At 29.7% G+C, this 62,116-nt stretch overlaps 6 protein-coding genes across 7 annotated transcripts; all 6 read right to left on the bottom strand.

Annotated features, from left to right (window-relative positions):
• Positions 1–7,888: 7,888 nt before the first annotated feature.
• On the bottom strand, positions 7,889–11,804 carry LOC111030583. 2 transcript variants are annotated; one of them, XM_022310261.1, is made up of 5 exons: positions 11,597–11,804; positions 10,964–11,069; positions 10,788–10,900; positions 9,342–9,528; positions 7,889–8,735 (listed from the first exon to the last, which is right to left on the bottom strand). In XM_022310261.1, the coding sequence occupies exons 2-5, from the start codon at positions 11,028–11,030 to the stop codon at positions 8,290–8,292; spliced, it is 813 nt and encodes a 270-aa protein (XP_022165953.1). In that variant the 5' UTR covers positions 11,031–11,069; positions 11,597–11,804; the 3' UTR covers positions 7,889–8,289. The 2 variants fall into 2 exon arrangements, with proteins under 2 accessions (XP_022165953.1, XP_022165872.1); XM_022310180.1 differs by having other exon boundaries at positions 7,889–8,780; positions 11,597–11,803.
• A 3,135-nt stretch (positions 11,805–14,939) lies between these two features.
• LOC111029195 lies at positions 14,940–18,233 on the bottom strand. Its single transcript, XM_022308153.1, has 3 exons — positions 17,792–18,233; positions 16,558–16,732; positions 14,940–15,849 (listed from the first exon to the last, which is right to left on the bottom strand). The coding sequence occupies exons 2-3, from the start codon at positions 16,655–16,657 to the stop codon at positions 15,470–15,472; spliced, it is 480 nt and encodes a 159-aa protein (XP_022163845.1). The 5' UTR covers positions 16,658–16,732; positions 17,792–18,233; the 3' UTR covers positions 14,940–15,469.
• A 1,832-nt stretch (positions 18,234–20,065) lies between these two features.
• On the bottom strand, positions 20,066–23,464 carry LOC111033938. The gene is made up of 3 exons (XM_022314942.1): positions 22,565–23,464; positions 21,229–21,404; positions 20,066–20,746 (listed from the first exon to the last, which is right to left on the bottom strand). The coding sequence occupies exons 2-3, from the start codon at positions 21,320–21,322 to the stop codon at positions 20,361–20,363; spliced, it is 480 nt and encodes a 159-aa protein (XP_022170634.1). The 5' UTR covers positions 21,323–21,404; positions 22,565–23,464; the 3' UTR covers positions 20,066–20,360.
• A 2,684-nt stretch (positions 23,465–26,148) lies between these two features.
• Positions 26,149–41,945, bottom strand: LOC111042598 (epoxide hydrolase 4-like). The gene is made up of 6 exons (XM_022327296.1): positions 41,239–41,945; positions 36,332–36,456; positions 32,339–32,623; positions 31,200–31,357; positions 30,358–30,633; positions 26,149–28,059 (listed from the first exon to the last, which is right to left on the bottom strand). The coding sequence occupies exons 1-6, from the start codon at positions 41,524–41,526 to the stop codon at positions 27,902–27,904; spliced, it is 1,290 nt and encodes a 429-aa protein (XP_022182988.1). The 5' UTR covers positions 41,527–41,945; the 3' UTR covers positions 26,149–27,901.
• Positions 41,946–45,812: 3,867 nt separating this feature from the next.
• LOC111027371 lies at positions 45,813–46,275 on the bottom strand. The gene is made up of 2 exons (XM_022305776.1): positions 45,925–46,275; positions 45,813–45,842 (listed from the first exon to the last, which is right to left on the bottom strand). The coding sequence occupies exons 1-2, from the start codon at positions 46,273–46,275 to the stop codon at positions 45,813–45,815; spliced, it is 381 nt and encodes a 126-aa protein (XP_022161468.1).
• A 1,521-nt stretch (positions 46,276–47,796) lies between these two features.
• Positions 47,797–60,634, bottom strand: LOC111042524 (epoxide hydrolase 4-like). The gene is made up of 6 exons (XM_022327190.1): positions 59,737–60,634; positions 56,780–56,904; positions 50,647–50,931; positions 49,831–49,988; positions 49,408–49,683; positions 47,797–48,471 (listed from the first exon to the last, which is right to left on the bottom strand). The coding sequence occupies exons 1-6, from the start codon at positions 60,076–60,078 to the stop codon at positions 48,293–48,295; spliced, it is 1,365 nt and encodes a 454-aa protein (XP_022182882.1). The 5' UTR covers positions 60,079–60,634; the 3' UTR covers positions 47,797–48,292.
• Between the last annotated feature and the right edge of the window lie 1,482 nt (positions 60,635–62,116).

A 62,116-nucleotide genomic window follows, 5' to 3' on the forward strand; every position in this document is an offset into this window, starting at 1 on the left:
TTTACTTACCATTTTTCTTTCCATGTACAGAAATGTGTACACGCCTGTGCTGATTTAACATTGGAATTAAATATTGTGGCCCCTAGGACCAGTTTGTCTACTCAGCGAAGATATCAAATGGATATTTTAATAAACAAAAAACAAAATTATAAAAAAAGAAGTTTTTGCAAATTATCGTTTAAAATTTGTTGGATAGTATAAAAATATTTGTTTATACAAGTATGGAGATTTGTTCGTGTACAAACAAATGTACACATGGCAGTCAACCTATTAAAAATGTATGTGTTAATAATTTCTTTTTGCTTTGCTATAGTTGTGGTCTATATTTTCAATTTTTCACAATCCCATTTTAAACTATAAGATGAAAACACAAATTATTGAACAGTAAGTTAATAGTTTTAGTAACAATAATTGTAATAACATTATTCAGTTAAATATATATATATTTTTAATAATTTTCCTATATGAATTTTACTTCATTAAATTTTACTTTTTTTGTTTTGTCGGTTTATATTAGGTGCAACATTAAATATATTTTTTTTACAAAGATAGGTAGTTCCATAGTAATTATTATATTATGTCTCGTGACGCGTGGATTTGACAAATACCTATGTACCTAGTACCTACCTACGAATTATTGACTATCGTCAATTTATTTTACGGATAACTCGTGGGAAGGTGACGAATAATTAATAACAAATAACTAACACCAAATATTCGTACAAGTATCTACTGTGTCTCCAGTACGTCATGTCGGTTTTACTCGAATAGCGATTATCAAATATTCGTTATGTAAGTACACGAGTCGTGTTAACCCGTCCTTGAATAGTTATTACTAAGTATCAATGTAGTAATATCTGTCATATGTTGTTATGAATACACGAAATACCAAATAGTTAAAATTGTGTTATTGAATTACAATCTAAATAAAATAAAATAAGATATAGACTAATAATTGTTTTACAAAATATGTATACTAAATCACCAACATTAAGTAGTAAAGCTTCTTTAATAATTTCAATTTTTATGTCTGCTGGATTTATTTAGTCAAACAGTTATGGCTATTATAATTTGTGCAGTGTTATTAAACTTATTTTTTTTTTAACAGGAGTATCAACAGCCATTGTATGTTACTTAATTACCAGTCGATTTTTTTTCGTCATATTTTTCAAAATCTTTCCAGTCAATAATTATTATACAAAATGTTTGTACCGCAGTCTACAGAGTTTTAAATTAAGTTGCTTGGATTTGGCTTTAGTAAAACCGATATGATGAGTTTTTTAAAACATTATTTTTGGTTACCTAATTATTCCTGTACGAAACTTAATTTTATTGCAATTTCTCCTACGAGCTACCATGTCGCTGCACGTGGTTCAAGGAGTATTGTATAGGCAATCTTTCGTTTGCTAGTGCCATATGTGTAGCTTCCATGTCGTTCCTCGTGGTTGAGTGGTTGAGTGAACCTAAATGTGTATAATAGTTAACTATTATTTATTAATATTAGTGTGTGGGCATTATTCAAATGAAGTGTACTACTTGGTGGAAGAAGAAGACACTTGTTAAATAATAGTAACACTCAGGTTTATTGATTAATAATCATTGAACAAACAAATAAACATTTGGTCGAGGTTGCAAAATCGAAATAATGTTAATTTAGCTATAATAAATAATAATAAATAATTATAGCTACAATCGAAACATTATTGTACATTCAACTTTCTTGGTACGTTTTACTTCGACAACAATTTTTAACGTGTACCAGGTTATGATAACTATTCTGATAATATATAATATATAACCTATTATGATACAAAAAATTTATCCAGAAAATTATACAAACTCCGTTTTACATCCAATAAACATATATTTAAAACATCACTCAGTGGCTTAAGACAACAATGTTAAAAAAACTTAAAAATTTAACAATAATGGCTGTTTAAAATACTGCCATGTATTATTTCGTTTCAACATTTTCAGGTAGATGACTCGAGTAACTTGTTATTAGCATATTGTTTTGTGACGATTTTTGTGGAGAATACAGAACCGACGAACGAGCCCGTGGTACTTGTATAGCACACATACATAATGTATATGTTGGTGTCGCAAGTGTAGCAAACACCGAAAATAATATTCTAGTTTGTATAGGTTCTACCTTTTTTTGTTTAAAAAAAATAATTTAATATACTCATTGAACATAATAACTCGGCTATCGAAATCAAATCATGTTATTATCGCTGTTATTACCCGCGCGGGTCAATTAGAACCATATAGTATGGGGTTGGATTTACCTTTTTTTCCAACAATATATTTTGTTAAAAAACATTTGTAAAAAAAACCACTGACTACTTCACAGACATTTTTATACGGAAGACTGGAGAATTGAGGCCATTGAGATTTGATGAACATAAGAGAGAAAATAAATAAATAATATTACAAGTTATAAACATGATTAATAGTATAAAAGTTAGCATACGGTAATATAATATTATTATTGTTTACGTGTATTATCTGTCTGTTAGATGTTTGAACTGATATTATTTACTGGCAGTCTCTTGAATATTTGTGTATATAATAATTAACATCGTTTTTGAGTGTTCGTATAATATGTGAAATAAACAAAATGCGACGTCTGCATAAATTAATATTAAACGACCAAGTCATTAGAATAATATTCAAATTTTTACGAGCTTACGATACTAATATACTACCTAATACGTACCATAAATAAATAAATAATAATATTATAATATAGCAATTGTGCAGGACACAACCTAGAGATTCAAGTACCTGGATAATGTGAAATGATTATTCATTTTACACCGGTTTGTACCAACACATTTCTGGAACTTCAGTTTATCTCTTTCGATTTCATCTGTTGATCGTTTAACAACAATAATAATATTACTATTCATCTCCAGTTTCTGCTCTTCCACAGTCGATATACTAAACCTATCAATCGTTGATCAATGATCATGGTCACCCTTTAGGTGGTTTATACATAATATATAGTATGGTTTATACCGTAATGTACACGCACGCCATGTGCACTGTTATGGTGTATAATGGTATAAATAATACATTAATACATTATTATTATTTTTTTTATATTTTTTACGAGAAGTGCATAAACCTATCCCCTCGACCGCCTTCGTCACGAGTATATCATTATTATAGTTGGATATTATACATATCACCGTGTTTGGTCACTTTTACGGGTTCTCGGCGGCGGTGGGTAATGGCCGTCCAGACAAATCCTCTTTAGGAAACACGTGACGTATTAATTGATATGTTATTATTATTTATTATTAACGTGTGCACTGTGCATCGTATGGCGGACACGACGACCGGACCGCGTTATCCGATCCCGTGTCGCGTACTCGGATTATAAACTGCGCTCAAGTCATCATCATCGTCATCATAATTACTATTATTATTATTAAACATCGGATAGGTATGACTAAACGAATCCGGCGCTGTTGCAGCAGGCTCCGGTGATAAAGGGGAAGGGGGATAAGTCCGCATGCCTCCGTTTTTGCCTCTCTCTCCCCCCCCCTACCATTTTTCAACGGCTGTCAGGAATCCTAAGCTGGCTAAACTTCCCGCGTGCCGCATGCTCGTATACATGTTATACCGAAACGGTATACCCAACAATAATGATTTATTTGTTTTTTGTTATTTAGTGAATAATTTTCAAAATATATATTATTAAGCTACGGATATAAAGTAGCAGCCAGTAGGTATGAATTTACTTAAACATTATAAATAAAATAAAAGTATATATACTAGTAATTTGCAACACTATGTTGAGCTTTATGGGGGGGATATTAAAGAAAGTTCCTAAAGGTATCATATTTTACATTTACGGAGATCATACAATTTCTGCTCAATTAATATCAAAACTTCTTATTATAGTTTGAAAGCATTGAATATTATTAAAACTTATATTATGTTCCTCTAATACAGTATTCATTTTAAGAATTTTACAAACCTGAATAGTTAGAGAAATTAAACTTTTTAATGTTCATTAAATTTGACAGTATGCGTAGGTATTAATATTTTTGTTGTGATATCTAGAACTATATTCATGAAAAATATTTGGTTTTGTAATAATTACTACATTACTTTTGTATTTACATGTTGCAGATTAAAACATTTTTAAAATATTAAGGTTAGCAGCTATAGACTATATAGTTAGGTACTTACATTTAATTCACGATATACATAATACTAATACATTACTATAAATAAATTTAGTTTTTTTGACTAAAACTCAACTAAGCTTTTTACAGTAATTTTTAAAGAGTTGGTATAACAATATGTTAAGAATCATAATGTGCCTGAACCCATATAATATATGACAAAATATAAGAATGTATATTATAGTCTGCATTACATGACAATGCATTTTACTTACTTTAACAGTATCTACAACCTAACAATGTATTTAATAATATTTTACATTTTAATAGAAAAATTAACAGTGTTACAATTATAGAATAATATTTCTTCATATTATCATTTATATCTGATAACTGTTAATATCCCATATAATATAGTTATTAGTTTTACAAGCATATATCGTGTCAAATCAATATATTTGTGTGTAGGTAATTATACATATTATATTTGTTGAGCGTGCACTGTGTACAGATTGATGTATTTTTTAACTTAAAATGTATGTGATCTTAGTCAGAATTATGAGCAATTTATCATTAATTTACAAAAATAAATACCTTTATTTGATGCTTAGGTCTAGTAAATTGAATAAAAGATATTTCACGTTTAAAAAGTTAATTTTGTACGAAAAAAACAATCTTTCTGTAGATATGCATGCATATGAATCATGACATTTAAAATGATGGGTGAATGCATGAGTTATAGCCCGTATAATTGGCAATATGGTGCTATTTTGCATAATATAAATAATTAAATATAGTATTTTAATGAATATCTTGAGAATAATGAATAATGGAATGAATAATTGGAAAAAATAAAAAAATAATTACTACTTAAATGAAAATGCTCATTTACTCTTTATCCTATAAGTACTTTCTGTGTTTATCTCCCATATTTTAAGAGTTTAAAGAGGATTATTAAATGGAGACCGATATTATAAATATTCGAATTTTTGATGAGTATCTACCTAGTTTATGAGTTATAAGTAGGTAATTAACGTTTTGGTAAGCGGAGTGGAGTGGTACCTGGGGCACACCACAAAATGTTGGTCTACCACTCCATTCCACTCAATATAAACTTTAAGTACTATTATAACTAATAAACTGCATGACCAAAAATTGATTTTTATGGATCGAAATACTTCGAATAATATTCTGCTTTAGATTATGAAATTAAAAATCTGAGCTGTCATCCGCAAACTAAAAACGTAAAAAATAAGAACGATTAAAAATAATAAAAAAAATTTGTTTTGTAACCTAAAATTATGCAAGAGGAATATTTTCAAATGTTATTTTCTGAAATAACGAGTATCTTACGTTAAATAGATCTCTTCGTTTGTAAATACAAGATGAGTGATAATTTATTAAAATATATCTACACCTCATTTGTGTATAGCTATAAATATATTATTATCATAATAATATACGAATTACAGTAGGAAGGTGTTTACGATTAGCATAGTATTGTAATTTTGTATGTTATTAAGAAGATCGAAAAAAAAAAAAAGAGATAGGATATCTTATAGAAAAAAAAACAAAAACAAAATATATTATTGGTCATACAAATATTAGTGAGGCGAAAAACTAAAATATATAAAAAAATCGTTAATCACTTAATTAAGTTGGACATCTGTCGAGAGTGTAAGAAAATGAAATGTTCTATAAAATATGGAAGCACATATTTATGAAGCTACCAGATGCACTGTAAACAGAATCTCTTTAATGTATAAAATATACTGTTGAACTGTTCACAATTTCGCGTACCGTTTCCAATTCCCATACACCGATTAAAAGTATATTGTGTATACAGTAGTAATCTGAATAATGTAAAATGTGTATAATTTTTTACATGATATTAATCTGTTCATTGTACCTGATTATTAATAGGATTTTTACTAGTGTTATGAGCGACAAGCATGCCTAAATACCTAAAGCATTACGTGACTTTAGATTAGAGTCACAATAATTTCCCCTACAATTGATTTATTGGTAAGAATATCGGTATAACGTACACACTTAGTGAATGTGTATAATCTGTTATTTGATATATTTTTCAAATTCCGATTAGGTTAAAATAATCTAGGAATTTAGATTTCAAACAACAATTTGTTATTTTTATCGTGAGTGTATATAATTCGTATTGATTTAATTGAATGCAGTTTATTTATGTATGTAATAATAACAATTTATAATATTAAAAATGTAATGCCGGCTAATAATCGAGCAGTTTTCGCCCTAAAAAATATATATATATTTAATATTACGTGTTAATTAATATCAAGTTGAAATTAAAAAAAAACCTTATACGTGTTATGTGCATATACGTAATGTACGTTGTACATGCATTTGAGTATCAAATATAAATTAAATACTTTAAATACCTAGGTATAGTTTCAAGTTATCACAAAATGAAATTACAAATAAGTGGATTCATTATAGAACATTACTAGGAAATTGAACAAATACTTGAAAGTCGATTCTAAAATGTTTTCGTAAAAAAATTGCTTCAAAAATATTGACTGGGAATTTAGCCAGAAATTAATGTTAACATTTGTTGCCCTTCATTGCAGAGAGCTGTGGCTCATATAAGTCATAATTATTAAATTATTTCCTCTCTGCCAAATACCATCGTATAGGTATTTGTCTATTTTAAGTAATCATTGCATTTTCGAGGCTTAGATAGGTACAAACAAAACTGTTTTTTATCAGGGGGCGAACAATCTGTTTTTACAGTGTTTAAAGCTGAATCGAAACGCCAAAAAGTACCAATATAATTTTATCATCATCAAACTCGTCAGTTGTCTACCCTACTCTCAAGTCTCAACTGTAGAGTTATATTGGATATGGCCTTATGGGCTTACATATATTATATACAATCAAATTATATAGATTTTATTTTAGTATATTATTGATGTGAATAAAAATGTAAAATACTCTCATAGGCTTAGACTGGTATTAGATAAAAAAAAAATTCATTTTATTTCATTTTCGAACAAAATTATTCAACTTAACATCACAAAGAGATAAGATCACTATTTCAGTTGTCAGATATCGGTGGTATCGTTACAAAATATTTTAACACTTTAAACACGAAAATTCACATGATAAAACTTTAAGCCTTAAATAAAATAAAGTAAACAAATACAATTTACCCTGAACAGATAAGCTGGGTGCAACTGTTACAAAAACAAAAAAAAACATCGATACATTGTGCAAATTAGGTATTTAAGTTTATGAACATAAATATAATACATTTAAAATAAATAAAATATACCAATGTTTTTCAGTACGTTTTAAATGATTGGCCATAATATATTGTCCAATATAGAGAACAATACTGTACTTCGTAAAATCGTTATAACTTATAAATTATAATTAGTTCTGTACATCTGTGATAACCGACTAATTATTTTTTGGAAGTTTATTTTATGTAAGATATTCATAATATCACATAGGTCATGGAAATATAATATATACATTATACATAATATACATTGTTGTTGGTTACCAAACTTCTTCTTTCAATATTTAAGTGATAATTGTAAATTATTTAAATACATATAAACATTAATAATATTATAATTAATATAATTATTGAAAACCACCATTTTCTGAATTTTTAAATGCTAGTTTTAGTGTCAAACTTACAATATAAAATTATTTTAAAAATCGCTTAAACATTTATTTAAAAAATAATGTTAAAATACCAATTCTGTATTGTGTATTGGTTTTTAAAAATTGAAATATGAAATATTTTTTTAAAACAATACAATAAAAAAAAAAACTACAAAGTCACTAAGGAATAACATAAAGTAGAAACGATTTGAAAATGTTTTTTTGAACCGTAGTTAATCAAAAATTACTGGACATGTTCGATTTCAAAGCTTTATGAAAATATAGAGCGATTTCACTGGACCAAACAGATTTTCACAAAGAAATATTAATATAATAATAATAATAATAATAATACACGTGAATTAAACCAGTACCCCTATTGCCAAAGTCATGGTCTAACCTGTAACGTAGAGCTATGAAAAGTTCTTCGTTTGTAAAAAAGTGACACACCTCCGGTGGATCCGACAGGTCGACTATATTATAATGTATGGCAGGTACATCAGACCTGAGTGCATAACATTTCGGTTTCCGATGCGAATGTCGTTTGCGAATCTCGAACGGTTTCTATCGCACCGACCGGTATAGTCATGTACAAGATATGATCGTCGGCACTGTTCGGCAGTAAATAAGTGTGAACCTGCGAGGGTTTCGAACGATTGAAGGTCGCCAAAAACTCGTCGTACGACGGCGGTGGCTCGTCGAACGGGGACGCCGAAAACGAACCGTCGTCGTAGCCGTTAAAAGCGTTGAGCTCGAAGTGATTTAAATCAGGACTGTGCACTGGTCCCTGTGCCGTGCACCCAGGACTTGCGACGGGTGTCCTGGTGATTATCGTATCGTCGTACGAAGGAGGCGGGTCATCAATGTCGTTGTCGTGTCCCGAATGGACGTTCAACGGCATTATACAACTTCGGTCGTCGCTGTTAGTGGACGGTAGACCGTCATCTGAAAGAATTTGATTTAGACTTGGAAGTATTCTCCTTGTAGATCCTATACGGTGAAAAAAAATATTATACGTAGATTTATGGAATTATGTACATAACATATACATAGTCATTTTTACATACAGGTAGGTATACATCATATAGTAGGTATACCTAATACCGTATATTTGTGTAAAAAAGTTAATTCACCAAGGGGTGGTGCCATCTTTACTCCAATAATGCATACAGCGGGTAGTCAAAATCAGATATTTGGAATTTTTGAATATTAAGACCACACTTCAAATTCTTGATATTTTTTGCATACAGATACTTATGAGGAGTGTCTTGTGGAAATATAACTCTGATAATTAATATTTAAAACTAAAATATGATTAAAAAACTGAGGGGGATACGGATAAAACTGGGAGGCTAAACCCCACCCTCAAAACCCTCCTAATTGCGCCTATGATTGTTCTGTAATTAAAAAAATTTGATATTTGTTAATAAATATTATTTTTTATATCAAATATAATATTCTAAACTATTATTTCAGAAACTATTTCAATATTATAGATATTATTATATCTTATAGTAATTTTGTAGTGTAAAATAAAAATATTAATCATACTTGATTCGAAACAATCTCCAGATGCGTGTATTATAAACAAATACATTATACACATGCATATAAACATTTTGAATATAAATCCAATATTGCGCAAACTAAACGATGTGTCCGGAGCACTAAATTCAGTATTCGCTTGATAAGTTTTATTTTTGCATAAATTAATACTTGTTGGATCTGTGCACACTTCCTAGATTTAAATTTAGTAAACACCTGTAGAAACTTCATAAAAATCTACAAATTATTACATATTATTTTCAGCAAATATGCATTTTGAATCGATTATTATAACTATAGACTTTAAATGCGTATTTGCTGAAAATAAAATTATACTTTAGTCTATAGATTAGGTAGTTGATTTTTTTTAAATAAGCTCATTTATTTTAAAGAATAACGAGTAAGTTAACAACATAAATTATAGGACGTCCTGGAATCGGATCATTCTTAAGTTTTACAAAACAGGTATAGAGTTGGTAGACCCGGAGATTGGGTCAGTATTTTAATCTGTTTTTTATTATTTAATCCGGTTAGAAGAACAACAAGCAGAAGTTTGCATTCAAATTAGAGGTTATAGTGTATTAACATGATGAGGCAGAAAATGAACTTGAATTTGAAATAACTATATTGTTAATGAAATTAAAAAATACAGAAAAAAGGAAACCCGGTTTGAATTTGTGAAAACAAAATTATTATTATTTGAATAATTTTATGAAGATAGTTTTATATTTATTTAAAAAAAAATGATTATACTGCTATATAACCTAACTGGAATTAATAAATGTTATATGTTTGTATTTTTTCGTATTATACATCTTTAGCCGAAAGTCCGTGTACCCATTAAAATAAAATATTTAATTTGTGGCCCAAGACCCAAGGTCAATAAAATGTAAGCAAATACTGTACACGAAGTAGATCGACAAAATGTGGCCAAATTACCAGCCATTCGTCTTACTATAATATGTTTTTATTACAAGACTTTAAAAAAATGTTGTAAGTTTAGAACACTCAATGAATAGTAATATTGTTAAGAATTTATATTATATAATACATAAATGATTTTTTTTAACATTTTTAACGAATAGTACATGTGTAATGTAAGATTGATATTTGTGATAATTTTCAAATAAATTGCAATTGCGTTTTTAAATAAGTATTTTGCAATTATAATGTCTCATTTTTTTAGTTATTTAAAAAACATGAAAATAAATTTGTATCTCAACTTTTCCGTATCTTGTATATTGAATTATTGATATTCGTATTATTGAGTCGTATTTACTTCAAAATAAGTGTATAGTTATTTATCTGTTTCAAAATTGTAATTGGTACACCGCTAGGTTGTAATGAACGTATCATAATAATTATGTCTATTTTAAAAATAAAAACTAACTATTATTAAATAAATCTAATCAAATAAATTCAAACATATTTGTCTGCCGTTATTATACATACTTCATTGCAATTTTTGGCCATAGGTTTACAAATACAAGATATACACGACTCGTTATTCATTGTAAACATGTTTTCGTTATCGTCAACTATAAACAAGGCAATGGCATAATTACCTAGAGAAAAAAATGAGTTTAAAAATAAAAAATGTTATATTTTATTGGTGTGATATTTCTTACCTGATATCTGACTCCATCCTAGTATCAATAAAATAAAAAAAATACTCATATTCGATTGAAAAGACATACACCACTGGCTTATAAAATGTTTATGTGTTTAACTAACCTGCAATTTTTATTCATAAACAAATAATATTTTAATTAGATTCCACTACGACATCTAAAAACATTTTACTCTAATATGATTCGATTATGATGCATAGTTTGATATAATATAATAAAGATAACTAAAATTTCCATCAAACAATTTGATATAGGTCCAATTGAAAATAAAAATAAAATACATTAATTTTGGACCTTGTTGTTTGGAATGTATTTTGAATTTTAAATAAATGACAAATAATATTATATTTGAAAATGATTATGATCTGTGCTCGGTTCGCACCAATATAAAGGTCACCTGATACCCAATTGTTTCCACTAATTCATATCGAAATAATTTGGAAATATACCTAGATATTATACTTATTATTATAATTCTATCATTAATATTTAATATTTTGTTTTTGTTCCAATAACAATAATATTTAAAATTGATTATAAGTGAATAAGAAAACATGAAACATTATTTACATTAATACGAAATGTAATTTAACATTAATTAGGTATTAAAAGACGAGTTTTAAAACTTACGTGAAGGAAGATCTTAGGTAACGAATCCATCACAATAATTATTATAATATTGTAAAACGTTCATAAAACTAGTGTGTACAGAATTAATACATGGTACATCGTACAAAACGTGCACAATTAATATATCGACATAATTATTGATATAATCTGCGGAACCTTTCGGTCTCGAAATGTACTGAGTGCGTACTAAAGTATATCGTCGAACGTCGGTGACAGGTAATACGATATTAATAATAGTAATAATAATAATAATAATTAGTAATTGTAGTAGGGGAGTGGAAATACAGCTGTAATGAAGAAATTTTTTTGTCGTATTGTACCTATGTTTTTATCAACAGTTTTTAACGTAAGCATGCTTGGAGCATTACGTGTGCTACAAATGATTTAAATTTTAAATTCAAATACAAATTTAATTGTTAATTATTATCGTTATTACGTAATAACTACATTTTTATAGTTTTATAAATATTGACGAACATTTCTGATAGGTGCCTATAGTCAATAAAAATTCATCAGCCATCAAGCTGAATACTTGGAGTTTTTACCAAATGTTTATGTTAGCAATTATTTAGCATTATCAATACATGATATAATTTCCAAAATATTTCGACTCTTTTTGTTTACATTAACCGAAATTAGGGAGCATTGCATTGCATTGCCTGACTTAGTGACTTCTCAACTTTTTGTATGTAGTATACATTATTTTCATAATTAACTTTCTTAGTGATACTATCTCATATTGTTTTTTTTTACAGGGCTGATATCCAGTTGCGTAACCAAGGGGGGCTAAAGGGGCTATAGCCGCCCCCTCCACCCATTGGCCGTATGTTTTATATTGGTTTGAAATATTTAAATTAAAATATGGAAATTGTCTTACAAATTTTAAATATTTAAAATAGTAATTACATTAACGCAAATCAACGTTAATATATGTTATCAGTATTTTTTTTCAGTTATCAAACCATGATATGAAATTAATTATTTCTTAAGAAACCATGTTCTAGAATTCTAGATAAATACGTTTAAACCAGCTGGCTATCGATAAAATGTCATATAATTTCTTATCACGTTCATAGAACAACTACAGTTAACAACATCATGTTACCATGTTTGATAATACCTGTTTATATGGGGGGGGGGGGAACAATGGAAACAAAATAAGTTACCAAAACCAAGGTCTACTATATAATCACTTTCTCACTGTACCAATCTACAAACCAATAAGAATTTCTCTTGCAATTATTTACAACTTTGCCAGTAACTTCGTCCACTCCTGAAAGGACATTTTCTACATTCACTAGCATGAAAACTTAATTACGATACACGATATCAGAAAAAAGACTTAATGGATTAGCTAAGGTAAATATAAACAAAAATGGAAATATTAAAGAAAATTATGTGATTTCATTATTTTCCCGAAATACTCCCAGGAGAATGGCGTCAGTAAAATATAGCATTGTTAATTTCTTGGTATTAGTCGTATAATAGAATATTTGAATTAAAAATGTACTATGAAAAGTTTTTATTAATTTTTTTGTTGTTTTTAATTTTAAATAACATGAGTTAAAAGTGTTTAGCCGCCCTCCCCCTCCCCGCATAACAAAATCCTGGCTACGCTTCTGCTGAAATCTCATTTTCGCATAATTCGACCTTATAAAAATAAAATAAAACCTTTGGTTATCATATGATAAAAGGTGTGTCTGGAGGAAAACAGGAGGATTTGACAAGTTGTTTTTTTTTAGTTTCTTTTATTCAATGAAGATGTTAATAATATTTCAATATGGCTGGATAACTATGCAACATAAAATAAAAATTAGTGCCTTCTGAGTACTGACATTCTTGATGCATGTTATTAATTCAAATGAAATCGAAAGAACTGAAATTAATTTGTTTTCCTTTGAGTTTGGACGCTCATTCGTGTCTCCATCACTAAGTCGAGTCAACATTAAAAAAAATAATAGTTAAGTATATGATTTCATCATAAATACAATAGTGGACATGTAGATGCAAAGAGAAGAATGGCTCTTAAAGACATCTATGATTGGAAATCTGAATGTTCTGTTAACAAATTTAACGAGGAAAATATATGACCAATGTTTAGTGACATTATTCATATAAAGTCAGAAAGAGGGATGAACTATATTCTTAAATGACTACAGTGAATATTGTCTATTTGCAAAACTTAATTTTTTTTTAAACAACATCATTAAAAATATAATGTCTAAACACTCTAAACCAGACCAAACAAAGAGTTCTTGATATGCATCCAAGCAAAAAGGAAAGTATAATAAAAACATTTCTTTTAACACCAGAAACTAGGAAACAATTCTAGGTGGATTTTCCGTATACTTTGAAAACACCAGATTTATACAATGATAACGAAAATTAAAAGTGTTAATATACTGAATGATAATTATTATTATAAAGATGTCAATCTGGTTGAATAATTTTTTATTATTTTAAAAACTATTTTAGAGATTGTTAGTTGAAGTAAAATGTAGTTACTTGGTCAAAAGTGTTTGCAACTTATTTGTACCTATATAATAATATTATATACCGAATGTATTGCACTAATAAATTATAAGTTAAATTAAATAATTACTAGTAATAACTAAGTTGGTAATTACTTATTAGATGTTTCCATTTCCTTATAAAATATGATATATAATTTTAAAGAAAAAATCAGTATCTCCCTAGAAATGGATAAACTGTAATTTTGCTTCTGATAATGCCTATCAAGTAAGAAATAAGTCCATTATGAATTTTGATGGTCAAGCAATAAACGAAAATATTTTAAAACTCATAAAATCAATCCTATGATACAAAATTAGTATATAAACGTTTATTTTAGGACTGTATGTTAATTGATACTTGGTGCACTGATCAATTATGTATCTAAACCTGGCCAGTTGACTTCCCAACATTTTGGTTGTATGGAGATACTGTTAATCCGTGTAGCACGGCAACAATTTATAGTGGCATGATTATTCAAATGCGTAGATATCTTTAAGTAGATCTACATATTCTATTTAACCCGATTAATAACATTTCCAAAGCGTAAAGTAAGGTAGATAATAATATCATTTTAAGCTCAATCCTTTATACCTTTACAGATACACAAACATAAAACAATATTCTTTTATATTTGTTACTATATTTTTTACAACAGTTACTATTATGGTTTATTATTAAGTAAACTAAATTAATTGTTTTGAGGATTAAAATATACCTACTTAATCCACTAATGATTATGATTATGAAGGAAAAACAATATTTGTTGTACAATTTACGTTTATATGATTGATTTATATTAATTCATAAATATATTATTATCTAATATATTGATAACATTCAGGGTGGAGGTTAAACATCCACTTTATAAATTCGATCTGATATTTATTGGACACAATATTATCTATCATAAATTATGAGTTTTTAAAGGCTGTACATTTGCATACCTACCTAATTTCCTCGTGTGTTGGTATGTACAAATGTAAGGCATCGTACGTCTGCAGTTAATGAAAAATTATATTTAGTTTCAACCACGGCAGATAGATATAGACTATATAATCTACCGTGGTTTCAACCAAGTTTTCATGTCCGTAGTATTTCCTTTTTGTTTAAATATTGATAACACATAGTTACTAATTTAAAAAATATACGATAATTTATTGGTTAACATAATAGAGTAAATACTACCTACCAATAATTATTTAATATTGGTATAATAGGTACCTATATCATTGAACACAAAAATCCAATATCAAAACTTCAGAGCATAAATTAACGGGTTCAGATAATGTTGTTTGAAAATCTTGTTCACTTCTCGTCATATTATCGTCGATATAAATTGATTTAAAAATCAATATCTTCCTAAGTTACTGGTAAATCAATGGTAATATGGGGTGTTAGACGTGAACTCGCCACACACTCGTCATATGAAGGCGGTGGATTATCTAGAGGCGATCTTGAACTTGAGGTTACATTAGATGTATTATGCTCCGCATAATTTAGGCCAGAACGAAATGGGGCATTTGCGGTTCGTAGAGTGGAAACGTTAGTTCTAGCAGTTTGTGCAGAATTACATGGCTGATGAGATTGTCCATACGACGGATCATACATGATTTCATACTCCAAACCATTTAAAACAATATTGAACGTCGCCGAACAACTTTGTTGGTCACTGTTGATGCTAGTTAAGTGTCTGCGATTATCCATTTGAATTTCATTCAAAGGATTCGATACTTCAGGTTCTATAACAAAATTAACTATTAGTTAATAATATAATTAAATAGAGAACAATATATAATATAATACAATATAATATATAATAGACTATGTATTTTTTATTCTCACATACAAACAAATCATAATATCATACAGTTTTTTTGATACAACTCATTTCTGATAGTAAAATGTTTAAAGGTTTAGGATAATTACTTTAATTTTTTGACACTTGATTAATCAAACAAATGACTTATATTATGTTTTTATTATTCATAAAATAATAAAATATATATATATATAATTATAATAACCTAGCAACCCAACCCTTAGGTACTCTATATAAAGGACAATGACTCTAGAATGTACAGACAATTAGAATATACAGAAACTACATCATTATACTAGATGACTAATAATTATTGTACTTGTATGGGGCCAATGAGAATTAAAAAAGAAATCAAAATTTCGTTTTGTTCACTTCTTAAATAGTAAATTGATACACTCATTCAAGATTTGAGTAAAATCCGCTCCGTTTGCAAATTGCGTTGTTAGGGAAAAGCTTTTATGGCTACCAGTTTACTTCTTAATTGTAAGAACCTTTTGGGATCAAAATGGAATTTTCCGTATATAGATAGTGATTTGTGATATCATTCATTAGATTAGGAAATAATTCCGTGTATATCGATATTAACATTATAAATAGATACTATTAAGTTAAAATATTAAATCCATACTTGAAATGTTGCAGTAGCAATACGTAAGTATCAAAATAGTTATTGAACAACTGCAAAACATAAAAATTAATATTATAATATCCTCATCCCATGCAGTCATAGTTAGAAGCAGTCACTTCATATAAATTATGTTTTTTTTCTACACATTGATCGGTGGTAATGCTCTGCATGCCACCTAATTTAAAAGACAAATCATAGACAATAATTTTTAATATTTTAATGGAATAATAGAAATAAATTAAAGATGCAAAAGAAAGGTTATTTATTTGCTACTTAATTGTACATATTGTGTAAGAATGATAGTTCGTTAAAAGCCTTAAGTTATAATCGATTGAATTGAGAGTTTCATTTTGAATCAAGAAATATACATACAGGTTGGTTTACCAAGCATGATTACGCCCATTTTTTCCTTAAATAATGAAACTATTCAAATTTGGATTTTATAATTTTTAAATAAACGAAAAGACCATATTTTCAAATTCTTAAATTTTTTTGTAGCATTTATGGAGTGTCCTGTGGCACTACAAACTTTAGTTGTTTAAAAACTACTCGTACGAATTTTGATTCTTATTCTTCTTTTAGAATTTCTAAAAAATTACCCACTGTATAATTTACAGTTTAAAAGGGGTGTTTTCATTTGAAAAACAGAAGATTGTATCCACCAAAGACATTCCTTAAGAAGTACAAAAAATCTCAAGAATTTGAAAGTATTGTCTCGAAGTATATTTAAAAGTTTCAAAAATCTGATTTTGAATAACTGAATAATTGAAGAAAAAAGGAAGTGAGCATACTTGGTGAATCACCCTGCATATAAAACGTATATTGCATAAAAATGTTTGCTAAGTTTTTTTATTTTTTATTTGATTCACAAAAACATAAACATCAAGAATGAACACAAAAAAACCCTATGTACAAATGTGTCTACCTATCATTACAAAAAATAAAAAGTTATGTCAATTTTTATTTTATTTTAGCAAATGAATAGTGAAAAAAATTAGATGATGTACCTATACGTAAAAAACAAAGAAATTTATTATAAAAGTTCATAAGTAATAGCTGCATCTTTAAGATACTAATAAAACATAAAAACCCAAACGGTTATAACTGTTCTCTTTATATTATGGAAATTAAGTACCAAAAAATATGAATAAAACCTTATTATCATTTAAAATTAAAGAAAAATAGAACTTTAAATAAGTAATACAAAATAAAATAATAAATATTGAATACGAACCTTTATGTTAGACCTAATGCCCATAGGTACACAATACACATGTACAATAATGTTATAAATTGTAAATCATAATGTACCTACTCTCAAAATACGCAGTAAAACAGTATAACCGTAAAAGAACACGTTTACTCAAAACACTATCGTGTTCACTCTAGGAATTCAGAAACGTATAAACGTAAACTAATACATTGTACACCTTCACATGTCAATCCAAAATATAGTATGTGCACGCACACGGTAAGTGAAAAAATCGTACTCTCCTTAGGCAATGGGTATGTGCTACACAAATGTAAATGGTAAAAAAAAAATATAAATATTGTCCTCACACATTTATTCCAAGTCAAAATATCGAAATTCACATTGTACACACATCATGTGCCTACCTATAGTACCTCATCTATCCAAAATGTCGGGTAGGTACAATATAATATGACACATAGCACATAATATGTCATGTACACACGTAAACTCAAAATATATTATGTACATAAACACACGCGCGACACGTCAAGTCAAAATATAGTGTGTAGGTATATAACAATGACACACATCAAGTCAAAATACCGTATTCATCTTACGCAATATACACACATAGATAAAGATAAATCCAAAATGTCACGAATATTACGTACGTATACTAACCATAAACGACAAATATGTTGTTCGCGTGTACTCGAGAAAACTAAAAATATAGTCTTCAAGCTCACACGTAAATCGTAAATTCACGAAAATTGAGCTCCATCTGTATGCAATAAAATACAAATTCGAAAATCGTGGCAATGATTAATACACCCGAATAAATATATCGAAAACATCGTGCGGGGTTGAGGTACCCACCCAAACACTCTTATACTCGCGAAACTACAAAGTCAGTGTACACACACACACACACACACACACTCACACACACACACACACACACACACACACACACACACACACACACACAAATGTTGATTCAATTATATCTGCGTGCATATTACACAAGGACAAGGTGATATTTTCGTCACGAACCACTCATTGTTTCAAAAAGTAGTAATGTTTTTGAGAATGTTTTTTTACGTGGTTTCAACTCGTAAGTTCACATTTAAAAAAAAAAAAAAATTTTTTAATATTGTTATTCTTGATATTCTTTATTCTCGAATGAAACGAGTCGCAGTGAGTTGAACGCCACTCTGTCGTAGTTATAATCACTTCCGATTTACACTAAAACGCACACACGATTAAAATAGAACACTTTATTACCTTTGTGTCCTACAGTGGCCGCATCATGGATTTTGAACTCAGCTCAGCAAGCATTTATTTGCTTATTGGCTGTGCTCTCAACTTTTTGATATGTTATGTTATTTCTATGTATGTATGCATTGTTGTTGCTCAATACATTATTATTATTATTATTATTGTATGATATTATAGCTTAATCAGCTATTTCCTATGTTGCTACACATTGTTTCCAGTCTACTAAAACTTGCTGACTAAGACTTAGTGTACTAAATTGTGTCGCATATTATAATATCACATAAAATATGTTTTCTTAACCTAGTTAACAGTTTTAATATGTCTTAATGGTTTGTATCTCATCAGGTAACAATTTAACCTCTCATTTATTTTTCAATAATTAAACTATTCAAAATCTTTCAAGACTAGGCGCATACCGCGATAGAGATACAAACGTCTACTTTTTGAATGAAAAAATTCACAATTTGATTTAATTTATCGTAGTTCAAAAATATTTTTAGGGAGAAAGTGCAACTTTTATGTATATCATTATATTTTATAAACGTAATAACATTTTTTAAGCAATTGCCTATGTATAGTTTATTCCATTAACCGGATTATTATAAATGGTGAAATAAATAATATAACTATAATTAATGGCAGTAATATATTTCAATGACAATAAGCTGATAGACCATCTCCACTCAATATCGTTTTTCGCATACAGTGATTTATCCATTACAGAGACCTAACTCAGTGATATGGTACATTGTGTATCCGATCAATATTAAATAATTAAAAAATTAACACTAAATATGTTTCTTTTTTCATCGTTCATATCAATCGTTTACAAGTCTACAGTTGAATGAGGTTAAGATATTTTACTATAACATTAAATCATTCGGTAATCGGTATAATATATTAATATTGATTTAGTAAGGTTTACTATATCTTAATAGTATGTAATATAATACATGCATAATGATGAATATCACAATAATAAATTGTGTATGATTAAATAAATAAATATTTTCTATAGATTTATATATATATTCGACCATATATTTGTATAAATACACATTATTTTTGACATAACTACAAATACCATACAATTATTTGACATATAAATATTGATCATCTCTTGATAGAAAAAAAATCATCCAACAATAATTGGTTAGTAAGATGAATAATAATTATTTAGTATTAGTACCTATATAATAAGTTATCGTTATCTACAATACAAGTTCCAAAACCCCAGCTTACACGATTTTGAATTCAGATAATGTTGTGAACAATTCTTGTTCTCTTCTTAAAATATCATAGATACACATGGATGGACATTAATATTCCCTTAATTCACTGGTAAATTAACAGTATGAGATGTTGGTTGTGAACTCGCCATGCACTCGTCATAAGAAGGCGGCGGCGGGTCGTTGAGCAGAGATCTTGAAAAAGAAGCTACGTTAGACGAATGAAGCTCCACATAATTTAAGCTAGAACTAAACGGTGAAATTGTGGCTCGTGTAGTGGAAATATTGATTCTAGAAGTTTGTCCAGCATTATATTGTGAACGAGGTTGTTCATGCAACGGATTATATATATTTTCATACTCCAAACTATTTACAACGTTTAATGGCACTAAACAACGCTGTTGATCATTGTTGGTCCTAGGTAAGTATCCACCATCATCCAGTTGAATTTCATTTGAATGATTTGATATTTCTATATTATTTGTTTCTAAAACAAAATCAGTTTATTAATAAACAGAGAACAAAAAATAATTACATATTTGTTATTTGCGCATAATATAATGTATACCTAAACCTAACCTATGAACTAAGCTCTATAATATTATACAGTTTTTCTGATACAACTATGATAATATTGTTGAACATCAAACGAAACAATCATTTGTTTTTATTGTTTATTGATTAAGGAAACGAAATAATTATAATTTTTTCTTAAATCCTAACCGATACTCGTTGAATAGTGCAATGACTCTAGATTGGTCAACGAATTATAGAATATAAGAACTGGTAACTGAATAGGTTCATTGTAAGTTGTGGCTAAAAATTTAATTCTTAAATGTATTTACTTTTTCGGGAACCAAATGAGAATTTTCTGTGCATAGATTATGCTATCAGGTTATGGAATAATTTTGGTTTTTAACATTATAAATATGTAGGCACTATACAATTAAAATGTATAGGTGTTCATACTTGTAACACAATATTTTTGTCGATAATACCAACAAATAAATAGAATAAATGTTATAAAATACAGCAACGCCATATAATTATTTTCATTGGCCATTGTTGAAGTCCGAAGAAGTCACTTCATATAAGTTTTTTTTCTGCACATCGTCTATGGTTATGTATTCTCTGCTTGTTACTTGCTTAAAAAACAAAAAAAGAAACATAGAGTAAATAATAGTTGTGAATATTTAAATAAAATATAAACACTCTCGTTTGTAATTGTGGAGTGAGTTTTCGGAAACGTACCAAGGGACAGAGGTTATTAAGTAGAAGGTAATCGATTCAAATGCCTAAATTATTTTAGTTTTGTATATTTTTTTTTAGGCAGGCAGCTGTTTGTTTCACGTAGTGGGCTGTTTGGAAAATTAACCATCTTATTTGAACTACTTGGTTTGGGATTCGGATGTAGAGTTGAAAATCTCTTTTTATTTTCATTAAATCTTTAGTTCATTTCTACAGAGATCCATCGTGTACTTAGGGTTTGATATTTAGACTTGAAACTGTCGGATTTTAGGGCTTGTATTAGTTTTTTAATTACATTGGATATGTGAATTTGTATACGTTTCTCAAATGGTAGACCGGATCCTCCCGAGAATGGATTCTGTGTTTTTAGAAAATTTGTGTTTTATATAAGGAGGCAGTTAGTAAGTTCCTTTTAACTGAGAGGTTTCGATTGTTGGTGAGAGAAGAGTTAAAGACAGCTGTCTGCATTGAGATAACAAGGTTTTAGGCAGCATTTTCTATTTCATCTTTAGTTTTCAACGAAGGTAAAAATTAACTTAACTAATAATACGTCAAAAAATAAAAAATAAAAAATGGTAACATAATTTCAGATGATTAATTTAATTTTTGACAATTATAAATTTAACAATTGGTAATAATAACGATTAATGGTCTTCTGGATTAACAGGTATACAAATTAGTTTAGTGATTGTATAACATTTCTAATGCAATATTTAATTATGTTATATTTATATATTTGAAATACTTTTTAATTATACAAATATTATCATTTATCAATATAAAAATTCGTGACTATTTCAGTAAGAATATAAGTATTATGATTATAGTTACAGTCCTCATGAGTCATGGCTCATATTAGTAAGCATACATGTTAACAAATAGTATTATAATTCACGACTATAGCGTGATTAGCTGACATATTATCATTATTATTACCATATTTTAAATGCAACCCTTTGACTCAACAAGTATTAACATTTTAATAGTTACCTATACCTTCCTATATCTAATAATAAGTGGTATTAAATACTTAAAATAATAGTTATTAGGTACTCACTACTGCGGAAATAGTCCAGTTGCTACCAAAATCAGTATACAATTCTCTATTCACATTGGTACATATAAATAATAAAAGAAAAAAAATAATCACATTAATTAATTCACACGACGTATACCTACGTGCGATTCGTCTATTAGAACCAATATAATAATACAAATTACCGTCGACTACCGATTTGTAGCGCGTATACAATATTAATTAAAAAGTGCAATTTTCATATTAGTTGTTGAAATTGTTGTACCGTAAAAAACGCCGATATTAAGGTGAAATATCTCACTTTATGACAGATGATGGTATGACAAGAGAATGACTATTTTTGGGCGGCTAGATAAATTACAACGCGCTAGCGTAATCAGTTGAAGGCAATGTCGATAACAAGTATAAAAATTATTTTTTTTAAATTCACAGTTTAATATTACATTATTACGGATAATGATTATATAAGTGCAGCGACTATGTGAGTGTGTGCATGTGCGTGTGTGTACGCGATAGGCTGTCGTAGTTGACGGTCAATTTAACGATAAATTGTATACTTTTTATTTGATACAGCCGCAAACATTCTCCCTCTGTTTAATATGAATATTTTAAACTTGTACACGCTATCTTCATTCGTCGATAATCGGTATAGAGTCAAGACGGCGACAGATTCGATTTCCATTAGGCGTTCTTACTGCAATACCACCTACTTGAATTGATCTGTTTGATCCAACTTTCATCAAGGTGAACTCGTTCAAAATATGGAGACTTAGTGTCTTCGGTTTTATGTGGATACGATTGTTATTTCTGAGTTAGAAATATTCAAGTTTTAAAAAAAATGTAAGCCATTGTTTCCCAAAATACGATATTTACCGCCTAACATGGCAATTAAAAAACTCGAACATATTTTACACACCATATCTAGAAATTAATAAATTTTTAAATTCATGAATTTTGCAGATGTGACAGTTTACAACACCTTTTTTATTCCAGCTAACGAAAATGGAGTGGTTTCGGGTTCAATGATAGGTTACCTAACCTAACCTGGACTAACCGCTTTGCATTGTCCACCATGTTTATGTAGCATTGTAGCTATATTGTGATATGCCACTGCACCAACAGATAACGTATACTGCATAATATCCATAGGTACTTAACATATAACGAACGTAGGGCCGAATTTTGAGCTACTGCCATCCTAGGTCCGTTTATTGCAGTCCCCTTCAGAAAAAAATGTAAGTTTACATTAAACTCGTATAAACTCAACAAATCAAATTAATTAAAATTAACAATAAGAAATTAAAAAATATATTTAAGAATTTATGGACACACATTTTAGATATTTAACTTAAATTGTAATATATAAAATATAAAATTACAAAAATTATTTGGATATTAATAAGACAATTAAATGAATAAGAATTTTTTTTTATGCTTAAAGTGTATAGTATTAATCTATAAGACATAGCGACGAACTTATTTTGATGCGAAATCATCTATGTTAGTTAAATATTTATTATTTAACTAAGAATCAAATGACTGAGTATGAACTAAAATTAAAATGTGTAGTAGGTAGTACACCTCATGATAATAAAACATATTTATCAATTGAAGTAGCTGACAAAAAAGCACGTCAAGCAATTACCTCCAGTAATACCATTAGACTTAATTGTTTTACCCTACATGACGCAAAATTCATAACTAGAATAATATTAAACAACATATGGCAACGGGCATGGAAACAAGGTACCTCAAAATTAAACGAAATTAAAAATACCATCCACGCATGGCCCTCTCCGCCAGACTTCTCAAGAAAAATGGAAACCTCAATCAAAAGAATTCGTATAGGACATACATCGATAACCCACCAGTATCTGATGAAGAATGAAGATTCAGCTCTATGTGCCATCTGCGGTACTCCTCTCTCAATCAAACACATCATAACTGAATGCCTTTCATATGTAACGCATAGACGAGAAGCAGACATTTCAAACATTCTGTCAGAAGCCCCCCACCCAGACATCACATGATAACATTTATTACTAAGTCCAGCCTTATCAATAGTATATGTAACTTATATAACATGTAAATAATTTAGAGTTAAACTCTTTGTTGCCAATGGTCATAGTTGCCGAGGCTTAATTCAAAAAAAAATATATATATTTATCAATTATAAATAGTTGTACCTAATGGTATTGTGTTAAAACTAGGTACAGTGCAATTTGTAATTTGCAATAACTATTCATGCAAAATATAATTACTCATTAGTATAAAACTGTGAAGATAACTCTAACAATTAATGGATGAAACTAGAAGTAATTATTATGATTAAATTTATCTTCACTTAATATTATTTTTTTCTGTCGAACTCATGTACATATTTTCAGACGTTTTGAATTTTTTATTATTTTTAAAATCTATGAACCTATGAACTGCTAAACACAAATCAATTTTATTGACACATTTTATCTGTAACGAAATTGAGTTATAACTTATAAGTTATAACTAATTTTTTTTTTTGTAGACTTGTGCTTAATTTGGAAAAAAAATAGACGGGGAAGTCAGGGTACCTCCTAAATTTATTTGTCTATTCGAAATCCTGTTATCGTGTGTATTCGAGATAATATATTAAGATCTTTTATATCATACAGATTTGTTTTTTTTTAGGAAAGACTTATATAATTAATGGCTGTACCAGTTAACTATCTAGCTAAATCTATCTTTGAAATCGGTAAACAGTACTTTCTTTTGTGTGGATTGTACAGGTATAGTAGGTATGGGAAATAATTATTTTGGAATACGTAATTATTAATCATACTGGTAGGTAGTACTGTAGTAGGTACAAGGTCCGGCAAAAAAACCTCCCGTATTTTAAGACGTTTATATTTAAAGCTATTTATAAATAAAATGGTATTCCGGGTATAGATAGATAGAGGTCTGCGTGACTGCGTGCCATTTTCAGTAATCATAATGACGTGGCACGGTGAGCATCGCGCGTTTGTCATAGAGGAATATATCCGTAATGGTGGTTCTGCGATTACTACTCATCGAGCATTTCGCATTCGATTTCAACTTGGCCGACATGATCCTATTCCGGATGGAAAAACAATTCAAGTTTGGTAGTTAAACTTTAGAGCAACGGGTTCTGCGCTAAAGAGGAAATCGTCTGGCCGACCTTTAACCGCAACAACGCCGGATAATGTGGCACGTGTTAGTGCGTCTATCCAGCAATCTCCAAGGCGTTCAGCACTTAAACATGCAGCTGCCCTTGGATTGCCTGATAGGATAATGTAAAAAAAAAATGGCATAGTATTAAATTTAAAAAATGTAATACAATTGTTCTGTTAAATTGTTTATTTATTTGTAATTGCCTTTTAAAATATGGGAAGTCTTTTTACCGGACCCTGTACTGTAAAATGTTTTATAAATTCACACTTGAATAGTTAAAAAAATTATAATATAAATTGTGTGGGGGTTTTAATAGGAATAAATATATAGTGCATTTATAATTTATATAATTTTATATATTTATATTACAAACAATACAAACCGTATTCTAATATTTAAAAGGTTACATAATTAACTAAATTTAAATGATTCAAGACTAATTCTAAGAAAAAATTATGATAAATAATTAAATCAAACATCAATGAATTGTAACCGTAAAATATTTATTCTCGTCAAAATTTTGTTGAACTTGAAAAAGTGCTCTGAACGATGCAAAGTAAACTTGCTAATGCATTCAAATATCTTTAAATTTTTGAAATCGAACTATTGGAAGTAATTATGTTTGACAGACGTTAGGCTATTTCACATTCATAAATAGGTTTTGAATATTTTTTTATCTAATGAATAAAGATGAAATGAAATGTACATGAGGGTGCTTATTATGTAGGTCGATTGGTGGGGATTATACACAAGCTAATGATAATTTACTACGCACACACTTGTACGACCCAATCGTAAAATCCTATAATATTGCCTATACTGGAACATACAACCCCTATACTGAACCAAATGTCCATTTGCAAATAGTAAATGCTAAAACAGTAAATTGTTTGCACATCTTAAAATGCTCATAACTCGTTTTAAAATTACAAGTACAAAGAAAAACCTATGTCATCGACTAGATAATATTCTTACTACTAAATTTGATGATTGGTCAATTCAATCCGAGATTAAACATAGCGGAGTTAAATTTCTTATTCAGACCGTACAATGTGCCATGATATATACTTGTAAGACTGAGACAAAACATGTGGTCCTCTTAAGAGGATCGAAATAGGCAATTTTCTAATTGCACGCAGCGGGTCTTGTAAATGTGTGCGTAATAACTAGTAAGTGATCATTAGTGTGTGTGACTGTGTGTAAAAAAAACTGTCCGCCACATGATCCCTTTAATAGTATTCAATTAAATACATAGGTGGATTGAGGGAATGGACATTTCCCGCCTGCCAAATATTCGAAGTCCCATAAAGGAATAATGCCTGAGATTTGGTTTCAAAGTACCTACCAATCAATGACTATATGCAGTTATATGATTAATAGATAAATAATAATTATAACACGTTGTATTACAAATATAAAAAAAATGGTTCGTCATTCACATTTCATAAGTAGGTGTACTAACCTATGCAATATAGTAAATTCAATAGATATCTAATAATAAATTTAATTAAAATTATAAATTATAGTTATATACAGACTACACTTTACATTCCAATTTAAAAACATTCACATTTGTAATTAAGTACATTTATAAAATAATTTAGGCATTTCTTTACCAAAGGGAACATTTGTTCATTCGTAGGTTATATTTCCTACTATCGTTTATCAGATTATGTATTATAAACGTTTAATTATGCTCAATCGGGTTGCATAACAATATACGATTATAATATTATAATTTATATTAATTTTAATTTATCTTATTAATAATTCACAATAATAACACTATAGATAAAACCAGTACCGAAGCCAGGATTTTTTTCGGTGGCGGAGGAGGAAGGGCTTCAAAATTGTATTGCTAGGGCAAAGGTATTACCGGGTACAATAAGTTGGATATTTCAAGGGGCAAAGCCCCCCTGGCTAGAGCATTGGATAAAACTATACATAATTAACTTCCTAGGTACACGTGTTATGAACGAATGTATATGTAGATAAATATATAATATTCGAGCTCACAGTACCAATTAATTTTTTAAGTATTTTTAAAAGATATTTTAAGTAAACAATTGTATTAATAAACGTGTTATGGATGATAACATTTCTCTCATTGTTAATATTATTTTGATACAATATAAATGCCTACCATCAATAAAAACACTGTTTTGTAAATTAATAAAAATATTAGTTTCGCTACGATGTGTTGGCCGAGATTGGTGAAATGTTTCTTTGCATTGAATCTTTTAACGTAGTTCCATATTGAACAGTTGATGAAACGATATCCTTCATTCTTCCAACTAAACCACCACAGTTCTGTGGTTGCAGCATTTTTTGAACTACTTTTACACGAACTGTGACAGAAATACATTAATTTAGACACTATAATATTATGCAAATATAATACGTGTACATACAACAAACATAGGTACATCGTATCTACAAGTTCTACCAAATTGCATGTGGAAAAAATGGGGGGGGGGGATTAGTCATACACTCATACGTGGTCATTGGTCATATTAGGTCATCAATATTTTTGCCACACACAATTTCGATGACACTGTATTAGATACGATGTGTAAATCTATATTATAAAATAAAAAGTTATAACTTATAACTACAACATTAACAATAATTCTTTAGTAAGTTTTATAACCACAATTTCCTGTACTATTTTTAAATAGCTCTCGAGCATTGAGTTTTGCATTATTTCATGTTGTTCATGCACTAAAATTTATTTTAAATTTTTAAAAACGTCTTCGCATTATGATTGCAAAAAAAAAGTATGAGTTTCCATTTGAATTTATAAAGTTGACTCCCCCCCCCCAGAAAAAATAATTATAAAATTATGAAATCATAATAGATGTTTCTAAATCAAAAAACTTTTGTACCATATATTTTTCACTATTTTGAATATTTATATGATAAAATGGCTGGAACATAACTTTTGAATCACTCTGCATGTATGTCGGTTCTTACATTTAACAATAGATTTGAAAGTGTACTTCTTGTATGTACATATATACCTATAATGTTTTAATTATTTTAGACTAAATACATATTGTTTACTTTATATTCACTTATCAAAAAGTATATATTTTATACACATTATACTTGTACGTATATATAAAAAGAGATTTTCTGATTCTTAAATAATATTTACATATATATATATAGCGGGATGAATAGTAATAATTGAGTAATAGGTACTTTTATGTAATACAAATGGGACTAATATAGGAATTTCCTGTGAAAGTCGTAGTGGGATGTTCCCAGGAGGTAAACATTAAGGATTAAGCAATACTTGGTGTATAACTTTGGATGTACAATTGTAAGCCTGTCGCCCGATCGAGATATTCCTGAAATAGCTCTAATGCTCCCGTTAGGATGTCCATGAACCTACTTGCCTTAGGTGTCCCAGTGTTATAAGGGTTTGCCCATTGACTGAGGTACACTAAAACTGAGATATTTTAAATATATATATAGCTTTGTAAATCCCAACCATACAATTTTGTAAATTTCCCAAATTATCAAACTGGAACGTTATTATTTTTTTTGGAAGACGGCAAAGAGGGCGATACAATCCTATTTGCTAGGATTTTCCACCACCGCCATCGTACCGCAACTAGGTGCTCTCATAATTCATACATATATCACCGTCATTTTAGCACCAAAAGGCAGTAACAAAATCTGTTATAATATTATATAAAGATTAATCAATTTAAATTCTGGGTAGTTTTTATATCGCCGTAACGTAATAATGTTACAACGACTACGTATGAAAATTACCCTCAGATAAAAATTATATTTACGCCATTGCGCATTGCTATATTTAGATACCTATCTACTCCGTACTCGTAAGATTATTGAAAAGAAAATTATATGTAATAATTAATTAATAATTTAACTAAGCAGACGTATAAGGGGTATTCGTATTTATATATGCTTATCACTTTTATATTATTAATTTATAATATAATTTAGTTATAGGAATAGCTATTGGTACAATGGTACTCTAACACTATTCTCAACTTGTAAACATTAATTATTCTTGTACATACCATTAAGAATTAGTATATATTTTCATAACCTTATTATTGACCCTTAGAATATAATTGTAATTTGTAATCTTATAAAATTTGATATGTATTAATTTATGCACGTGTATTAGATACCTAATATAATACCTACTTGCTTTAATACCCATTGGCTATTATCTATATTAAAGTAGAAATATTAAATAATATTCTTAAAGTTAATATAATTTTTACACTTAGAATCTATTGCACTGGTATAGTGGTATAGTTAGTACCTAAATAGTCTAATATAAGTTATTAGGTTAGGTATTAGGGTTAATTATTAATTGAAAAAAATATTTCATTTATGAGCACAGTAGAAATGTGAAGTACCTATATTATTTACCTACATTATATTTATGCATAATATTATATTTTAAGCATTAATTTGGATAGCTTTTACGAATAACTAAACATTTGAATTATATGGATATACCTATACATTTATATTTATTATACATTTATAAAATCAGTTATTTTTCAGTTATACACACATAATATATTATACTCACAGTTTAACTTTTGTTATTCGTTCAAATTATATAAAATAAGTATAACAATAGTCTTAAAACTTACCTAAATATGATGTCAATAGATCATTGACTGCTTTAGGTTGCTCTTGATGGGGAAAGTGCGATGCGTTATCAATTATTCTTACAGTAGATGTTCTTAGAAATTCTGTGGATCTGATAAAACTCTCCATTTGCACACTGACATCTTTGCTACCGATGATGAGCAGACACGGAACTTGAAGCATGTCTTCTTCTTTATTCAAAGAATCATTATTACTCCGAGGCTCGATTCTGTAGAATGGTAAGTTTCTAAAATAATTTATAGCACCCGTCCAATCCTCTAAAGAAAATACAAATATTTCATTAAGCTAGGGTAATATTAATTACATTTATAATAAGATGGATTGAGAGGATATCAATTGTCAGGGCACAATTTGTTTTTTCTCATTGGCCCACGCGTAACAAAGACAAAACGCAATTACGCAGAATCATTTTTTTAAATATTTTTGATTAATCTTAGTGTAAAATCAGACATTACAAAAACGATAGAGGATAATGTTTTTGAAGGCATGAAATATTGATTTGTCTGAATATTGTCTTAAAACAATTTAAACAGCATTTAAATTTACAAAATTTTTTTTACCTATTTTGAAAGTCAAATACTGATGAAATATAAAAACGTTATGTCATACCCTCAGACTTATTATCCTCTACAATTTTTGTGACAGGTAATTTTACTCTAAGATTATTCAAAAATCATAAGAAATGATTTTAGGTGAAGGCAATTTATTTTTGTTGCCCTTGGGTCTGAGAAAACAAATATTGCGTGACATACTGACATCCTCTTAAGTAATGTCCAAAATTAATAGCCATCGTTATTATTTATTTGTATTAAATTATGATCACCTGTTCTTGAAAACGTATATTTATATGCTTCGATGTAAGATAAGTCATCACTTTTCTTATTTTTAGATAGGTGTTGATAACACTGGTTGATTATTTTTAAATCACTTTCCAAAGCGTCCATTTCCGGTAGATAAGGAAGTTGACTGAAGCAAATCCAACTATAATATGATAAAATTAATTTCTGGATAAAAACGTCGACGTTTAATTAATCATCTATATTTCTTTTCTTGAGTTTATTGGACTCTTAGGACTTAATACTTATACTAATAAGTAATAACTAATAAGCAATAACCATCTACCTAAAAACCTTTGCCTGTAATGTGCAATTTTGTTTTTATATTGTAATATTATTTATTTAATTTTATACTACATACACTCGACTAGATAAAGTCTAAATAGACAAACATTATACCTATGGTACGCATTACACAACAGTCGTATCTCCCAAATTCTCATTATATTATAATCTACATTTTACATTATACGGTTAAGATTCTGTCGTACTCAATCAAGTTCATCAGATGTAATAACGTAGGTAGTAGGTACTGTTCTATCACCGAGGTATCCATTTAAAAATTCAATTTTTTCAGGGACTCGGAATTCGGAGAGATGTACTAGTAGTTAAATATTTGAATCAATAAATCACTAATTTCTGTCTTAATCTGTAACTGGATGAATATAGTGTAAACCTACAAATAAAACTGTAAATGTTTGAAAAACAATAGATATATTTTACTACTTATTATCGTTATCATTTTGTGTGTTGCAACTTCCATTTTTAATTGTATAATCCTAAGCAGAGTTTTAATATATTTTGAACAAGTAGATAATTACTAATTAGGTAGTTATAACTTATAACTTATAAATATTTGAAGTGGAGAATTTTACAACAATTTAGAGTGGGAGGTCAATAAAATCACCTACTTTGAGTTGAAGTAAGTATTCAATATGACGCATGATAAATTACGAAACCAATAGCGAACTAAATAATCGATAATAAAGCGTAAATATCAAATTTGGAATACGCTACCATAACTCTTTGTTAAGATTTCGCATATTTATATATGGGTACAATACCTATGTACGGTTATAAGGCTCACAATTGATGTGATATTTCTGGTATTATCAGATCAACTTACTTTTTGTTAAAGAAACTCGACGAAGGTAAGTACTCCCAGTGAACATTGGGATGAGGACATGAAATGGCTACAAATTTCGATACGAACTTGGGCCACAGATGTACCAGATACCAGCCCAATAGAGCGCCCAAGTCATGGCCGATTACGTGACATTTATTACGGCCGTCCACTCCAAGCATTGACAAAAACACGGCTAGCTCGTTGACCAGATTTTCAACTCGATAACTTTTGCGTGCTGAAGGTTTATCGGAATCGCCAAAACCCTTAAGATCTACTGCAATCACACTGAAATAGGTACAATAACTCTGAATCACAAAATGTAAATAATTGTTGGTGCCACATCTTTGATTTTAAACTAGGATCACTATAAAAGTAAACTTAATATTATTATTTAATATTAAACGAAGACGACCGGAACACATTTATATTTGAAAATTAATTAGAATTTTCACTTGTAAATTGTAATGTTTCAGACAGAAATATATTATGCATTTATATTATTTTATCATAATTTATCTAATTTTTTCTATTTACAAGTTAAGTTTAATCTTTGAATGTATAAAAAATTGAATTACCAGTCAACAAAATTGAAATTAATTTTCTAATATTTCAGTAAAAAAAAAGTAAGAACATATTTCATCTCATAATACAGCGTGTCAATGCATGTATGTTTTGGTAGTCTTTAGTAAGTACATAATACATATACCTACTTCCGGCTTCCGGGCCATAAACTTCAAATTTACAGTCAGATTAATATAGCAGTATATTTTTTATAGTAGGTAGCATCATTGTAACATCGATTAGCGAATGTACAATGTTAAATACACGTTTTCAGCAAATCTCACTTATATACTACCTATTTTTAAGTAGAAGCTGCTCAGTTCAACCACTAAATAGATCAAATCTATTCTGTGGTTAAAACTGCAGTCATGGTGAAACTTGTAATTTCTTAACAAATGTATGTAAACAATTTTTTTTATAAATAGGGACCTACAATTTTTCGGAATGCCTTCAAAATTGATCAATTTGTTGAACATCTTATAAATTGTTTTTGTTATGCTCTCTTAATAAAATCGATTAATAATATATTAAAACAATAAATTTAATTAAGTATTTTATTAGAATAATATAATATATTAGTAAATAATTACTAATGCTAAAATGTATTGTAATCAACTATCATATTGATTTATTATTAAGACGTATAATACAGTAATATACTATTGTATTATTATATAGTTCGCCGGTATGGTCATGCAAAGGCCAAATTTCGATTAGTATTAAATTGTAACCTTAATTTACATAATTCATGCACATTTCAAAAATAGTTTTTAATACTTTATGCATAAATATATTATTAAATATTAATTACAGTAAATTGAATGCATTAAACATGGGTTCATACACACCTACCTATTGATAAATACCTAGACTATTTTTAATAAACGCTTGATTATCAAAAGTATTACCATTAGGTATAGATACTAATAGCTAATTAGGTATTATAATTATTTTCTTTCTTCTACTAATTGGATATAATTAATTGGAAACGTATAAGGTGTTATAGTTTATAAAATTGACTTGGTGTATAAAATAACAGTTTGTATAAACTACTAAATATAAGACAAGCATCTACATAATGTATTTATAAATTAATTAAGGCTTTCAATAATGCATTTGTTGTATAAGCATCAAATAACATAGATTACCTATACTGTAAACGAAACAGAAAAATAAAATAATAGTAATAGGTATCTAATAATATCAATATAGGTACTAGTTTAAGTCATGGTTAAAAAAATGGCAACTGATAATAACATTATTAATAATTGTGTAGTGCGTAGACAATACAACTGATGCAAGGCTATACTACATTTTAAAGTTGGTTAATTTATGAGTACCATCTTTATTATTTAGGTACATCATAATTTTAAATTAAAATTAACAAACAATAAGAGTAGTATTATGATATTACACATATTGACATATTATTTTAATTTGTACATAACTGTACAATATGTAAGTATATATTATGATATTGAATATCGATTATCGTGTTCGTTGGGTACGCCTGCACTGTTTTACACTTTAAACAGTTTAAACCAAGATTTTTTATTCGTCGAGATACAAAAAAGTATACACATTTATCATTTATGCGATTGGTTTTATTTGATTGTTAAATACCAACTCAAGCTTCGTTTATGCAACGCACAACTCCATTCAACTAGGCAACCGCCCATTTTTACCACCGATTATTTTTCTTTGCATTTGTTCTCTGAATTTAAATGTTCAGGCCTACTTCTTGTAAGTAAACTGTGTGCGTAATAGCTGGCTAATAACATTTTAAATGTTAGATATTATACCAATTTATTATTTGCATAAGACCCATCTCACTAGGCTCAATTAGCCGATAAATAAAAATGATTTCACATGTTATGCACACGCAATTAATAATAATATCAAACATTCAAAATATCATCAGTCGACAATTTTTAAAGTAGAAAATTAGTCCACTAAAACTAATGAAAAAATAAAAAATATTTGATAGTACGAAAATGGGCGGTTTTGCTTTAAAACAATATGTTTTACTGCGAGTTCATATATAGTATGTATTATACGTCTACTGTAGATGTATAAAGTTATATGGTGTTTACTGTTTAGTGTTTAGAATAAGTGTTTTAAGGATATATAGATACATAATAAACTTATCAATGTTTATGAAAAAAAAATTGCAATTGCACGTAGACACATAGTACCTGGTAAACATCGCATACCGCTATATTACTAATATGATTTCTGAAATTTTTACTTTTTAAAACAAGAAAGTTTATTTATTATTTTATTTATATATACTAATATTAAATTAATAATCTGAAATATTAATGGAGCTAAAATATGAACATTACATTTCAATAAGAAGTATTCATAAATCATGAATGTAACATATTCTATATAGAGGTCATATTTTGTTTTAATATTCAATTCTGAGTAGGTTGTACTAACTACTGAAAAACGTGCAAAAAGCGACTTTAAAATTTAAAAAAAAACATTTACCCATGGATAATATTATTATATATTATATTCAACAACAGTATTGTTTTAATAATTGTAGACTCAAAACAAATACTATTTATAAACTCTTAACATACCTATTAGTTCGAATAAATTGTGTAAATAAAAATAAGGTAGGTATTGCAGTAGGTACGTGTTAGACCAATGTTCAATAATATTCGTATTATATATCATTATAATTATGAAGTAAAATTATGTTAAGAACATAAAATAATTTATATAATAAATATGTATTATCAATATAGAATGTATAAAGTCTCTAAATTACATATTACAAATACCTATTAGGTAGTTATATCTTATAATACATTGTATTACATAGTATATATTATATACTATGTAATACAATGTATTTAATATGACTTTACTACAATAATATTATAATAGGGCTTGTAGGTATAATGTATATACCTAATACAATATATATATATTCAAAAACAATTTATTTTTTAATTACAGTCGAACTAGTTAACTGCTACTTTTTCAACTGAAAATCGTTAATATCTCGATTTTTTTGCCAATCACTTACACTTTGAGTTAACCAAGTCCGACTGCAATATGATTCCTGTGAATTAAAAGGAATACCTAATTAAATTATTCGATATATATAAAATTTCAAATAAAAATTGAGTTTTATGCACGTGTCTAATACATTTGGTTGTAATCTTTCTCAAATAAAAGGTTACACAAATAATACAATATGGTAAAAGAAAAGAACGACAAAAAATTTAATTTTGACAGAGATTTATTAAAATAAAATAATTTATCATGATTTTGCACTAATTTTAAGATTAAATATTAAATTTTTTTTGGAATTTTTATTTTACGGCTCTAGTACAGTACTCGTCTATACTCATAATAATTATCTATTCTAATAAAACTATAGGGAGTAATTAAAAATAAATAGGTACCTATACTTACCGAAAATGTTTTGACAAAGTGGGTATTTGATGATGCCAACTAATCCAACAAGATGGGAATCCGTGTAGCAAAAGAACAACCGTTCCATCGGGGTCACCACATTCAACGTAATGCAATTTAACACCCTAAATAAAAAATAATAAAATATTATTTCGGAAGCCCTCCACCCAGATAACATAAGTCAAACGATAGCCTTCTTAATTAAGACCAATCTTATCAATAATTTGTAATCTGTAATTTGTTTATGTAAATACTGCATAGTGCATCTTAAGCAATTGTTAACCTTAAAACTCTTTGTATGATGCCAATGGCCATAGACGCCAAGACTTATTTTTTTTCATTTATAAATAAATAATAATAATAGTTGTTAGCAGTACCTAAGGTTGGAACTTGTGAATTTTCAAGATATAAGAATATTAATTCATGTAAATTTGAGTCTTATTACTTTAAGGCCGGCCGCAGCAAAGCAACGCAATAGCAGTGCAGTTGCAGTGCAAAATGAGTGGATCTTCGGTTTAATCACTTTAGTAATTTTATTGTGTTTCACGTTGACCCATTATGATGAATCATTAATAATTTTACATTATCATTTAACATAGCTAAATTCAGCACATTTTTTAAATTGTTACAGACCGAGCAACGCGTTCAAAATTATAGTTGTTTTTGTTTCTGAGAACATGTCTGAGTGAGAGTTTGTTTAGCATTAGTTTTTAATATTGTGTTACATACGTGCACATATATGACAACAGTCAACAATAGAAAATAAAAAAGACAGGAGGATCTCCAGCCAATGCATTTATTTAGGTTTTAATTTTTAATTTTTATTCATCAACATGGTTCAATCTGTAGAGATGCAGAATTAATTGTATAAAAAAACAAAATAAATGTTGTTTGATGTATGATTAACATTTTTATCATTGCCACTACACGAATCCAATTTTTCGATTAAGACACAACTGTGCACAATGACCGAAGCTGCGTTAATAAATTACACGAGGAATTTGTAACTCGCTGAAAATAATCCTAAAGGGCAGAATACCAATACACAAATGTCACATGTATCATACACAAGGCCGTATCTGAGGGGGGGTCCAAGGGGTTCGGACTCCCCCCGAAATTTCCTAAATAGTATGTACAAATGTTTAACTAAATAAATATTTATTTTTAATACCGACATAAATATTACAGAGTTTGGACCCTTCCCTCCCCCCCGATTTTTTTTTCTGGATACGGCCTTGATTATACAGGTATTATACACTTTTACACGAACGTGATCAATGAAAGCTAAAAGTTACAGTAGGTCAGTACCTACACCTATTCCTGTCTGTCCAATATCTGGAGTCTAAAATTTGTTTATTAATATCATATTATATTTAATATAATATATGTACCGCCTCATATTTTATAGCACATTTTTATTTTAGTAACAATTTATGATATACTCATCTACTCAGTATGCAATTACTGTCAACGAGTAATGGGTATAAAAAATGTGGCATTTAATATTTTCAAATTTAGGTTTCTTGTGATTTTCGATGTGAAACATCTTCAATGACGGTGACTTAAATTTTCGTTACGAAGCGTCGTAGAAACAAAAAGATTATTGACTTTTATATGTTTGTCAATATGGATCATATATACAGAGGGTGTGTTTCACCATAATATTAGTATTTATTACTATTCACGAGAGCCTTATGAATGTTTACACGGTTTTTAAAGTACATGGTGTTATATATTAAAAAAAAATAATTTATAATAGCTTTTTAGACGTGGTTATTTAATATGATATATATTACATTAATATTATGCTGATATAGAAATTATAAATTTCAATTGAATAAATGGATTGGTTCAAACTTCAAACGAACTAACAATACGTTTGATGTATAGATTTTTGTCATAAAATCGAATATGTAATCAGAATCTTATAAGTTATACATTTACAATAATTGATATTTGATACAATTGTGCCTAAAAACAATTTGCAATATTAATTAAAAATTAATATCTAAAACAACTCAACATAGGTACGAAATTTCCTTCAAGCTCTGTCAACACCGTTCTATATTCGATTGTTAAAATATTTATATGTTTAAAAAAAAAATATTATGTACTTATGTTTATATTTATAATCATAAATTATTCAATTATGGCGGTATTATATCACACTCTATTATAGCTAATAATTGGATAACAGACGATTGTAATATACCACTTTGTAGTTGAAAATGCATTATTTAAAAAAAAAAAAGCAACTATTGTATTATTATATATGCGTTATACAGGATGATTCTTTAAGCATGGGGTAAGCCTTTAATCCTTAAGCCTATTTTTATACTTTAATTACACATGTAATGAAATTCTGATTTTTGGAATTTTTAAATACATCTGAAGACCATATTTTCGAAAACTTGAGATTTTTTTGTACCACTTAAGGATGATCCTGTGACAATGAAAACTTCTATTTTTCAAATAGGAACCCCCCTTTTTCACTTTTAAATATTTAGCAGATATTTTTATGTATCTAAATTAAATTTCGAACAAGTAGTTTTTGAGCTATATAACTTCGTGGACCTACTAAGGATTATATTACCTATCTAATATCTATGATAATGACAAATGGGATAAGTAGATAATATGGGGACTTCGATGATTTTAGAATATTAGTTATTACTATTGATCTATCCATATAAATTATTTAAGAATATTTAAATACTACATCTAATACAACATATAGTTTATATTTTATATTTTTCTATAACTAATTGTAAGGATTATTATCTAAGTATAAATGTTTTAAGAACCTAAAAACTACTCATTAGAATTTTGATTTAGATACATCAAAACTTTCAAAAAAACCGCTCGCTAAATAATTTGCAGTAAAAAAAAGGGTCACACTGCCACAGGACACTCCTTTAGTAGGTTGTAGGTATAACAAATGTCAGGAATTTAAAAATATGGTCTTTAGGTATACTTAGCAATTCTAAAAATCAGAATTAACAAATGTACCTACTATTAAAGAGAAAAATGAGGGAGAGCATTCACCACTTAAGAAATTAATGAAACAATATGATAAAATAAATCGCGCAGCCGCGCAGGTTGTCGAGGCAGTCGTCGTCGTGATACAAAATTATAGATAATTATATCTATTATTGAAATCGATGTACCTTGCACGGGCTGTATGTTGCATGTACCTACCTATTTCTTTTTTCTGTGTTGTACGTAAGTTATGGTCGTTTTCAGCGTTATAAATGTGTGTATAATATGTACTCAGGTATAATAATTCAATATAAATACAGCCACAGCCCACAATTTAGGTACAATATTGAACAAAAAAACTACATATCGCGTATAAATGATATTATTCATTATTTTGTGTAAACGTATTGAGAATAGGAAATAGCTAGCTGGTATTGAAGTAATAAATATAATATAATAATATATTCACTGCTGTCATACTCTCATAGTTCATACTGATATACTATTAAAGTATTACACATAATACCATTAAATTATATTATGCAGGTACCTACTATATTATAAGTAATCGAATTAGAATTGGACCCAAGCATATTATTAGATATGTACTTTTAAATGTTGGTGTTGCGGGGGTGGGGAAGGGGGGTGCTTGACAGTTCCGTCACATCGGATGATCAAGATCCCGAGCCCAAAAAGTTTTGTATTAATTTTTATCTATTTCTGAATACCTATAACGATTATATTTCTATAAATATTTTATATAATCTAACCATTGCCAAAAATATACAACTAGCTTTGTATTCGAAAACATAAATGTTTATTGACTATTACTGCAGGCGTATAATATTACAGAGGACACTGACTTATTTGCAATCCTCCAAGTTTGGCGCACCGTAACATTTCTGTATGCTGTTATAATATAGTAAAATAGATAAATATATAATATTATGTAAATTACACAAGCTCCAAAAATACTGACGAGTTCTTTAACTGGTTGGCTGGACACAATATATTTTAATAGTTTGGATAAACTAAATTGTTCTAACCCATTTTATAACGGGTTTTCGGCTGGGTAAAAAGCCTAAAACTCGGTAGGCCAGTAATTATAATCCTATCCGTCATTGTATACAAATGTATATATTATTTACAATATTACAATGTGTATATTGTGTGCCCGTATCTATGATGTGAGTCATGCATATTACAAATATTAACACTGGCAACAACGTATTTTAGATAGTTGGAACTCCTAGGAACCAACCAAGGGGGGGGGGGAGGCCTTAAGTGTTTAACCTCGTTTATAATTATTAATTATGTATATAATAAAAAAAAATGCCGAATTAATATTAAATTAAGTTGAAAAATAAATAATATTTTCTGTTGGAAAAAAACTGAAAAATGTTGATGATTAGTGTATAATTTATTACGTATATTAATGCTCACCGTGTCTAGAGATTAAACAATTGTATAATCCCCCCTTGGCCGAACTTCGCAGATATTGAATGTCAGTGCGACATGACGGGACCAAGACTTCTGCAGAGTTTAAGACATAAAGTAGACGGCCGGCGATGAAAAACGGTATCCAAAACACGGTGTTAAGAAATGTAGACATTATATTGGTTAGGCGACCTGTGATAAGTCGCAGAATAAAAAAAAAAAAATCGATTTTTATAACTTCATAACTCATAAGTATAAGTTTGAAAATAAGTAGGTATACCCATAGATGGAAATCAGGTACCTACAACAATGAGGGGAGGGGGAGGACAATTACAATTACTTTTTATTTGTTTTAAGGGGACTTGAAAGACTTTCGAGGGGGGCTAGGCCTCCCCCTCCCCCGCCGAATTTCCGCCAATGGGTATGCCCAATATATTATACAGGTTAGGTATATTATGATATTGCAGTATTGCATATTATTATTATGTAACCTTGACTTTGACGTACGAGTGGGTACCGTAAACCGTAGTGGACAGACACGGCGGCGGACGGTCCCTGATGGGCGCCCGGTGGACGGCCTTGCCACCGGCACCGGCGGCCGCGTCTTTGCTGTTCCCGTGGCCACCGCCGGCTTCCGACCACAGCGGGCTGAAGGCCCTGGCGGCCGCCTTCTTGACGACGATCCACGAGCCCCAGACCACGGAGAGTGCGAACATTTTCAGCGAATCGGCCGCCGATATGGACACCACGGTGTCTCGAAGTCTGACCAGCACGGCCATCGTGGTGGAGCGGCGGCGGACTCGAGCTAGCCGAAAGTGTTAATAATATTTATACACGACGAGTTCAAGCATCACCGAAGGTTAGGTATCCATCGGTATGAGAATCGTGGTATACAGACGAAATGCTGTATAAGACCAAACTGCGGATTACGATGAACAATATAAGACGTACGCGATAATAGTAGTACAGTCCACGACGAGAAACGCGTTTTTTTACTATACGGAACGCCAAACGATTTAAATGAAAATAATATTTTAAAACGTAGGTATGCGGTGTTGATATAACTATGTGATCATCGTACAACAGTACACACTACAATGACGGCGCACACGAGTGAGTTACGTGTCGCTGTAAAAAATAATTTCACGATCGAGCGAGATGGTGTGACGACGACTGACTGACCGGTGTGGGCACTGCTGCCAGACGATACCGACAGCGAGTGGTCGATGCTGGTTCAGCACTTTGGTCTCGGGCGCACCGCGTGTGTGCGTGTGACATGACCGCGTGATAACGGCCGAGAGTGAGTTGTGTGGAACTCGGCGATTACTGCATTACAATATTTATACATTTTATTTTTCAAACAATAAAACGGGCTAAGTATGTAACCAATGGCAATAATCAAACGCATCGTTCTAATAAGTGAATTTCCAACGAAGGTGAGTGCCTGCGCCGGTCGCCGGATGTGTGACTGCCGGCGAAATGCATAAATGGCCGCATCAAGCAAGTGCTATTATTACTAAGATATTACCCAGACAAACACAAAACTGATGAGAAATTTGATCTGAGGTAGGCATCGCACTTGGATCTAATGTGGTCAGTGTTCGATTGAGGCCATTAAATTCGAAACCGCAATCCGAGCTAATGTGGTCTAGGACTCTTGGAGCAGTCGTGGCCATCCATGAACTCGGACTTCGGCATCCTAACAAATTGGTCGATGAACGGTGAGAAATATTGTGGCCATCGCAGGAATGAAAAATAACTTGCATTAAGAGGAAGTCGTACTCGTGGGTGTTATTTACGTCTTACATTAAGCCGGGTCCACACTAGGACGAACATTGTTGTCGAACATGTTCGTTGAGAATATTTCCTGGCTCGACGAACCAATGCTACTGTACTTTAAAATGTTAGACAACAATATTCGTTCAAAATACACAAAGATTTACCGCCTTTTAAATTGGCAACTTAAAGATTTCGCATTCGTATTATTTATTTCATTTTAGTAGGAACCTACATCTAGTGCGGAGTGAACAAATTGCCAATTTAAAAAAAAAAAAATCCGTTTTAATTTTTTTTTCAATATGAGTGACGAAGATATAATTATTGCAAGTGCAGCGTTTGTTTTTACATCCTTAGTTTCTCAAGCAAAAAAAAAAAAATCTTTTCATAAAAGATGTTGTTGTTGGCAACGTACAATTTTTGAAAGTAGAAGTCGTTATAATGGCAATGATCTACTAAATGATTTAAGTCTTGAGCATCCAGGATTCAAAAACTTTATAAGAATGTCGCCAACAGATTTTGAATCATTGCTTGAAGTTATTGGTCCTCAAATTGGGAAGGATATTACTCATCTAAGAGAAACTATTTCACCAAATGTGAGGCTGGCGGTAACATTACGTTTTTTGGCTACTGGTGATTCGTATACAAGTTTAATGTATCTTTTTAAAATTTCCAAACAATTAATATCTAATATAGTACCAGAAGTGTGTGAAGCTATTGTTGAAGCGCTAAAATCATACGTTCAGGTAAATATTAAATACTTAAATATAAGTTATTTTGACATCATAATATGAATAATATTATAATGCCAATAATATGTAGATAAAATATATGTATAAATGATAAAGGTACAAAAAGTTTTATTATAATAGGTAAATAAAAACAAAAATTATTAAATAATGGCTAAAATTTTATTAAAAACAAAAAATAATAATTGTAATCACTTTTGGACATAGGTATATTATTCATAAATTATATTACCTATATAATAATAAATAAGATTTTGTATGAAAAATTAACATAAATTAGTATTATTAATTAAAATAAAACAGCATCAGAAAAATTAAAAAAAAAAAAGGAATCCTACCTGGAATAAAGCACGTGGTTAACTTTCACTATAGCGCGAGCGGTAGCAAAAATCCGTCGTATAACTTTTAAAATTAATTAATATTGTAATATGGTGAAGCGTTTTCTTGTGTATTTAAAATGGTTTCATGTGTTGGTGTAAGTGGTACGCTGGAGGAGGGTAATGGACTGAAATTATTATTTTGAGTAAAAGATGGTGCAGAATATAAGGATAAAGGAGAAAGTGTATTTGTATTACCTGAAGATGTACCAATAGAATGTAAAGGAATAAAAGAATTATTACTTGAAGATGGACCGGGAAAATGTATAGAATAGTCAGGTTGATTATTTTGTTGTAGCATTAACATATCCGATTCGTGAAGAATATAGTTAATTTTGTGTTCTGTATTTAAACGAATAAAATCTGAATAAGATCTAAGTTTGTTAGCGACGTGTTCCCCATAAGTAGTCGCGTTGTCCTTCAATTTACTTTTTTCTGAGTACGTTTTCAAAATAGAATAAACCTCATCTACCCTTGGATCTTCATCTGTTTTAATTTTTTTTTTTTTTTTGTTTTGGCGAAGCAAATCTCTTTGGTCGTTCTGTAACATTCCCATCACCATCAACACTATCTACCACGATGAAGTCATCTTCCAAGACATCTTCATTATCTGTTTCTTCCTAAACAATAATAATACCTATTTATGTAAATATATGTAAAATTAGATGCATACCCATTTCCATGTTCATTTTAGCCTATATTATAATTTTATTGATAATTTATAAAAAAATTAAAAAAACCACTTCATTATAAAGTCAATACATCTCTCCGCTCAGAATCTAAAATTAATTGAAATAAAAAATAATGAGTCATTATTAAGTTTAAGAATTTAAGAAAATAATATATAAGAACTGAAAAAAATAATTATATGAATAATATAATATAATATAATATCATTTTTTTATAATCTAATACTATTAATAAACAAATCATTAAATGTATAACAATATAATATAATATAAATTATTTAGGAGTAACATTAATTTTATTAAAATATTGTTTGTATTGTAAGTAGGAATTATAAATTATATAAACTAAAAATTTAGTTAATTTGTAATTTTGTTTAAAAAAAATGTACCTACTAATATTAAATATATAGAATTTTCCACTGCAATTTACAACATAAATTGTATATTTTTAATATAAAGCAATGCAATTATTGAACTGTATTAAAGATAAAATTAATTTTTTCTTGCTTGGTTGGTGGTGAAGGAGAGGAAACACAGAAAATTATATAATGATTTATTAACATTATTTTAACAACATTTTGCAATGTACTATAAACAAATAAAAATTATTTTTAGATGCCCAATTCATCAAACGCATGGGAATTAATAGCTAATGACTATGATGAATTATGGAATTTTCCGCAATGTGTCGGTGCAATTGACGGTAAACACATCGTAATGCAAGCACCTTTTAATAGTGGCACTGAATATTTCAATTACAAGGGGTCATTTAGCGTTGTTTTACTTGCTGCAGTGGACGCACATTATTGTTTTATTTTTGCAAGTATTGGGTGTCAAGGCAGAATATCAGATGGAGGCGTATTTAATAATTCCATATTGGCCAAAAAAATTTTGAATGAATCTTTAAACCTACCATCGCCCAAAGCACTTCCAGGACAACAAGAAAAATCTCCGTATGTTTTTGTATGCGATGATGCTTTTCCCTTGAAGGAAAATTTAATGAAACCTTTTCCTGGGACTCATTTACGAGGTTCACCACAGAGAGCTTTTAATTATCGGTTATCAAGGGCACGACGTGTCGTAGAAAATACTTTTGGCATAATGGCTTCAGTTTTTCGAGTTTTAAGAAAACCGTCATTACTACAACCAGAAAAAATAAATTCTATTGTTTTAGCGTGCGTCCATTTGCATAATTTTTTAAGACGGAGTGAGTCGTCAAAAAATTTATATTGTCCACCAGATATTTTTGACACCGAAGACTTTGAAAATCGAACTTTAAAAAAAGGAACTTGGAGGAGTGATTCGTCGGAAACCACGTCACTTTTACCATTGAAAAAATGTGGACGAAAATCAACAGCAGCTGCACATGAAACTCGTGAACGATTTGCTCGTTATTTTGCAACTACAGGGCGTGTTTATTGGCAAGATGAATTTGAATAAATTGTATTTAGTTACCTACTTCTATGCTTAATTTTTATTTTTCTACTGTAGTATTGTCTATAAACTATTTTACTATTAAGTATTAACCACTAAAAACTACCAATTCATTGTTTTTAGAATAATTATTCAAATAATGTTGTTATTACCTGTATATTATAAGTGTCTCTAGTAGGTTTTGGTTTATTTCTATCTGACAAAAAACTTAATGGCTTGTACAAATACCAAGCACTTGAGTAATTATCATCGGTTCCAGCGCCGGATTTTTTACTATTTACTTTATGTTGTTCCCTACGAAATTGGGATTGTACAATTTTCCATTTTTTGTCAACTTCTTGCTGTGAAACACCCAAGATGTTGGCAATTTCATTGATTGAATCTGTCCTTCGGATTCGATTTCTGTATAGTTTGTGACTTGGATTCCAAATATTCTCACTTTGCTGTACTAAATCAATAAGTTTCAGAATTTGGTCTTGATTCCAGTCTTTTTCGGTCGACATTTTAAGTTAATAGATGATCTGATTATAACACAACACGGCGGTCACACAGTGGTGAAATACGAGTTACGACTGAATTGATAATTAAATGCACCCAAATACAAAATAAACATTATAAACATAGATTTATTATTAAAAATAATTTAAAGGATCATTCTTCAGTTTTGGATTTCCCTGTACGAATGTACGAATAAAATATATGAAAGTGGCACGGTATTGAGCTAAATTTAATAGTGTGTAGTTAAACACAAACAATTTACTTACATACAATTATTCTCCACTGCAGCAATAATATAAATATTTTATTAACTTATTATTAATAATTACTAAATACTTAAACTTAGAATGTGCAATACGTAAAAAAAAATATGTACTATTTAAAATGTTGTACCTACATATAGTTTATACCTACCGAATTAATTCATTATAATTGGATAGGAAGTAATATTTGATTAATAGTAATATTTAATTTGAGTCCAATATTTTAATAAAAACAACAATTTACATATTTTTTAATCCTTCATTCGGTATTTAAAATTAAAATTTAAAGTTTTGAATAAAACAATATTACAAAATGTTTACCTATACTATAAAGGGAAGTAGGTAAACTTGATTAATAACCAGTCCATTCTATGAACTTTTTAAAAGATAATTATTTATTCAAAAATATTTATCAATTTAAAGATAAAATATACATTTTATATTTTTATGTATAAATTATAGTTTATAGCAAATTTGTTGTCGAACACGTCTACACTGATGACGGAGTTGGCAAACATTTTCTTTGATGTTCGTTCAAATACCGCCTGTTGAGCGAACATTTTAGAATTGTATGCGCAAACATAGGAAACACGTACAGACTAGGTGAAACATTCTCAACGAACATGTTCGACAACAATGTTCGTCCTAGTGTGGACCCGGCTTAAACCACAATGTACCACAATGTACGTTCAGTAGTTATAACAGATACATATTAATATATACTATACTAATTTGTTATAACATTGCAAGTAGGTACAGTAAAAAAAATATTTTTAACATTTATTTAGCTGATTTATTTAGAAAAGGATTAAGTATATTCACTAAGGACTACAACAGTATACAAACAAATTTATAAGTATAGGTACATTAACAAAGTAATTTACAGAATTATATCAATATCAACTTTAAAAGAATTCGTTCATTAAAAATACCTAACTTTCAGATAAAATACATATTATTAACTTTTGAAATTTAGTCGGGTTACATATTATTACGATTATATTATAATTTATATAAATTTATATTTAGCTTATTGATAATATACATTAATAACCACAGAACAAACAGAACGGAATCTTATTTCATTTAACATGGGCTCTTATGGGAGATGATAAAACTACGTCCGACATTTCTAGATTTTAAACGTGCTGTCACGTACCGGGAATTTCCCTCTTTTTCTTTATATCGTGCAACACTGTTCGTTCAAATTTTTAATATATTATTATATTCAAATAATCAAACCATGATTATAGATAGTACTATCTATAATCGTGAATCAAATCGATTTATAATCTATGTTATCTATGGTTGGACATGTGTTGTTGTTGTTATGAGTGGAATTGCCGACTAACAGCGTAGCCACAAACCACAGAAAACTTAAAAAAAAAGGAATTTCTCGGTATGTGGCAGCACGTTTAAAATTCAGAAATGTCGGACGGTTTTTCGATGAGCCTTAAGATTCCCTTCTGTTTGTTCTGTGTAATAACACTGTAGATAAGACTAATTAAGTTCCTAGGTACACACGTGATGTGAACGATTTTATCACCCATCATAACGTATAAATAAATACATAATACGCATGAACAGTAAGTTGTGCACTGCAACATACTATTTAAAATTATTTTATTTGTAAACAATTAAAGGTAGGTATAATAAATATTATAGATAGTAAAATTTCTTTTATTGTTGTTAGTACGATGTTGATACAATAAATATATTTACATAAAAAAGAACATTATTGTTTTCAAATGGCAAAAGATTAGTTCTGCCATGATGACGTCCGCGTCATGGCTTTAATTGGTAAAATGTTTCTCTTCTGCACTGAATCTTTCAACGTATTTCCATACTGGACGGTAGACGAAACGATATCTTTCATTCGTCCAACTATACCACCAGAGTACTGCGGTGAAAGCTCTTTTTGAACTGCTTTTGCACAAACTGTGACAGAAATACATTTATTTAGAATAATTACTCAAATATAATACATACAACATACTCATTTTACCATATAATAAACCTATACATTTAAGACAATAGCTAAATCGTTAATTAAGTTATAAGTTTAATGACCATCATATTATTGCAGTGATGATAGGTGGATACAGTTGTACAGGGGTGGTGTGAGCGAAGTAATTATTTTGACTAAATAATTAATAGTTCATTTGGACGACTATCATTTATACCGTTAACCTAAGCTAACCATTTGAGCGAGCGAAATTATTTTTAACCATTTTTTTATAAGTAAGATCAAAACCTGGTGACATTGATGCGAACTTTTTAGAAAATAGGGTACATTACATTTATACTTATGGTATCATCACATATGATTTAATTACATTAATTGTAAAATATTTATTAATGTTGACTGTGTATTACAATATTACTATACCGCCTATACCTCAATATCTTTTTAAATGTATTATGTATTTTGTATATGGCTATATTTTTCAATAATTTACAGTGTTCATTACTATACAATATACAAATTAATTCACCTATAAACCTATTCATTATTATTCGCCCAAACGGCCTACGACCATGTACGGTGTCAACAATCTTGGGTACCAACTTGGGTAAATTCTCATAAATGTTTTTAATGGTTGAGGGGTAGGTGTTATGAGTGATGTTTGAAAGTCGCAAGTAAAGTAGGTACCTACTTATTTCGGAGACCACACACTTAAATATTGTTTTATATAATTATATTCCCAACCGGTATACATAGGTATACCTATTGGCAATCACCTATATGGCTGTATATTTATATTTGTTCTATATTTATAAACATATTCAGTTACACACATATTATAATATATTATTATACTCTCTAATTACCTATATTCAAATTATAAGTGTCATAATAATTTTAAAACTTACCTAAATATGATGTCAATAGATCATTGACTACTTTGGGTTGCTCTTGATGGGGAAAGTGAGAGGCATTATCAATTATTCTTAGAGTAGATGATTTTAGAAACTCTGTGGATTTGATAAAACTCTCCATTTGCACGCTTGCATCTTTGCTACCAGTGATGAGTAAACACGGAACTTGAAGCATGTCTTCTTCTTTATTTAAAGAGTCAGTATTACTTCGAGGCTCAATTCTGTAGAATGGTAAGTTTCTAAAATAATTTATAGCACCCGTCCAATCCTCTAAAAAAAAACACAACAATTTCAATATGCTAGACAGCTAGAGTAATATTAAATTTATTTACAATAAGAGGGTTTAATTAAAAAGTTTTAAATTTAAATGAAGTCTATACCTAATAACCATTATTAATTGTATGAAATTATTATTACCTGTTCTTGAAAACGTATATTTATATGCGTCGATGTAAGATGAGTCATCGCTTTGCTTGTTCTTAGATAGGTGTTGATAACACTGGTTGATTATTTTTAGATCACTTTGCAAAGCGTCCATTTCTGGTAAATAAGGAAGTTGACTGAAGCAAATCCAACTATAATATAATAAAAACAAATTTCTGGATAAAACCATTGACTTCTTATCATTACTATTTACAAAAATCTGGATTTGTACTTTACAGTGAGTATTTTTATTTTTATTTTGTTAGATTTTGGCTATACCTACTACCTAGGAAACTTTTTTAAAATTTAACTATACCTTGGTAAAGACCTACATAATATTGCACTTGATTAAGTCGTTCTGAAACAAGATTAAAAGTATAAACATTTAGTTGAATCGTTGTCATTGATTCATCCCCTTATTTTCTACAGCAAATTTTACTGTATTTTAAATGTACATTGCTCAATTTGAACTACTAGAAGAATTTTAGTACTCAGGATATATTTTAATATTTAAACATAAAAGTATAGATTATAGGTGTACAATTAAAAGTCCCAACGCGTATGGTAAACAGTTAGATGATTCTGTTACAATATTTAGTATTAGTCGTGAAAAAAAAAACTAAACAAACAAATAAAGAACCTATTAATCGATAATTAAGAGTATAGATCAAACTCAGGACGTGCTTATCAGGAATAACTTAATCACCTTAAAATGGGTTACCTTCGTTTAAACTGTTTACATATTTTATTCTACTCACAAACATGGCTCACAAATTATCTGATCTTTTTGACATTTTAAGATAAACTTACTTTTTGTTAAAGAAACTTGAAGGAGGTAAGTACTCCCAGTGAACATTAGGATGTGGACATGAAATGGCTACAAATTTTGACACACAGTTGGGCCACAGATGTACCAGATACCAGCCCAATAGAGCGCCTAAATCGTGACCGATCACGTGGCATTTATTAAGGTCATCCACTCCTAGCATTGACAAAAACACGGCCAGCTCGTTGACCAGACTTTCAACTCGATAACTTTTGCGTGCTGAAGGTTTATCAGAGTCACCAAAACCTTTAAGGTCTACAGCAATCACTCTGAAATACAATAACTGTGAATTACAAAATATCTATAATTATTGGTGCCACATCTTTCATCAATTGTTAAGACTATAAACGTATACTACATACCTATTATTTAATATTACACATTTTAATTAAAATACGCAATACCTATTCTTAAATCTCTGAAGAAATTTAAAATGTTAGAATGGTATAAATTAATTACAATTTTGGTGACCATGTATAATAATAGTTATAGCAATAAAAATTTAAAAAATAATATATATTGTTTGTACAAATGCATTATGCACAGATTAAAATATATATTACGATGAACCATGTTTTATAGAACAATATTATTTTTAACATTTTATTTAATTATTTATACGGCTATGGGTTATCATAATTATTTAGATAACCTATTAGAGTATTATAAAGGCGCAATTTAAAATTTTTTCTTATGATGGCTTAACAAACATATATTGTATTAAATTAGACAATTTTTTGTCACGCCTGCACCAAAAGTTTAGTTTTGGATGATGGTTGAAATTGAATGCTTTGGAAAGTGACCTTTTTCCGTTGAGCTGTGAATAAAGCTGGAAGCCCCATAGTTCCAGGCGATAAATGAAAATCCCAAAAAGTGACGGGTGGAAAAGTGGAAATCTAAAAAAGTACCGGGCGTATCCTCTGCACAACTAGACACTGAAATCTATACCTCGGTCCTTACACAACATCAACTTTTGGTTACATCTTATGTTCATATTATAACCTTCTTGCATACCTAACGCTCAAATATTTTTCTTTCATGAAATATTGCTATCGTAGAATAGTGTGGTTATTGCATAAATCCCTCAATTACCTTTGCCGTGATCGATGAACGCAGATAAGTCACAACAAATAGTATGTTTGTGGTAGTATAACAAAGAAATTCTAGTTTTGGGTGAAATGCGGTCGTCGCCTGTAACTCGTGCAGCACACGCCATTGGGAGCACATAAAATTGAAGAAATAATTTCGGCCGATCCGTATTTCGACCGAAAAATAATAGTCAAGCATAGTAGCAAACCGTATTTTAGTCTACAAGTATTTTAATCGAACCTTATATCAGCCGAAAAATATTTTGATAGAACGATATAATTTAGCTGACAATTAATATCGTGACCAACTTGAGGTAGTGTTGCATAGCAAGTCGAAGGATGTTTTCAATTTTTTTTGTATGAGCATAGCGCAGCGATTCGGGCATCACTGTAAATAATAACGATGTTTTTACACGTTGGCGATACTGCTGTATCACTGGTATCACTGGATCACAATAATATTACCATGCATATTTACCGTTCGGCTGAATAATGGATCGAACTAAGTATTTGTCGACTAAAGTACTTGTCGGCTAAAATACGGTTAGAATAAAACATGGTTCGGATTAAATATGATTCTGATGATGTATTATCGTTCAGATTAAATACTGTCGGATGAAATACTTTCGGATTTTTTGTAGCCCCTCCACCCGACTGAAAGAACTCACTTCCCACCCTAGCCAGACAATAAACTATTACATAAATATACGTCATGTAGGTACATTTGGGTAATATGTGATTTTTCGTCGTCATAATAGTTCGCAAACAGATGCATTATAAAACATAAAATGCCGTTAAATATTTTTTTAATTTTAACCATACACAAACAATTTGACTAAACGGACACAGGCGTGTCGGGGCAAGATGGTAACGGCACTGCGCTCTACCGATCGGTTGTGAGAAAGGTAATCACGACCGTAAGTCACGGCTAGAGTGCGATGTCAAACCTCCGCCGACTCTCATCTGTTGGCATAAGTGCCTAACAGCAAATATATATATAATCAAACTGTTACGAAGTTGTCAGTGAGGTGCTCTAAGTAGTCGACGTAACCTAGACATCGTGCCCACCCAATCACTTAATAAAGCTTGTAAGGTCATTGTTACCACCTAATAATAAGTTCACCCATAATTGGCAAAAACTCCTCACCCACTTAGATTTAAGTCAGAATACACGCTCCACTGTGCACGATTGGGTCAAGCAAACGCCCAGCACCGGAGTTAGTGTATTGACGTACAACTATCTTAGATTCACCTCACGCCAAAAAATTTTACCCAAATTTTCATTTTTTTTTCAACGCACCCGTTTTCGGCCGCCTAGAGAGGTGAAATAAATCACACTATAATCGTCATTCTTATAAATATAGTTTTACCATATTTTAATATTTAATTTATACTAACTATTAAGTAAATACTGAATATCGTATGGAATGGTGTAAACGGATTCGTGGTACAAATAGCTATTTACACATACACATTATTTACCTCCCACTCACTTGGGTGGATACGTTTCACGGGTTTTTCACTTACACTACACGCTTCAGCAGTTTTTGCTTGTGTCTGTTTAAAAAATGTGGTTATTTCCGGATTAGATGAATCCATCGATAATTTTTTGAAATATTTAATATTTATACACATTAGAAATAGTATTTTTGTCTGTGAATGTGTATCAGACGGTAAAGACATAAAAAAAAAAAATAAGCAAACTTTCGACTCGCGATATTTCAATAATGTTAAGTTTTCAAATACGATATCAAAGCTTGACTACGTCATACGAAACGTTAACAGTAGATGTAGACTATAAGTATACTTAACTATCATGGATACGGGACGTTATATGACGTGAAGGGACTGTGACTATGGATAAACAAGTATTTTATTTTGTTATTATATTTAATAAAAAAACATGACTAACTAAGATGACAGTTCTCTTTTTATATTTCTCCGATTTATATTGGTCTGCTCAAGAACTATTTTCCATTATGGTGACTGAAAAATACAAGTGCGTGGGTGGTAAATAATGCGTGTTTAAAATATTTAAACTCATATTAATTGCTATTTGTATCACGAACCCGTTTAAACCATTCCATGCGACATTCAGTATTTACTTAATAGTTAGTATAAATTAAATATTAAAATATGGTAAGACTATATTTATAAGAAAGACGATTATAGTGTGATTTATTTCACCTCTTTAGGCGGCTGAAAACGGGGGAGTTGAAAAAAAAAATGAAAATTTGGGTAAAATTTTTTGGCGTGAGGTGAAATCTAAGATAGTTGTACATTAATACACTAACTCCGGTGCTGGGCGTGACCCAATCGTGCACAGTGGAGCGTGCATTCTGACTTAAATCTAAGTGAATGAAGAGTTTTTGCCAATTATGGGTGAACATTATAATATTAGGTAACAGTAACCATCCAAGCATTATTAAGTGCTTGGATGGGTGCAACATGTCGCTGGGTTACGTCGACTACTCAGAGCACCACACTGATAACTTCGTAACAGTTCGGTTATATATAAACTCACTGTTGGGCATTTATTCCAACAGATGAGAGTCGGCAGAAGTTTGACATCGCTCTCTAGCCGTGACTTCGGTCGTCACTACCTTCTCACGACAGACCGGTAGAGCGCAATGCCGTTACCATCTCGCTCCGAAACGCTTGTATGTGCGTTAAAATATTTAGACTCATTTTAAGCTATTTATGCTATGCAAACTTATGAACAACATATTGTTCTGGAATTGGGCGACTCAGCTCTCCCAGCCCCCCTCCAAATTGTGGACGTTTCCTGATTGAGTCCTATTGCAACCTTTCGTTCCTCCGAATATTTTGATACTCCTGAATCTCATTGTAAGGTATTTTATGTTTCAATTTATTTTTTTTTAAATAAACATCTTAACCAAGTATAATAATCTAGAATTTAAAAATATAAAATACTAGTTTTAATGTTTATTTAGATTCTGAGCCCAACGAATTTTGATTTAAGCTTGTTTTTTTTCCTCTGTCATCAACATTTGGGATTGTTAAAATGCCAGGATTTTCGATGTTAACATCTTTTCTGATAGGATAGTGAATCTAGTTGGTTTATTTGAGAGGTCACCATTGAAAATGTTCAGTAGTTAACGATAGCGTCGGGTTTACCAAAAAAAGGTAGATTTTGCGGGCTAACCCAAATTGGATTCAACACTCATTGCCCATTGGTGTAACTCAAAAACTAATAACTGTAGAAACTTTAACCAAATATATATATTAGAATTTCCCATATTCTGCAACATTTTCGAAATACGTTGAATTTTTTGAACTATTAGCCTTGAGCCATTTTTCGAATTTTGTACATTTTTTTAAAACTATTGGCGATAACAAATATTTCATTCAGTAAAAAAGCATGAAAATTTAATGCAAGGATCCTCATAAGTTACTTCAATAATAGTTCAAAGATATTAAAGATACAGAGACTTGATTATTTTATATATGCATTTAAAGATCATATTTTAACAAAATTCATCAAAATCCTGAACATTTGCTAATTATTTTTCAGTTAGAATAATGTATAAAAAATGTTATTCGTTTAATAGCTAACATTAAAAATGTTAACACAAGTCTTTCTAAATTTAACAAACAAAGAGTTCACTGGAATGTTACGCTGTGTAAAGAAATCAAATATTTTCAATTTTTACTAATTTTTTTTTTTTTAATTATTAAATTTGATTATGTATACAAGTATAATGCTGGGATAACACAGCGTCTCCGCTTAGAATCATTTTATGTAATAATTTATCATGAAATTCAAATATAACATTATAATTTATAACACATATGCATTACAATGACATACTCAATAACTACAGTACAGCAGAGCAGTACCAACTTGTCCAACTTTTTAATTATTATATTTTTAATGATTAAACCTGACAAAGAAAGGTATTTTGTATTGTTCATTCCTATAATGTTAGCGTTACTGATTTGACATCATACGTACGAATGTTTAAATCATTAAATCTTTGACTTACCTGCTATTGCATAATATAATAAATATTAATCATATAGGGATGTACAGTTTTAGGTTTATGAATTTTCGGATTCATCTATTTCTTTTGGTAATCCTATGGGTCTTCCAAAATATCATAAGAATTTAATAACCTGGATTAATTTATTGTTACGCTGTCTTATCAACATCAATTAATTATTAACAAAACAATATATTTAATTAAAATAACATAAGTAATTTTCAGAAGAATATTCTTATAATCGTATTATTATTATTATTAATATTATTATTATTATTGGAAAAATAATTAACTATATGCTTAAATTTATTAAAATCAACTGTCATATTGATTTATTATATATTTATATAATACAATATACAGTTGGTCAGTAGTCACTCAAAGGCCAAATTTTGATTAACTAGTATAAAATTATAAATCTAAATTATATTAATAATGCAGCAAATTTCATTAAGAACTTTCAGTCTTTTATAAAGGTATACGTATACCTATACTTACATATTAATTATACTAAATTGAACGCATTAAACATATTATTATAACATATTTATAAATACACTATTTTTAATAAGCACGAGCTTATTAAGAATGAGCATACCTCACAATAGAGATACTTAGATCTTTAGGTAGCTTATAGGTATATTATTTAATTTTAATAAAATATTTTCTTTATCCTATCTATGATTAATTAGGAAACCTGTTATCTGTTATAAAGTTTATGACCTTGTAATATACAAATGTATATGCATCTACACGCTACGTATCAAAAAAATATTTTAAAAATCTACAAGTATATAGTGAAGTTATAATTTTATAATTTTATAAATTAATTAAAGTTATTAAATAATCTTTATAGTAACTAGTTAATTAATAAGACACGCACAGCGCTGTTAATAACAAATCACAGCTTCAGTAGATAAAATACTATAACAGATAATATAACTGTTGATATGTATTAATGCATTATAAGTCATACTTAGAAATGCCTCCAATGTCCAGATAATAATTATTTATTAGTTACTTACCGAAAATGTTTCGACAAGGTGGGAATTTGATGATGCCAACTAATCCAACATGAAGGAAATCCATGTAGCAAAAGAACAATCGTACCTTTGGGGTCACCACATTCAACGTAATGAAATTTAACACCCTAAAAATTATAATAACTGTAGTTAGTCGTAATACGTGTGCCTGTGTTTGAATTCAAATAAATATCTGAAAGAATTTCAAAAATAATATTTGTATTATAGACAAAACGTGTTTTAAATTATTTGATTTGAATAAAATACGAAACATATACGAGCACAGTGATAAAAAACGATTTCTTAACATTTTAATATTGCTGTAGACAAATAACATTATGTATTATAGAAAATAATTATTTTTAAAAAACCACTTTTAAATTTCGGAACATGGATAAATCGATACTATAGTAAATAGCCAATGGCTGGTACAATAACATTAAGGTGTGATAGATGATGATAAAAAAATTTTTTTTAGATAGGTAATTAAATTTGATGATTGATCAATATTTAATAGTATGTATTAATAGCATAGTATTAAGTAGCTGTAGTACTTCATAATATATTTATTCATTTATATCTATCACAACATCGGCCGTTTGTATACATATGTATATATTATACAAAAATACGCTTTCTGAATTGTAGGTACATTTGAAAGCAAAACCAACTATCGAATATATACATTTTTAGGGTTATTGTTCCAATGAGGTATCAAATAATGCAATAAACAAGGCTATATTATAATGTTTAGGTGATAAATAATCGATTTTATATAATATTATAATGCCTTCACAGTTCACATTCGGACTTTTAATCAATCGAGAACCCTATGTATAAATATTTTATATTTGAATAGAAGTGTAATATGTAAACATTTGAAGTTTCGAACTATTTGCATATGACAACCCGTAAGACATCGATGGTCGATTTTAGGTATATTGGTAATTGAACGATACTTAAAGTATGTATAAGATACATTATTAGTATCTAAAGCCAAATACGTAATATTCTATATTTCTATTATTGAAATCGACCACGTACAATTTGGGTCGTAAATATTTCTTTAAAAGCTCGAATTGTTTTGTAAGTTACGGTTTTCACTTATCCGGCATAAATGATTAACAAACGTGTGTGTTTTTGTGTACCTACAAAAATAAAACAAAAATAAAGTCACAGACTAATGACTATAGACTATAACATGCTGTCTGCTGGCACACTAATACACTATTATGGCATTACACATAGACATAGTATATCAATAATCAATGTGTACTATTGGTAATCGAATTCTTGAATGACCTTAGCGACAAGCATAATTATTTTGATGGTAGTTAGTGGGATGCCCGTTCTTGAAAGTGATGTAGTATCCGACAACCAATATCAGAGCACGAATAGTTTTACATATTTTTAATCAATTTCGAAATATCCACCACGACTATATTATACATATTTTATATAATAGTTTTAACACGCTCAAAGATATCGACTGTATATAATTGTGCATATGTGTACAGAATATATTATTGTATCTAATATCTATACTATATACTATGTGTCTATGTACTATACTAAGCACTATTGCACTAACTCCTACCTACATTTCAAGAGAGAAGTCACCGGGCATTTGCTGGTTTTCTTCCGGTAGCACACACCTCCCACAAAATAGCATAGATAATGGTGATCGGGTGCAAAGTGAAAAATAGTAAATTAGTGTAGATTCCTTTGGAATGGAGTACAGCTCTCTTTAATTCTTTAAAACTTTAATTTTTATCTCGACTATCAGTATTATACCCACTAATATTCATATTTCCCATGGTTATTTTTAGGTTTTTTTATTACAATTTAAAATAATGGTTTCTAAATAATCCTCAGGAGCATGGCTGGTAGAGCAAAAAAAAATTAGAAATCTAACAGTTTTATCCAGAACGCACGAGGTTAATGTTTTTTAAAAAACTGTCTACACTCCAAACCAAATACCACTAGAACTTCCACAGTATGATTTTGATAATATATATTATCATTTGAAAACGCCACTGGTAACTGTCTTTACTCTATTCGTGTTTATCTATACCAATTAATCCCAGACAAAACCTATAAGAAATTAATCCTAATTAAGTAATGAAGAAATAGTTTTAAGAATATTTCCGACAATTCTTGTAACAACTACCACGTACCACTACTATGAAATATTCAATAAACTTAAAATCATTCAAATAAGAAATATTTTCAAAAACTTTCTATATGAAATTAATGCCACATTTTAAGCAAGAAAATACAATTTTCGAAGTATGGGTACGATTTGTATTACCATCAATTATTTTAATAACTTTTGAGTGTATATAATTGTTGAGGCACCTTATCAATAAATCGCTAAGTCTAAAAAAAATCGTTCATAAATAAGTAGAGATATAAGTTAAGTATATCATTATATTGAGATATGTCTTATGATTTATATGACTACAAGAAGCAGATTCAAATTCAGATTGTACTTTTTGCTAATGACCTATAATACATAGCTTTCTAAGCATAACATATTTTGTTTCATACATCAAAAAACTTAAAAATGAATTTTTTTAAAGCATTTATTTTACTTTGGCGTATTATTTTTATTACGTACGTGTTAATCTATATAATATCAGACAAAATGACAACTGCACAACGAAATTGTCGTCACGTGCCGGCAGATATTTATTACCTATACGTATAACGTGTTTAGGTAAAATATAGACAGGTCGTTTTATTTATGACTTGCGTCAATCGCGATAACGAAAAATTACGTAAAATTAAATGTTTCAATAATTATAGACGTTTGCTCAACATTAAGTTGAACACATTTTTAAAGCATTTTTGAAATTTTGTAACATTATTAGCCCATTAAATACGCGATAATTATGACTTATGAGTTAGAGGACACAATATTATTTATAGTATTATATGATATTGCAGTAACATGGAACCTTGACTTTGACGTACGAGTGGGTACCGTAATCCGTGGTGGACAGACACGGCGGCGGACGGTCCCTGGGCGTCCGACGGGAAGCCTTGCCACCGGAAATGGCGACGGTGGTAGTAGTGGCGACGGCGTCTTTGTCAGTGACCTCGGCGCCGGCCTCTCTGTCGTCGCCATCGGCGTCGTCCCCGTGGCCACCGCCGTTCGACCAGAGAGGGCTGACCGCCCGGACGGCCGCGTTCTTGACGACGATCCACGAGCCCCAAACCACGGAGAAAGCCAACATTTTCATCGACTCGGCCGCCGATATGGACACCACGTTGTCGCGGGCTCCAGCCAGCACGGCCATCGTGATGGACTCGAGCAAGACGTGGCCGGCCGAGTTTATTTCTATACGATGACGTGTATAGTTAGTTTAGAGGTTTGAAGGTGAGTGCCGATAAAAACTACGGAATGAAATAGCGCGCCGTTTTCATAGAATACGCCGTAACTATATATAAAATGACTAAAAACTAAAAACTGAAACCAAACCGATTACCGTGGACAATATTATAATACGTCGGGTAGGCACGCGGTGTTGTCAGCGACGAGAAAAGCGTTTCGATTTAATAATTGTAATAATACTGCGATGACTATAATATTTCGTTATTATATCGTATATAGAACGGGCACTACAACGACCGCGCGCACAGGTCACAATTTACTTGCCGTCATACCTGTTACAAAAACGATAAAAACGTTCGCACGAGTGGCGTGACGGAAACTGAGCAGTGAACAGTGACCGGTGTGAACAGCTATGAACCAGACGAAGTGGAATGATGCAGACAACCGGACAGCCGCGGGGCACGCCATTGCCGCAGGTTCAGACGGATCAGCACTTTGGTCTCGGGCACGCCGCGAGTGCGCGTGTGCGCGTGCGTGTGCGCGATAGCGGCCGAGAGTGTGAGCCTGACGGACTTTGAGTCTTCGGCAGTTCGGCGGTGAGTAAGACGGCGGCGGACATAATATACATAGTGTACCTGTAATATTGTAGATAAGTATACCGTATACCATTAATAATATAATATCATAATATTATTACGTTGATTGTTATTATACTGTTATTACGATGTTTTTAATCAACAATTACAAAAACTGATTTAGATAATAATAATAATATTTCACGAAAACACGTCGTATCATAATAGTACATATTATTATTATGCCATGTAACCAATGGCAACCCTAAAAATTAGTAACAAAAAATATTAATTTTTCGTGAGCCGAGGGTTTGAAAAATACGCTATAAAGACATAAAGTATGTTTATACCATCCAAGTCTAATGAAGGAATCTATAGTTGATATTACTTAATAATTGAAAACCGTCAAGTCATTCAAAAGTTACACGATCACTTTACATCAAACTAATAACAAGGCACACTCAACAATTATATATAATATAAAGATACGCAATTCATTTGTGTCAAAAATTAACTCAACCTACGACCACCGTATTACTACCTAAAAGCAAAATAAATATATAATATTCGTAGACATACATAATTTATATAATATGCTGATATTATATCGTACTTCTAACCTTCAGATTCATTGTTCGCGTAATGATGATTTCATCAGGGGCGGACTTAGGTCTGTGGTGGCCCTTGGGCGGAATATATTGTGGGGGCCCCTTATACATAAACAAAGAAATATATTTTTTTTCTTATTAAATAATATTTATTATTATGTTGAGTAGAAGTAACAATTAACTACTATTAAATAATAAATAATTATAAAAACAATCAAATCAAGTATAGAGTAATTAACCTCAGAAGAAGAAGAAGTTGTGTTTGGCTGTGTTATGAAAAACTCTGTCATTCGCCTAGTTTTTGAAATTATTTCCGTATTTTTTTATCATTTTCTTTTGCAAATTTTCGTTTATCTACACCACTCACATAAACTCGCATTAATTTATGACGACATTCTTCCATTTTAAAATTTTAACACTATTCGCTGGTTAATATAATTTATAGTATAAGAAACAAATTGAGTCAGCTGTAATTATTGTCTATTGTGTATCGTGTATGATATTGTTGTTAACTGACCTCTGACATACAATAAGTGGAACAAACAAATAACGATAATTTATCTACAGGTACGGTATCCGGTATTGTCGGTTTTTCAGAATAACGGTATACCATGATTCGGTAACTACAATTATTACCGAAAATACCCTACCCCGGTAATAACCGAAAATACTAGCATTTAATAATTATAATTTTTATATATTCATAATGACATAATATAATATTCTAAGCCAGAGGTTCCCAAACTGTGGGTCGCGACCCAAAAGTGGGTCGCGATTATACTTTTGGTGGGTCGCACTATTTTTTTAAATAATACAAAAA

This window comes from Myzus persicae, unplaced genomic scaffold (genome assembly GCF_001856785.1).
Source record: "Myzus persicae strain clone G006 unplaced genomic scaffold, MPER_G0061.0, whole genome shotgun sequence".
Classification (NCBI taxonomy): Eukaryota; Metazoa; Arthropoda; class Insecta; order Hemiptera; family Aphididae; genus Myzus; species Myzus persicae.

Bases quoted from the DNA above. Each gene is read 5' to 3' on its own strand.
- LOC111030583 (XM_022310180.1), bottom strand. From the start codon at position 11,030: ATGTCTTTTCAATCGAATATGAGTATTTTTTTTATTTTATTGATACTA. The intron at 9,529-10,787 runs GTATGTATAATA...ATTTAAATCTAG, and splicing joins TGGCCAAAAATTGCAATGAA to GAAGTGTGCACAGATCCAAC. The intron at 8,781-9,341 runs GTATGATTAATA...TTCACCGTATAG, and splicing joins TGGAGATTGTTTCGAATCAA to GATCTACAAGGAGAATACTT.
- LOC111029195 (XM_022308153.1), bottom strand. From the start codon at position 16,657: ATGACTGCATGGGATGAGGATATTATAATATTAATTTTTATGTTTTGC. The intron at 15,850-16,557 runs GTATGGATTTAA...ATTTTGTTATAG, and splicing joins TTGCTACTGCAACATTTCAA to AACCTGAAGTATCGAATCCT.
- LOC111033938 (XM_022314942.1), bottom strand. From the start codon at position 21,322: ATGGCCAATGAAAATAATTATATGGCGTTGCTGTATTTTATAACATTT. The intron at 20,747-21,228 runs GTATGAACACCT...ATTTTGTTTTAG, and splicing joins ACAAAAATATTGTGTTACAA to AAACAAATAATATAGAAATA.
- LOC111042598 (XM_022327296.1), bottom strand. From the start codon at position 41,526: ATGGCCGTGCTGGTCAGACTTCGAGACACCGTGGTGTCCATATCGGCG. The intron at 30,634-31,199 runs GTGATCATAATT...TATTTTCTTTAG, and splicing joins ATATACGTTTTCAAGAACAG to AGGATTGGACGGGTGCTATA. The intron at 28,060-30,357 runs GTAAGTTTTAAG...TTTCTGTCACAG, and splicing joins TCTATTGACATCATATTTAG to TTCGTGTAAAAGTAGTTCAA.
- LOC111027371 (XM_022305776.1), bottom strand. From the start codon at position 46,275: ATGTCGACCGAAAAAGACTGGAATCAAGACCAAATTCTGAAACTTATT. The intron at 45,843-45,924 runs GTAATAACAACA...ATAGTAAAATAG, and splicing joins GAGACACTTATAATATACAG to TTTATAGACAATACTACAGT.
- LOC111042524 (XM_022327190.1), bottom strand. From the start codon at position 60,078: ATGGCCGTGCTGGCTGGAGCCCGCGACAACGTGGTGTCCATATCGGCG. The intron at 50,932-56,779 runs GTAAGTAACTAA...ATTGTATTTCAG, and splicing joins ACCTTGTCGAAACATTTTCG to AGTGATTGCTGTAGACCTTA. The intron at 48,472-49,407 runs GTAAGTTTTAAA...TTTCTGTCACAG, and splicing joins TCTATTGACATCATATTTAG to TTTGTGCAAAAGCAGTTCAA.